Genomic DNA, 72,089 nt, shown 5'->3' with positions numbered 1-72,089 from the left:
ATCACATCGCACTGGAGGTGCCCAAAAAGATCCGAACCTTTTAGCAGCTCTAGAAATGACGTCAGAACTGCACGGTGAGCGTCAGCATATTCCGTAGTATTGTAACCACGCTACCGCAGACGCGCGGTTAATTGTTCACCGATGGAAGTTTTGCCGGCATGAGCAAGTTTTCCTGTTGATCACATCCCACTGCAGGTGTCCAAAAAGATCCGAACCTCCTAGCAGCTCTAGAAATGACGTCAGAACTGCACGGTGAGCGTCACCATATTCCGTAGTATTGTAACCACGCTACCACGGACGCGCGGTTAATTGTTCACCGATGGAAGTTTTGCCGGAATGAGCAGGTTTTCCTGTTGATCACATCCCACTGGAGGTGCCCAAAAGATCCGAAGCCTCCTAGCAGCTCTAGAAATGACGTCAGAACTGCACGGTGAGCGTCACCATATTCCGTAGTATTGTAACCACGCTACCGCGGACGCGCGGTTAATTGTTCACCGATGGAAGTTTTGCCGAAATGAGCAGGTTTTCCTGTTGATCACATCCCACTGGAGGTGCCCAAAAAGATCCGAAGCTCCTAGCAGCTCTAGAAATGACGTCAGAACTGCACGTTGAGCGTCACCATATTCCGTAGTATTGTAACCACGCGTCCGCTACCGCGGACGCGTGGTTAATTGTTCACCGATGGAAGTTTTGCCGAAATGAGCAGGTTTTCCTGTTGATCACATCCCACTGGAGGTGCCCAAAAAGATCCGAAGCCTCCTAGCAGCTCTAGAAATGACGTCAGAACTGCACGGTGAGCGTCACCATATTCCGTAGTATTGTAACCACGCGTACCGCGGTACGCGCGGTTAATTGTTCACCGATGGAAGTTTTGCCGAATGAGCAGGTTTTCCTGTTGATCACATCCCACTGGAGGTGCCCAAAAAGATCCGAAGCTCCTAGCAGCTCTAGAAATGACGTCAGAACTGCACAGTGAGCGTCACCATATTCCGTAGTATTGTAACCACGCGTACCGCGGTACGCGCGGTTAATTGTTCACCGATGGAAGTTTTGCCGGAATGAGCAGGTTTTCCTGTTGATCACATCCCACTGGAGGTGCCCAAAAAGATCCGAAGCTCCTAGCAGCTCTAGAAATGACGTCAGAACTGCACGTTGAGCGTCACCATATTCCGTAGTATTGTAACCACGCTACCGCGGTACGCGCGGTTAATTGTTCACCGATGGAAGTTTTGCCGAAATGAGCAGGTTTTCCTGTTGATCACATCCCACTGGAGGTGCCCAAAAAGATCCGAAGCTCCTAGCAGCTCTAGAAATGACGTCAGAACTGCACGGTGAGCGTCACCATATTCCGTAGTATTGTAACCACGCTACCGCGGACGCGTGGTTAATTGTTCACCGATGGAAGTTTTGCCGAAATCATTACGTTTTCCTGTTGATCACATCCCACTGGAGGTGCCCAAAAAGATCCGAAGCTCCTAGCAGCTCTAGAAATGACGTCAGAACTGCACGTTGAGCGTCACCATATTCCGTAGTATTGTAACCACGCGTCCGCGGTAGCGCGGTTAATTGTTCACCGATGGAAGTTTTGCCGAAATCATAACGTTTTCCTGTTGATCACATCCCACTGGAGGTGCCCAAAAGATCCGAAGCTCCTAGCAGCTCTAGAAATGACGTCAGAACTGCACGTTGAGCGTCACCATATTCCGTAGTATTGTAACCACGCGTCCGCGGTTAGCGCGGTTAATTGTTCACCGATGGAAGTTTTGCCGAAATCATAACGTTTTCCTGTTGATCACATCCCACTGGAGGTGCCCAAAAAGATCCGAAGCTCCTAGCAGCTCTAGAAATGACGTCAGAACTGCACGTTGAGCGTCACCATATTCCGTAGTATTGTAACCACGCGTCCGCGGACGCGCGGTTAATTGTTCACCGATGGAAGTTTTGCCGGAATGAGCAGGTTTTCCTGTTGATCACATCCCACTGGAAGTGCCCAAAAAGATCCGAACCTCCTAGCAGCTCTAGAAATGACGTCAGAACTGCACGGTGAGCGTCACCATATTCCGTAGTATTGTAACCACGCTACCGCGGACGCGCGGTTAATTGTTCACCGATGGAAGTTTTGCCGGAATGAGCAGGTTTCCTGTTGATCACATCCCACTGGAGGTGCCCAAAAGATCCGAACCTCCTAGCAGCTCTAGAAATGACGTCAGAACTGCACGGTGAGCGTCACCATATTCCGTAGTATTGTAACCACGCTACCAGCGGACGCGCGGTTAATTGTTCACCGATGGAAGTTTTGCCGAAATGAGCAGGTTTTCCTGTTGATCACATCCCACTGGAGGTGCCCAAAAAGATCCGAACCTCACTAGCAGCTCTAGAAATGACGTCAGAACTGCACGGTGAGCGTCACCATATTCCGTAGTATTGTAACCACGCGTCCGCGGTAGCGCTGGTTAATTGTTCACCGATGGAAGTTTTGCCGAAATCATAACGTTTTCCTGTTGATCACATCCCACTGGAGGTGCCCAAAAAGATCCGAAGCTCCTAGCAGCTCTAGAAATGACGTCAGAACTGCACGTTGAGCGTCACCATATTCCGTAGTATTGTAACCACGCGTCCGCGGTAGCGCGGTTAATTGTTCACCGATGGAAGTTTTGCCGAAATCATTACGTTTTCCTGTTGATCACATCCCACTGGAGGTGCCCAAAAAGATCCGAAGCTCCTAGCAGCTCTAGAAATGACGTCAGAACTGCACGTTGAGCGTCACCATATTCCGTAGTATTGTAACCACGCGTCCGCGGTAGCGCTGGTTAATTGTTCACCGATGGAAGTTTTGCCGAAATCATAACGTTTTCCTGTTGATCACATCCCACTGGAGGTGCCCAAAAAGATCCGAAGCTCCTAGCAGCTCTAGAAATGACGTCAGAACTGCACGTTGAGCGTCACCATATTCCGTAGTATTGTAACCACGCTACCGCGGACGCGCGGTTAATTGTTCACCGATAGAAGTTTTGCCGGAATGAGCAGGTTTTCCTGTTGATCACATCCCACTGGAGGTGCCCAAAAGATCCGAACCTCCTAGCAGCTCTAGAAATGACGTCAGAACTGCACGGTGAGCGTCATCATATTCCGTAGTATTGTAACCACGCTACCGCGGACGCGCGGTTAATTGTTCACCGATGGAAGTTTTGCCGGAAATGAGCAGGTTTTCCTGTTGATCACATCCCAATGGAGGTGCCCAAAAAGATCCGAACCTCCTAGCAGCTCTAGAAATGACGTCAGAACTGCACGGTGAGCGTCACCATATTCCGTAGTATTGTAACCACGCTACCACGGACGCGCGGATAATTGTTCACCGATGGAAGTTTTGCCGGAATGAGCAGGTTTTCCTGTTGATCACATCCCACTGGAGGTGCCCAAAAAGATCCGAACCTCCTAGCAGCTCTAGAAATGACGTCAGAACTGCACGGTGAGCGTCACCATATTCCGTAGTATTGTAACCACGCTACCGCGGACGCGCGGTTAATTGTTCACCGATGGAAGTTTTGCCGGAATGAGCAGGTTTTCCTGTTGATCACATCCCACTGGAGGTGCCAAAAAGATCCGAACCTCCTAGCAGCTCTAGAAATGACGTCAGAACTGCACGGTGAGCGTCACCATATTCCGTAGTATTGTAACCACGCTACCGCGGACGCGCGGTTAATTGTTCACCGATGGAAGTTTTGCCGAAATGAGCAGGTTTTCCTGTTGATCACATCCCACTGGAGGTGCCCAAAAAGATCCGAACCTCCTAGCAGCTCTAGAAATGACGTCAGAACTGCACGGTGAGCGTCACCATATTCCGTAGTATTGTAACCACGCTACCGCGGACGCGCGGTTAATTGTTCACCGATGGAAGTTTTGCCGGAATGAGCATGTTCTCCTGTTTATCACATCCCACTGGAGGTGCCCAAAAAGATCCGAACCTATTAGCAGCTCTAGAAATGACGTCAGAACTGCACGGTGCGCGTCATCATATTCCGTAGTATTGTAACAACGCTACCGCAGACGCGCGCTTAATTGTTCACCGATGGAAGTTTTGCCGGCATAAGCAAGTTTTCCTGTTGATCACATCCCATTGGAGGTGCCAAAAATGATCCGAACCTCCTAGCAGCTCTAGAAATGACGTCAGAACTGCACGGTGAGCGTCACCATATCCCGTAGTATTGTAACCACGCTACCACGGACGCGCGGATAATTGTTCACCGATGGAAGTTTTGCCGGAATGAGCAGGTTTTCCTGTTGATCACATCCCACTGTAGGTTCCCAAAAAGATCCGAACTTCCTAGCAGCTCTAGAAATGACGTCAGAACTGCACGGTGAGCGTCACCATATTCCGCGTAGTATTGTAACCACGCTACCGCAGACGCGTGGTTAATTGCTCACCGATGAAAGTTTTGCCGGAATGAGCAGGTTTTCCTGTTGATCATATCCCACTGGAGGTCTCAAAAATATCCGAAACTCCTAGCAGCTCTAGAAATGACGTCAGAACTGCACGGTGAGCGTCACTATATTCCGTAGTATTGTAACCACGCTACCACGGACGCGCGGATAATTGTTCACCGATGGAAGTTTTGCCAAAATGAGCAGGTTTTCCTGTTGATCAGATCCCACTGGAGGTGCCCAAAAAGATCCGAACCTCCTAGCAGTTTCTAGAAATGACGTCAGAACTGCACGGTGAGCGTCACCATATTCCGTAGTATTGTGACCACGCTACCACGGACGCGCGGTTAATTGTTCACCGATGGAAGTTTTGCCGGAATGAACATGTACTCCTGTTTATCACATCCCACTGGAGGTGCCCAAAAAGATCCGAACCTCCTAGCAGCTCTAGAAATGACGTCAGAACTGCACGGTGAGCGTCACCATATTCCGTAGTATTATAACCACGCTACCACGGACGCGCGGATAATTGTTCACCGATGGAAGTTTTGCCTGGATGAGCAGGTTTTCCTGTTGATCACATCCCACTGGAGGTGCCCAAAAAGATCCGAACCTCATAGCAGCTCTAGAAATGACGTCAGAACTGCACGGTGAGCGTCATAATATTCCGTAGTATTGTAACCACGCTACTTCGGACGCGCGGTTAATTGTTCACCGATGGAAGTTTTGCCAAAATCAGCAGGTTTTCCTGTTGATCACATCCCACTGGAGGTGCCCAAAAAGATCCGAACCTCATAGCAGCTCCAGAAATGGCGTCAGAACTGCACGGTGAGCGTCACCATATGCCTTAGTATTGTAACCACGATACCGCGGACGCGCGGTTAATTGTTCAGCGATATAAGTTTTGCCGGAATGAGCAGGTTTTCCTGTTGATCACATCCCACTGGAGGTGCCCAAAAAGATCCGAACCTCTTAGCAGCTCTAGAAATGACGTCAGAACTGCACGGTGAGTGTCACCATATGCCGTAGTATTTTAACCACGCTACCGCGGACGCGCGGTTAAATGTTCACCGAATGGAAGTTTTGCCGGAATGAGCAAGTTTTCCTGTTGATCACATCCCACTGGAGGTGCCCAAAAAGATCCGAACCTCCCTAGCAGCTTCTAGAAATGACGTCAGAACTACACGGTGAGCGTCACCATATTCCGTAGTATTGTAACCACGCTACCACGAACGCGCGGTTAATTGTTCACCGATTGAGGTTTTGTCGGAATGAGCAGGTTTTCCTGTTGATCACATCCCACTAGAGGTGACCAAAAAGATCCGAACCTCATAGCAGCTCCAGAAATGACGTCAGAACTGCACTGTGAGCGTCACCATCTGCCTTAGTATTGTAACCACGATACCGCAGACGCGCGGTTAATTGTTCACCGATATAAGTTTTGCCGGAATGAGCAGGTTTTCCTGTTGATCACATCCCACTGGAGGTGCCCAAAAAGATCCGAACCTCCTAGCAGTTTCTAGAAATGACGTCAGAACTGCACGGTGAGCGTCACCATATTCCGTAGTATTGTGACCACGCTACCACGGACGCGCGGTTAATTGTTCACCGATGGAAGTTTTGCCGGAATGAGCAGGTTTTCCTGTTGATCACATCCCACTGGAGGTGCCCAAAAAGATCCGAACCTCCTCGCAGCTCTAGAAATGACGTCAGAACTGCACGGTGAGTGTCACCATATGCCTTAGTATTTTAACCACGCTACCGCGGACGCGCGGTTAATTGTTCACCGAGATAAGTTTTGCCGGAATGAACATGTACTCCTGTTTATCACATCCCACTAGAAGTGCCCAAAAAGATCCGAACTTCCTAGCATCTCTAGAAATGACGTCAGAACTGCACGGTGAGCGCCACCATATTCCGCGTAGTATTGTAACCACGCTACCGCAGACGCGTGGTTAATTGCCCACCGATGAAAGTTTTGCCGGAATGAGCAGGTTTTCCTGTTGATCACATCCCACTGGAGGTCTCAAAAATATCCGAAACTCCTAGCAGCTCTAGAAATGACGTCAGAACTGCACGGTGAGCGTCACTATATTCCGTAGTATTGTAACCACGCTACCACGGACGCGCGGATAATTGTTCACCGATGGAAGTTTTGCCAAAATGAGCAGGTTTTCCTGTTGATCAGATCCCACTGGAGGTGCCCAAAAAGATCCGAACCTCCTAGCAGTTTCTAGAAATGACGTCAGAACTGCACGGTGAGCGTCACAATATTCCGTAGTATTGTGACCACGCTACCACGGACGCGCGGTTAATTGTTCACCGATGGAAGTTTTGCCGGAATGAACATGTACTCCTGTTTATCACATCCCACTGGAGGTGCCCAAAAAGATCCGAACCTCCTAGCAGCTCTAGAAATGACGTCAGAACTGCACGGTGAGCGTCACCATATTCCGTAGTATTATAACCACGCTACCACGGACGCGCGGATAATTGTTCACCGATGGAAGTTTTGCCTGGATGAGCAGGTTTTCCTGTTGATCACATCCCACTGGAGGTGCCCAAAAAGATCCGAACCTCATAGCAGCTCTAGAAATGACGTCAGAACTGCACGGTGAGCGTCATAATATTCCGTAGTATTGTAACCACGCTACTGCGGACGCGCGGTTAATTTTTCACCGATGGAAGTTTTGCCAAAATCAGCAGGTTTTCCTGTTGATCACATCCCACTGGAGGTGCCCAAAAAGATCCGAACCTCATAGCAGCTCTAGAAATGACGTCAGAACTGCACGGTGCGTGTCACCATATTTCGTAGTATAGTAACCACGATACCACGGACGCGCGGTTAATTGTTCACCGATGGAAGTTTTGCCGGAATGAGCAGGTTTTCCTGTTGATCACATCCCACTGGAGGTGCCCAAACAGATCCGAACCTCCTAGCCGCTCTAGAAATGACTTCAGAACTGCACTGTGAGCGTCACCATATTCCGTAGTATTGTAACCACGCTACCGCGGACGCGCGGTTAATTGTTCACCGATGGAAGTTTTGCCAAAATGAGCAGGTTTTCCTGTTGATCACATCCCACTGGAGGTGCCCAAAAAAAACAGAACATTATAGCAGCTCTAGAAATGACGTCAGAACTGCACGGTGAGTGTCACCATATGCCTTAGTATTGTAACCACGCTACCGCGGACGCGCGGTTAAATGTTCACCGATATAAGTTTTGCCGGAATGAGCAGGTTCTCCTGTTTATCACATCCCACTGGAGGTGCCCAAAAAGATCCGAACCTATTAGCAGCTCTAGAAATGACGTCAGAACTGCACGGTGCGCGTCATCATATTCCGTAGTATTGTAACAACGCTACCGCAGACGCGCGCTTAATTGTTCACCGATGGAAGTTTTGCCGGCATAAGCAAGTTTTCCTGTTGATCACATCCCATTGGAGGTGCCCAAAAAGATCCGAACCTCCTAGCAGCTCTAGAAATGACGTCAGAACTGCACGGTGAGCGTCACCATATTCCGTAGTATTGTAACCACGCTACCACGGACGCGCGGATAATTGTTCACCGATGGAAGTTTTGCCGGAATGAGCAGGTTTTCCTGTTGATCACATCCCACTGTAGGTTCCCAAAAAGATCCGAACTTCCTAGCAGCTCTAGAAATGACGTCAGAACTGCACGGTGAGCGTCACCATATTCCGCGTAGTATTGTAACCACGCTACCGCAGACGCGTGGTTAATTGCTCACCGATGGAAGTTTTGCCGGAATGAGCAGGTTTTCCTGTTGATCACATCCCACTGGAGGTCTCAAAAATATCCGAAACTCCTAGCAGCTCTAGAAATGACGTCAGAATTGCACGGTGAGCGTCACCATATTCCGTAGTATTGTAACCACGCTACGGCAGACGCACGGTTAATTGTTCACCGATGAAGTTTTGCCGGAATGAGCAGGTTTTCCTGTTGATCGCATCCCACTGGAGGTCCCAAAAAGATCCGAAACTCCTAGCAGCTCTAGAAATGACATCAGAACTGCACGGTGAGCGTCACCATATTCCGTAGTATTGTAATCACGCTACCTCGGACGCGCGGTTAATTGTTCACCGATGGAAGTTTTGCCGGAATGTGCAGGTTTTCCTGTTCATCACATCCCACTGGAGGTCCCAAAAAGATCCGAACCTCCTAGCAGGTCTACAAATGACGTCAGAACTGCACGGTGAGCGTCACCATATTCCGTAGTATTGTAACCACGCTACCGCGGACGCGCGGTTAATTATTCATTGATGGAAGTTTTGCCGGAATGAGCAGGTTTTCCTGTTGATCACATCCCACTTGAGGTGCCCAAAAAGATCCGAACATGTACATGTACACTAGAGACTACTGACAACACATGTACACTACAGACTACTGACAACATGTGTAGAGTATAGACTACTGACAACACGTGTACAGTATAGAGTACTGACAACACATGTACACAACAGACTACTGACAACACATGTACACTAGAGATTACTGACAACACATGTACATTGTAGACTACTGACAACATTAATGTACAGTATAGACTACTGACAACACATGTACACTACAGACTACTGACAACACATGTACACTAGAGACTACTGACAACACATGTACACTAGCGACTACTGACAACACATGTACAGTATAGAGTACTGACAACACGTGTAAAGTATAGACTACTGACAACACATGTACAGTGTAGACTACCGACAACACATGTACGCTAGAAACTACTGACAACACGTGTACAGTATAGACTACTGACAGCACATGTACAGTATATACTACTGACAACACGTGTACAGTATAGACTACTGACAGCACGTACAGTATAGACTACTGACATCACATGTATAGTATAGACTACTGACAACACATATACAGTAATGACTACTGACAACACATGTACGGTGTAGACTACTGACAACACATGTACAATATAGACTACTGACAACATGTACAGTATAGACTACTGACAACAAATGTACAGTATAGACTACTGACAACACGTGTACACTAGGGACTACTGACAACACATGTACAGTATAGACTACTGACAACACATGTACAGTATAGACTACTGACAACACTTGTACAGTATAGACTACTGAAAACACGTCTACAATAAAGACTACTGAAAACACATGTACAGTATATATTACTGACAACACATGTACACTAGAGGCTACTGGCAACACATATACAGTATATACTAATGACACCGCATGTACAGTATAGACTATTGACAACACATGTACATTAGAGACTACTGACAACACATGTACACTAGAGACTACTGACAACACATGTACAGTATAGACTACTGATAACATGTGTACACTAGAGACTACTGACAACACGTGTACAGTATAGACTACTGACAACACATGTACAGTATAGAGTACTGACAACACATGTACACTAGAGACTACTGACAACCCATGTACACTAGAGACTTCTGACAACACTTGTACAGTATAGACTACTGACAAGACTTGTACAGTATAGACTGCTGACAACACTTGTACAGTATAGACTACTGAAAACACATGTACAGTATATACTAATGACAACACATGTACAGTATAGACTACTGACAACAAATGTACAGTATAGACTACTGACAACACGTGTACAGTATAGACAACTGACAACACATGTACACTAGAGACTACTGACAACCCATGTACAGTATAGACTACTGACAACACATGTACACTAGAGACTACTGACAACACGTGTACAGTTTAGACTACTGACAACACATGTACACTATAGACTGCTGAAAACACCTGTACACTAGAGACTACTGACAACACGTGTACAGTATAGACTACTGACAACACGTACAGTATAGACTACTGACAACACATGTACACTACAGACTACTGACAACACATGTACACTAGAGACTACTGACAACACATGTACACTATAGACTACTGAAAACACCTGTACACTATAGACTACTGAAAACTCATGTACATTATAGACTACTGAAAACACATGTACAGTATAGACTACTGACAACACGTGTACACTAGAGACTACTGACAACACATGTGCACTATAGACTACTAAAAACACATGTACAGTATAGACTACTGACAACACATGTACAGTAAAGACTACTGACAACACATATATAGTATATACTAATGACAACAATTGTACAGTATAGACTACTGACAACACATGTACACTAGAGACTACTGACAACGCATATACAGTATAGACTACTGACAACACTTGTAGAGTATAGACTACTGAAAACAAATTTACAGTATATATTACTGACAACACGTGTACAGTATTGACTACTGACAACACGTGTACAGTATAGACTACTGACAACACACGTACAGTATAGACTACTGACAACACGTGTACAGTATAGACTACTGACAACACATGTACACTAGAGACTACTGACAACCCATGTACAGTATAGACTACTGACAACACGTGTACAGTATAGAGTACTGACAACACGTGTACAGTATAGACTACTGGCAAAACGTGTACAGTATTGACTACTGACAACACATGTACACTAGAGACCACTGACAACAGGTGTAAAGTATAGACTACTGACAACACTTGTAAAGTATATACTACTGACAACACATGTACACTAGAGACTACTGACAACACCTGTACACTAGAGACTACTGACAACACATGTACTGTATAGACTACTGACAACACATGTACACTAGAGACTACTGACAACACCTGTACAGTAGAGACTACTTACATTACATGTACAGTATAGACTACTGACAACACATGTACACTAGAGACTACTGACAACCCATGTACACTAGAGACTACTGACAACACCTGTACACTAGAGACTACTGACAACACGTGTACACTAGAGACTACTGACAACACCTGTACACTAGAGACTAATGACAACACGTGTACACTAGAGACTACTGACAACACGTGAACACTAGAGACTACTGACAAGACTTGTACAGTATAGACTACTGACAACACATGTACAGTATATACTAATGACAACACATGTACAGTATAGACTACTGACAACACGTGTACAGTATAGACTACTGACAACACGTGTACATTATAGACTGCTGACAACACATGTACAGTATAGACTACTGACAACACATGTACAGTGTAGACTACTGACAACACGTATACAATATAGACTACTGACAACACATGTACAGTATAGACTACTGACAACACATGTACACTAGAGACTACTGACAACACGTGTACACTAGAGACTACTGATAAGACTTGTACAGTATAGACTACTGACAACACATGTACAGTATAGACTACTGACAACACGTGTACAGTATAGACTACTGACAACACATGTACACTATAGACTACTGAAAAAACCTGTACAGTATAGACTACTGAAAACACATGTACATTATAGACTACTGAAAACACATGTACAGTATAGACTACTGACAACACGTGTACACTAGAGACTACTGACAACACATGTGCACTATAGACTACTAAAAACACATGTACAGTATAGACTACTGACAACACATGTACAGTAAAGACTACTGACAACACATATATAGTATATACTAATGACAACAATTGTACAGTATAGACTACTAACAACACATGTACACTAGAGACTACTGACAACGCATATACAGTATAGACTACTGACAACACTTGTACAGTATAAACTACTGAAAACACATTTACAGTATATATTACTGACAACACGTGTACAGTATTGACTACTGACAACACATGTACAGTATAGACTACTGACAACACATGTACAGTATAGACTACTGACAACACATGTACACTAGAGACTACTGACAACACATGTACAGTATAGACTACTGACAACACGTGTACAGTATAGACTACTGACAACACGTGTACAGTATAGACTACTGACAACACGTGTACAGTATATACTACTGACAATACGTGTACAGTATAGACTACTGACAACACGTGTACAGTATAGAGTACTGACAACACGTGTACAACACATGTACACTAGAGACCACTGACAACACGTGTAAAGTATAGACTACTGACAACACTTGTAAAGTATATACTACTGACAAACACATGTACACTAGAGACTACTGACAACACCTTTACACTAGAGACTACTGACAACACATGTACTGTATAGACTACTGACAACACATGTACACTAGAGACTACTGACAACACCTGTACAGTAGAGACTACTTACATTACATGTACAGTATAGACTACTGACAACACATGTACACTAGAGACTACTGACAACCCATGTACACTAGAGACTACTGACAACACCTGTACACTAGAGACTACTGACAACACGTGTACACTAGTGACTACTGACAACAACTGTACACTAGAGACTAATGACAACAATTGTACAGTATAGACTACTGACAACACATGTACACTAGAGACTACTGACAACGCATATACAGTATAGACTACTGACAACACTTGTAGAGTATAGACTACTGAAAACAAATTTACAGTATATATTACTGACAACACGTGGACAAAACATGTACAGTATAGACTACTGACAACACATGTACAGTATAGACTACTGAAAACACGTGTACAGTATAGACTACTGACAACACACGTACAGTATAGACTACTGACAACACGTGTACAGTATAGACTACTGACAACACATGTACACTAGAGACTACTGACAACCCATGTACAGTATAGACTACTGACAACACGTGTACAGTATAGAGTACTGACAACACGTGTACAGTATAGACTACTGGCAAAACGTGTACAGTATTGACTACTGACAACACATGTACACTAGAGACCACTGACAACACGTGTAAAGTATAGACTACTGACAACACTTTTAAAGTATATACTACTGACAACACATGTACACTAGAGACTACTGACAACACCTGTACACTAGAGACTACTGACAACACATGTACTGTATAGACTACTGACAACACATGTACACTAGAGACTACTGACAGCACCTGTACAGTAGAGACTACTTACATTACATGTACAGTATAGACTACTGACAACACATGTACACTAGAGACTACTGACAACCCATGTACACTAGAGACTACTGACAACACCTGTACACTAGAGACTACTGACAACACGTGTACACTAGAGACTACTGACAACACCTGTACACTAGAGACTAATGACAACACGTGTACACTAGAGACTACTGACAACACGTGAACACTAGAGACTACTGACAAGACTTGTACAGTATAGACTACTGACAACACATGTACAGTATATACTAATGACAACACATGTACAGTATAGACTACTGACAACACGTGTACAGTATAGACTACTGACAACACGTGTACATTATAGACTACTGACAACACATGTACAGTATAGACTACTGACAACACATGTACAGTGTAGACTACTGACAACACGTATACAATATAGACTACTGACAACACATGTACTGTATAGACTACTGACAACACATGTACACTAGAGACTACTGACAACACGTGTACACTAGAGACTACTGATAAGACTTGTACAGTATAGACTACTGACAACACATGTACAGTATAGACTACTGACAACACGTGTACAGTATAGACTACTGACAACACATGTACACTATAGACTACTGAAAACACCTGTACAGTATAGACTACTGAAAACACATGTACATTATAGACTACTGAAAACACATGTACAGTATAGACTACTGACAACACGTGTACACTAGAGACTACTGACAACACATGTGCACTATAGACTACTAAAAACACATGTACAGTATAGACTACTGACAACACATGTACAGTAAAGACTACTGACAACACATATATAGTATATACTAATGACAACAATTGTACAGTATAGACTACTGACAACACATGTACACTAGAGACTACTGACAACGCATATACAGTATAGACTACTGACAACACTTGTACAGTATAAACTACTGAAAACACATTTACAGTATATATTACTGACAACACGTGTACAGTATTGACTACTGACAACACATGTACAGTATAGACTACTGACAACACATGTACAGTATAGACTACTGACAACACATGTACACTAGAGACTACTGACAACCCATGTACAGTATAGACTACTGACAACACGTGTACAGTATAGACTACTGACAACACGTGTACAGTATAGACTACTGACAACACGTGTACAGTATATACTACTGACAATACGTGTACAGTATAGACTACTGACAACACGTGTACAGTATAGAGTACTGACAACACGTGTACAACACATGTACACTAGAGATCACTGACAACACGTGTAAAGTATAGACTACTGACAACACTTGTAAAGTATATACTACTGACAAACACATGTACACTAGAGACTACTGACAACACCTGTACACTAGAGACTACTGACAACACATGTACTGTATAGACTACTGACAACACATGTACACTAGAGACTACTGACAACACCTGTACAGTAGAGACTACTTACATTACATGTACAGTATAGACTACTGACAACACATGTACACTAGAGACTACTGACAACCCATGTACACTAGAGACTACTGACAACACCTGTACACTAGAGACTACTGACAACACGTGTACACTAGTGACTACTGACAACAACTGTACACTAGAGACTAATGACAACACGTGTACACTAGAGACTACTGACAACACGTGAACACTAGAGACTACTGACAAGACTTGTACAGTATAGACTACTGACAACACATGTACAGTATATACTAATGACAACACATGTACAGTATAGACTACTAACAACACGTGTACAGTTTAGACTACTGACAACACATGTACAGTATAGACTACTGACAACACATGTACAGTGTAGACTACTGACAACACGTGTACAATATAGACTACTGACAACACATGTACAGTATAGACTACTGACAACACATGTACACTAGAGACTACTGACAACACACGTACACTACAGACTACTGTCAACACTTGTACAGTGTAGAGTACTGACAACACATGTACAGTATAGACTACTGACAACACGTGTACAGTATAGACTACTGACAACACATGTACACTAGAGACTACTGACAACACATGTACACTATAGACTACTAAAAACACATGTACACTATAGACTACTGACAACACATGTACAGTAAAGTCTACTGACAACCGATATATAGTATATACTAATGACAACAATTGTACAGTATAGACTACTGACAACACATGTAAACTAGAAACGACTGACAACCCATGTACAGTATAGACTACTGACAACACTTGTACAGTATAGACTACTGAAAACACATGTACAGTATATGTTACTGACAACACGTGTACAGTATTGACTACTGAGAACACATGTACAGTATAGACTACTGACAACACATGTACAGTATAGACTACTGACAACACGTGTACAGTATAGACTACTGACAACACACGTACAGTATAGACTACTGACAACACATGTACACTAAAGACTACTGACAACACATGTACACTAGAGACTACTGACAACACACGTACACTACAGACTACTGACAACACTTGTACAGTAAAGAGTACTGACAACACATGTACAGTATAGACTACTGACAACACGTGTACAGTATAGACTACTGACAACGCATGCACAGTATAGACAACTGACAACGCATGCACAGTATAGACAACTGACAACGCATGTACAGTATAGACTACTGACAACGCATGCACAGTATAGACAACTGACAACACATGTACAGTATAGGCTACTGACAACACATGTACACTAGAGACTACTGACAACACTTGTACAGTATATACTACTGACAACACCTGTACAGTATAGACTACTGACAACATATGTACACTAGAGACTTCTGACAACACGTGTACAGTATAGACTACTGAAAAACACATGTAAAGTATAGACTACTGACAAGACATGTACACTATAGAATACTGACAACACATGTACAGTATAGACTACTGACAACACATGTACAGTAAAGACTACTGAAAACACCTGTACACTAGAGACTACTGACAAGACATGTACAGTATAGACTACTGACAACCCATGTACAGTATAGACTACTGACAACACGTGTACAGTATAGACTACTGACAACACGTGTACAGTATAGACTACTGACAACACGTGTACAGTATATACTACTGACAATACGTGTACAGTATAGACTACTGACAACACGTGTACAGTATATAGTACTGATAACACGTGTACAGTATAGACTACTGGCAACACGTGTACAGTATAAACTACTGACAACACATGTACACTAGAGACCACTGACAACATGTGTAAAGTATAGACTACTGACAACACTTGTATAGTATATACTACTGACAACACATGTACACTAGAGACTACTGACAACACATGTACACTAGAGACTACTGACAACACCTGTACACTTGAGACTACTGACAACACATGTACTGTATAGACTACTGACAACACATGTACACTAGAGACTACTGACAACACCTGTACACTAGAGACTACTGACATTACATGTACAGTATAGACTACTGACAACACATGTACACTAGAGACTACTGACAACACATGTACACTAGAGACTACTGACAACACCTGTACACTAGAGACTACTGACAACACGTGTACACTAGAGACTACTGACAACACCTGTACACTAGAGACTAATGACAACACGTGTACACTACAGACTACTGACAACACGTGTACACTAGAGACTACTGACAAGGCTTGTACAGTATAGACTACTGACAACACATGTACAGTATATACTAATGACAACACATGTACAGTATATACTAATAACAACACGTGTACAGTATAGACTACTGAAAACACATGTACAGTATATGTTACTGACAACACGTGTACAGTATTGACTACTGAGAACACATGTACAGTATAGACTACTGACAACACATGTACAGTATAGACTACTGACAACACGTGTACAGTATAGACTACTGACAACACGTGTACAGTATAGACTACTGACAACACATGTACACTAGAGACTACTGACAACACATGTACACTAGAGACTACTGACAACACACGTACACTACAGACTACTGACAACACTTGTACAGTAAAGAGTACTGACAACACATGTACTGTATAGACTACTGACAACACGTGTACAGTATAGACTACTGACAACGCATGCACAGTATAGACAACTGACAACGCATGCACAGTATAGACAACTGACAACGCATGTACAGTATAGACTACTGACAACGCATGCACAGTATAGAAAACTGACAACACATGTACAGTATAGGCTACTGACAACACATGTACAGTATAGACTACTGACAACACATGTACAGTATAGGCTACTGACAACACATGTACACTAGAGACTACTGACAACACTTGTACAGTATATACTACTGACAACACTTGTACAGTATAGACTACTGACAACATATGTACACTAGAGACTTCTGACAACACGTGTACAGTATAGACTAATGAAAACACATGTACAGTATAGACTACTGACAACACATGTACAGTATAGACTACTGAAAACACCTGTACACTAGAGACTACTGACAAGACATGTACAGTATAGACTACTGACAACCCATGTACAGTATAGACTACTGACAACACGTGTACAGTATAGACTACTGACAACACGTGTACAGTATATACTACTGACAATACGTGTACAGTATAGACTACTGACAACACGTGTACAGTATAGAGTACTGATAACACGTGTACAGTATAGACTACTGGCAACACGTGTACAGTATAGACTACTGACAACACATGTACACTAGATACCACTGACAACATGTGTAAAGTATAGACTACTGACAACACTTGTAAAGTATATACTACTGACAACACATGTACACTAGAGACTACTGACAACACATGTACACTAGAGACTACTGACAACACCTGTACACTAGAGACTACTGACAACACATGTACTGTATAGACTACTGACAACACATGTACACTAGAGACTACTGACAACACCTGTACACTAGAGACTACTGAGATTACATGTACAGTATAGACTACTGACAACACATGTACACTAGAGACTACTGACAACCCATGTACACTAGAGACTACTGACAACACCTGTACACTAGAGACTACTGACAACACGTGTACACTAGAGACTACTGACAACACCTGTACACTAGAGACTAATGACAACACGTGTACACTAGAGACTACTGACAACACGTGTACACTAGAGACTACTGACAAGACTTGTACAGTATAGACTACTGACAACACATGTACAGTATATACTAATGACAACACATGTACAGTATAGACTACTAACAACACGTGTACAGTATAGACTACTGACAACACGTGTACAGTATAGACTACTGACAACACATGTACAGTGTAGACTACTGACAACACGTGTACAATATAGACTACTGACAACACATGTACAGTATAGAGTACTGACAACACATGTACACTAGAGACTACTGACAACACGTGTACACTAGAGACTACTGATAAGACTTGTACAGTATAGACTACTGACAACACGTGTACAGTATAGACTACTGACAACACATGTACAGTATAGACTACTGACAACACATGTACAGTGTAGACTACTGACAACACGTGTACAATATAGACTACTGACAACACTTGTATAGTATAGACTACTGACAACACATGTACTGTATAGACTACTGACAACACTTGTACAGTATAGACTACTGACAACACTTGTACAGTATAGACTGCTGACAACACTTGTACAGTATAGACTACTGAAAACACATGTGCAGTATATACTACTGACAACACGTGTACAGTGTAGACTACTGACAACACATGTACAGTATATGCTACTGACAACACGTGTACAGTATAGACTACTGACAACACATGTACAATAGAGACTACAGACAACACATGTACACTATAGACTACTGAAAACACCTGTACAGTATAGACTACTGAAAACACATGTACATTATAGACTACTGAAAACACATGTACAGTATAGACTACTGACAACACATGTACACTAGAGACTACTGACAACACATGTACACTATAGACTACTAAAAACACATGTACAGTATAGACTACTGACAACACATGTACAGTACAGACTGCTGACAACACATGTACAGTATAGACTACTGACAACACATGTACAGTAAAGTCTACTGACAACCGATATATAGTATATACTAATGACAACAATTGTACAGTATAGACTACTGACAACACTTGTACAGTATAGACTACTGAAAACACATGTACAGTATATGTTACTGACAACACGTGTACAGTATAGACTACTGAGAACACATGTACAGTATAGACTACTGACAACACATGTACAGTATAGACTACTGACAACACGTGTACAGTATAGACTACTGACAACACACGTACAGTATAGACTACTGACAACACATGAACACTAGAGACTACTGACAACACATGTACACTAGAGACTACTGACAACACACGTACACTGCAGACTACTGACAACACTTGTACAGTGTAGAGTACTGACAACACATGTACAGTATAGACTACTGACAACACGTGTACAGTATAGACTACGGACAACGCATGCACAGTATAGACAACTGACAACGCATGCACAGTATAGACAACTGACAACGCATGTACAGTATAGACTACTGACAACGCATGCACAGTATAGACAACTGACAACACATGTACAGTATAGGCTACTGACAACACATGTACAGTATAGACTACTGACAACACATGTACAGTATAGGCTACTGACAACACATGTACACTAGAGACTACTGACAACACTTGTACAGTATATACTACTGACAACACTTGTACAGTATAGACTACTGACAACATATGTACACTAGAGACTTCTGACAAGACGTGTACAGTATAGACTACTGAAAACACATGTACAGTATAGACTACTGACAAGACATGTACACTAGAGACTACTGACAACACTTGTACAGTATAGACTACTGACAAGACATGTACACTATAGAATACTGACAACACATGTACAGTATAGACTACTGACAACACATGTACAGTATAGACTACTGAAAACACCTGTACACTAGAGACTACTGACAAGACATGTACAGTATAGACTACTGACAACACATGTACAGTATAGACTACTGACAACACTTGTACAGTATAGACTACTGACAACACATGTACAGTATAGACTACTGACAACACATGTACAGTATAGACTACTGACAACACATGTACAATAGAGACTACTGACAACACATGTATACTATAGACTACTGAAAACACCTGTACAGTATAGACTACTGAAAACACATGTACATTATAGACTACTGAAAACACATGTACAGTATACACTACTGACAAGACATGTACACTAGAGACTACTGATAACACATCTACACTATAGACTACTAAAAACACATGTACAGTATAGACTACTGACAACACGTGTACATTATAGACTACTGACAACACACGTACAGTATAGACTACTGACAACACATGTACACTACAGACTACTGACAACACATGTACAGTATAGACTACTGACAACACGTGTACAGTATAGACTACTGACAACGCATGCACAGTATAGACAACTGACAACGCATGTACAGTATAGACAACTGACAACGCATGTAGAGTATAGACTACTGACAACGCATGCACAGTATAGACAACTGACAACACATGTACAGTATAGGCTACTGACAACACATGTACACTATAGAATACTGACAACACATGTACAGTATAGACTACTGACAACACATGTACAGTATAGACTACTGAAAACACCTGTACACTAGAGACTACTGACAACACATGTACAGTATAGACTACTGACAACACATGTACAGTATAGACTACTGACAACACGTGTACACAAGAGACTACTGACAACACGTGTACAGTATATACTACTGACAACATATGTACACTAGAGACTACTGACAACACATGTACAGTATAGACTACTGACAACACATGTACAGTATGGGCTACTGACAACACATGTACAGTATAGACTACTGACAACACTTGTACAGTATAGACAACTGACAACGCATGTACAGTATAGACTACTGACAACACATGTACACTAGAGACTACTGACAACACAGGTACAGTATAGAGTACTAACAACAAACGTACATGTTCAGTATTGACTACTGACAACACTTGTACAGTATATACTACTGACAACACTTGTACAGTATAGACTACTGACAACACATGAAAAGAAGACATATACTGACATATTTTTGAAACTGTACATAAATTTGCATAAATTAAGGTAATACATGAGTCCAATACGGAGATCCATTCAATGGTCTGATTTGTTGTTAAGCGTCATCTTTTCTTCCTCCAAAAGTATGTTGATATAATTTCTTTTGAATAAATTATTATACATTGTTTTAAGATGTTGTATTTGTTCTATTTTGAATTGATCATTAAATCATTTGAACTGTTCTGCCTCAATCAGTCAGTGGCAGAAGTAAGAACCGTTCACAATGTAAACAGTATGCCAAGTGTACTTTACAACCGACCACAATGTATTAAATTCCTTCCATGCTACTTTATTTGAAGGGAAATAATAATTCATTGCCATTTCTTCAATGACATGGGGCCGAATGGAATTAAAAATAAACTGTAATAAGCATGCCGGAAGTCGAAGGCAGAGGGTGTATTTCTACTGTGCTTCGTTTTTATTTGTGATTTGTGGATTTGATGTCGAATTTTATGTGATTGGTTCCTCTTAACGAACTTAAAATATTTCTTTAATTACATGTACATCACTGATGGAAACCTGTAAGCAAGATACCCAATTCCACTCCAACTATAATGGAATGGTATTAGATTAACAACTCCATATACAAGTATCAATGCTGATTCCAGGTTGATTTTTATACATCACTCCTGCTCGAATCTCGGAGGTTTTAATGCACCTATTTAACTTGTATAATGGAAGCACGGTTATTTGCGTACTGAGTTTTAGGCTGTAGAGATGGTAGATGTAGACAAAAGTAAAAGTCAGCTTGTATGGTCAGAGTATAAGAGCAACCTTAGTGTGTCGATCTGCAGCAAGATTGACATCAGTTCGCAACAACACTAGCTCCTGGTGTTTGACACGTGTACACATACTTCGTAGATGTAGTAAGGAAGACCTACAACACACGACAGACGCACATATGATACACGAGTAGTAAGGAACGCTTGGTCATAATGTGACGCCCTCAATTATCCTTACGTCTTCCTCACTCTCTGGTGGACGTAATGGTCACACTGTCGCCTTACGTGTGACGTACCAGTTTAAGACAATTAAGTGATATCTGATGAAGGTTTTGTTATTTGATTTGAAATCAGGAAAAATTGATTTTGAGAATCCAGTATGTCAATATCCTATTTTTATTTAATGCTTTGTGTTTGCCGAGAGAATGAATGTCATTTTCTTCCCCGTGTCGGTGCTTGCTGTACTTGCTGTACTTGCTGTATCGGTCTACAGCATGGTTCCCCTCTTCATCACCAACTTCTGGCATATCTGCTTTCTTGGACCGCCTTCTGTCAGTCGCTTATGCTTGTTCATGCCTCGTATGCTCTTCTTTCCTTTTCTTTATTACAGCCGGTTCTTTCTGATTACCTGAGTCTTTGCTAGGGGTATCAAAAAGCGTGCTGTGAAGCACAGGCTTCTCACGATCATACATACATGAAGCAAACAAAGAAGTCAAAGAATAAGGCACCTCAAATTGTCTATGCGGTTGATTTGGTTTTCGTTTTTGCGGTCCAAACGGTCGGCCCAATTGGACCGGTGTTCGTTTATAAAATAAGTACGGACCTAGCGATTTTGTATTGTTATCAGACGAGCCTTGACAAAGACCTGTATTAATATTTGCAGGTCCGTCAAGATATATGTTTGAAATATTACATTTAAAAACTGACGAACCAGTTTGTCCGCATAAAAGAACAGGCCCATGAGTTCATCTTACGGCCGACCTGCGTCTTGAACGAACAGATTTCCCCCCCACCGGCCATTTAAGCAACACCCGTTTGACGTGCGTGTAAGACAGTGTCGGGAGCATGGAAAACTTGAAATCTTTACGTTATTTGTGAATTCATAGAGTTTGTTGGGGATGCTCAACATCCATCGGGTGTTGTGCATGCAAAAAGGCCATATGGAATTCGTGAGTTCTTTGGCGTTTTGTGTTGTACAATTTGTACATGACCCCGTGGAGTGGAAGTACTGCCGGTTGTGACCAAGACAAAAGTGGGCACAGTCATATATTATTGTGTACATTGGGAATAAAACCTACATGGGTTGTTGTTTTACTTTTGACTCCATTTTAGTGATATCACTAAAATGATTAGATGATATCGCCAATTTATTGTAGTGATATAACATATTCATTACACTGATATCACCTGTTCAGTTCTGTTGGCGATATTTATAAACGTAATCTTTTTAGTAATATCACTAAAATGGAATAAAAAGTTTAACGGTGTCCCATTAATCCTTCAAATATCAATAAAAATAGATTTATTTGACGCATTATAAAATCGTACTCGTCTCATTCAAGTATGATGATCGATTAAGGATTTACTATTATGCATGAACAAATTACTATGTTTTAAAAACAGAAACCTGACAGCCCATACTTGTCTCCAGAATGCACCAGAACTTTGTAATCAATGATAATGAGGCTAATCGTGTGTATGTTGATGCTATTTTAAAGATTAGAAGTTATCTCCCTTACAACATGTAATGTAAATTGATATACGCAGTAATTCCGTTTCACAAACCACCCCAAGCGTCCGCATTAAATGTCACAATGCACTTTAAAAACCAATATGTTTAAAGTTCCACCTTCAAACCTGTTGTAAAAACGACACAAATATATTATCACCGTTACATATGAACGTTCAATGCAGTATAGATAAAATGAATTATACGCATGAGAACTCGCTTTTTTCGTCCTTCTAGGACTCGTCATTAATGTTAAGGACATCATACAGCTGTCTCGTCCCTCTAGGACTCGTTAATGATGCTAAGGACATCATACAGCTGTTTCGTCCTTCTAGGACACTTAAATAATGTTTGGGACATACAAGAGCTGTCTCGTCCTTCTAGGACTCGTCAATGATGAAAGGGACATCATACAGCTATTTCGTCCTTCTAGGACTCGTCAATGATTAAGGGACATTATGCAGCTATTTCATCCTTCTAGGACTTGTCAATAATGTTAGGGACATCACACAGCTGTTTCGTCCTTCTATGACTTGCCAATAATGTTAGGGACATGATACAGTTGTTTCGTCCTTCTATGACTCGTTAGTGATATTAGGGACATCATGCAGCTGTTTCATCCTTCTAGATCTCGTTAGTGATGTTATATGGACATCATACAGCTGTTTCGTCTTTCTAGAGCTCGTCAATGATGTTAGACCAACAAGTACATGTAAATCATACAGCTGTTTCGTCCTCCTTGGTTCCTTCGGTGATATTAGGGATATCATACAGCTATTCCCTACCCCTTTAGGATTCTTCAGTGATGTTAGAGACATCATGATTTGTTTCGTCATTCTAGGACTCGTCAAATATGTCAAAGCTGTTTACAAGATCCTGTAAGATTAAGTGTTGATACGTTATAAACAGTGATCAATCTACACTTTTAATGAGTCCTTTTCAACTGTATTGCGGAAAACAGTAAGTCACGCAATGTTAAATTTAACCGTTTCCAGAAATTCTGTGAGTCCTATATCTTTCTCTGTGAACAGTACTCCGGACTGGAATGTAGATTTATCACTGTATGTATGCATGTACATATAAGTCGACTAAGAACACTTAAAATATCAATAGGTCGAAAGAAATGTCGCGCTCGTGACGGGGAGGTGCAGTCCCTCCCGGTAAACCCACAATTCAATCAATGTCGTAAGTAACAATATTGGATTTCAAAAGAATGACAAATAAGTGTGTAATAGTCTGCATCGTGGCACTACTGAAAGTGTATTTGAAAATCATTCCTATGAAAAAAAAAAAATATTGGAACTGTCGATGTACAATATTAATTGTGTTATATTTACAATAATGCTGTTACTCAAATAACATTTATTTGACTTTTGTACATGTATGACTCTTATTTGACGATGATGCCTGTAACTTCTCCTCTGTAGGTTTTACTGTGTATAACGGTCAATTTTCCCGTCACCTTTGTGTTTTATACAGGAAGGTTGTGAAACGTATATATAATCGTCCTATCCACAGGCTTGGGTTTCATTTATTGTGGTGTTTTGTTGAACTATTGGTGCTTGTGAGATACTTTGTTGCGTTTTTCTAATTTCCAGATCCCAAGTGTCCTATACTTTCTTCATACATGTACCAATGACAACAGGACAACAGAAATACAATATACATCACCCTGTTTTATTTGTACAAGTCATGAAAGACACAATATCAGTTATGTGATCAGGCGCTTTTATTTTCATTGTTTAACAAACGTATACAAGTAAATAATCTTGGAAAGTAGGTCGAACATTCGGAAGGTTCATCATTTTCACTCACTCTCTCTCACTCTGACGCTTTGAATTAAACAAGCGTCTTCGTCACAATACTAGTTCGATTTTAATTTGTGTACAACTACAAGGGGCGCCACAATTGGGCGACAATAATTAAATAAACGTTCTCGTCCTGCAGTTTATGATCAGAACGATTGTCTTTGTTTTCCTGTTAATCATGTAAGCCCTTGTTCAAGGCAATACAAGTCGGTAGAGGATATTTTTAATTTTTTCAAGGCCAGACATTTAATTTTGGTCATTTTTTATGGATTATGATCATTTTTTATCCTTTAGACTTGACATAAATATCAAACAATACATTGTTGCGATTGTGACTGTAACCCTTATCTATCGCACACAATGCATTTCCGTAGAGTTTTTTTCATATTCCGGACTGTAGATTGCCAAATAATCCGGACAATGACTCCGTTAGTTTGAACAATGACGTAATCATTGCCGTTCCTGACATGCTGCATCCCGTATGATAAATAAAACCAGTTTTCAGAATTCTGCAATCAAATGCGCGTGGCATAGGTAATGGGTCAAAATACAAAACGTTTAACAAGATCTAACCAATGTAAGTAACATCATATAAACATAGGATTATAGTTATACCATGGTAATACAGTAATAACATTGGCTAACCATAGTTAGGAACACACGACTGTTTCTCAAATATACACACAAACGTTTGTAACCCTTGGGGATATGCCACCAGGGTAAATTAAAAACACCCGGCGACTCAACCAACACACAAAACAAACATGGATATAAATAATGATAATCCGGAGTAAAACGGAAATCAACCCCAAGTCATGGTAATCTGCACTAGTGTTCACATAATCGATAGTTAACCACAGTTAGTAATATTAACTATGGTTACACGCACTAACACTCACATAACCGATAGTTAACCACAGTTAGTAATATTAACTATGACACTCACATAACAGATAGTTAACCACAGTTAGTAATATTAACTATGGTTACACGCACCAACACTCACATAACAGATAGTTAACCACAGTTAGTAATATTAACTATGGTTACACGCACTAACACTCACACAACAGATAGTTAACCACAGTTAGTAATATTAACTATGGTTACACACACTAACACTTACATAACAGATAGTTTACCACAGTTTGTAACATCAAAATTAGATACACACACTTTTGTCAACATAACCAATGATTAACCACAGGTAGAAACAAACTATGGCAATTAACTCACACTAACGTTCACATAACCGATAGTTAACCACAGTTAGTAAAATCATTTGCGGTAATCCACACTAACATTCACATAACACATATTAAAACACAGTTAGAAACAGTATATAGGGTAACCAACACTAACGTCAACATAACCAACAGTTAACCACAGTTAGTAACATCACCTATGGTAACCCCCATTAACGTCAACATAACCAATTATTATCCACAGTTAGTAAAAATGTATGGTAACACACACTAATTTTTAATAATTCAAATCTAAACACAGTTATGATAATTGATACTAATGTTAACATCAGTTATGTATGTGTACATTATGTCAGCTATACACGTGCATTACATTAATTATGCGCATGCATTACATCAGTTGCACATGCGCATTACATCAGTTGCACATGCGCATTACATCAGTTATACTTTTCATATCAGATATGCACTTGTAATGTATCATATTTACACGTGCATTGTTTCAATTACACACGTGCATTACATCAGCTATACACGTGCATTGTACGAGTTATACATTTCACATCAGGTATACAGGTGTATTACATCAGCTATACACGTACATTACATCAATGATACATGTACGTTATATCAGTGATACACGTGTATTACATCAGTGTTACACGTGTATTGTATCAGTGTTATACGTGTATTGTATCAGTGATACATGTGTATTACATCAGTGTTACACGTGTACATTACATCGGTGTTACATGTGTACATTACATCAGTGTTACACGTGTATTGTATCAGTGATACATGTACATGTACGTTATATCAGTGATACACGTGTATTACATCAGTGTTATACGTGTATTGTATCAGTGATACATGTATATTACATCAGTGTTACACGTGTACATTACATCAGTGTTACACGTGTACATTACATCAGTGTTACACGTGTACATTACATCAGTGATACATGTATATTACATCAGTGTTACACGTGTACATTACATCAGTGTTACACGTGTACATTACATCAGTGTTACACGTGTACATTACATCAGTGTTACACGTGTACATTACATCAGTGTTACACGTGTACATTACATCAGTGATACTCTGTATAACATCAATGATACATGTACGTTATATCAGTGATACACGTGTATTACATCAGTGTTATACGTGTATTGTATCAGTGATACATGTGTATTACATCAGTGTTACACGTGTACATTACATCAGTGTTACACGTGTACATTACATCAGTGTCACACGTGTGCATTACAGCAGTGTTACACGTGTACATTACATCAGTGTTACACGTGTACATTACATCAGTGTTACACGTGTACATTACATCAGTGTCACACGTGTACATTACAGCAGTGTTACACGTGTATACTACATCAGTGATACTCTGTATAACATCAGTGATACATGTACATTACATCAGTGATACACGTGCATAACATCAGGTATACAGGATGGCTTGTAGATCTTTATTTTAATAGTTCGTGTTATAATTCAATATATATTACATGTATATAATAAACCATATTGGAATATTGATTCATGGTCTGCTTGGATCGCTAATATTGTTTTGACATCATACTGTTTTCCTCTGACAGACACTTGTATACACGTAGAGGCATACAACACACGTAAGCAATACTATATCATCAAACAAATTTATTGTTATAGACCGAAATACTGGCTCTGTGGTTGTCACTCCGACGTTTTCGTGTTATTATATTCTACGCCACGCACGACGATGTTTTGTTTTCAAAACTAAATTGGCTTATGCGAGAAATGAGGTAGGCGACTCTGGGAGAGGTATCTTGTATATACACGGTATAATTTCCACTTATCAAATCATGTTCTTATGAGGTTTTGTACATGTATACGTGGCTAGGTTTAAACACGTGTTCATTTTAACAGACAAGGTGAAACTAATAAACCACGTGTATTTATTGAAATTGTATCGTTATATTTGATAAATCAAAGTCACGTGATGCAAAACTTACCCTAAATCACTATAATACAACAGTTCCTGACTGTGTTGACTGTCAGGTGGCCATTTATTTACTTTTGTGAATATTCCAGTGACTCTAAGGTAGAAGGTACGGGAAATATAATTAATTGACTAATAAGTTTATGGAACATTACTTCTCAACTACAACGATCTCATATACAGTAAATCAGATTTAATGCCACTGAAAATATCATTGAACACAACCATCTACAAAATCGTAGAAAGCACAAGCTTCATGTATTGTTTTGTACAAAAGCCAGGTACAAAATCTGTGTGCAGATTAGTACACAAATAATTGTACAAATTCGTTCACACACTAATGAAAACAGTCGTGCACAAACCTTGAAACGTATTGCAAAAATCATAAGGATGTTCTAATTAATCTTCTCACGATCGCCCAGAGTGAAACAATCGCACTTATGTCTTAAATCTTACAACCACACGAAAACGCACCATATATAATATTCCATTCCCAAGGGATACAAAAATATCAAAACCTAGTAACGTGTAATCCGGCCCTGGCACCTATTCGACGGAATTGTACCTACAGGAAAACCCGTCTGATTATTATACAACAAATACCTATAAGAAAATAACGCATGTTTATGTCCCTCATGTATCACTCAGACCATGGCCGTCAGCCACCGGAAACCAGGACAACGATGGGGACACACGCTGTTATAAGGGGGTCTCCATATTTTGGACAGTGTGCGAGTTGGACCCTGGTGAGGGGGAAGGGAGGCGGAGTTGGTGAAAACCCGTGTCCAGACTAACTTGTTTCCGAGGAGACCGGGAACTTTGTAGTTTATCACATACAGGACAGGCACTTAGACTCGTCACGGCGTTCTCGCGCACGAGTATGCCCCTGCGAGGAGGTTTAGGGGACTGCCATTGTTCGGCCGGTATACGATAGATCTGGGGGTCCTCTGATGAACTACTGCTTACCGAGTCCTGATCAACACTTTCTTTTCGCGACACAGAGTTCATTCTTCGTTGTGATTTGTCGTAATTCTGAATCTTTATAATAGGTGTAATGTGTTGAGGAGGAGCATGTTTTTGAGATGATGACGCCAGTTTATGGCACGACGAGGCCTGTTGGGGTCGCTGTTGGAGAGGAGGTGGTCGTAGAAGGTGAGGTGACGGCGGGCTAGGTTTTTGTAATGGTACTGATAACGTGTGCTGCTGTACCGGAAGTGTCAATGTATGTTGTTTTACTAATGTTTGCTGTCGCTGCTGCGGTTGGGGCGAGTACGGTATGGGTGTCCTTGGTTGAGGGGTGCGACATACGGGCGTTCGCGGCCCACTATCTAGACTGGGTTGTGACATGAGTGATCGCACCGGTTCGGATGACAAACTTGAAAATTTAGTACATTTAATCAATAACGGCGTTTTTGGTTCCGATGAAACACTTGGAAATTTTGTTGCTTTGAGCTGTACCTTTCTACGGTTGCCATGGAGACATGGCTCCATCCCCCTCAACGTCGCATCACTCACTTCTAGAAATGGCATGCTTTTATTTAGATCCAAGGAATAACGTGAACGCGCACCACAGCTGTACTGACGTCTCCTGGCGTTTACACAGTGGCGGTTAGAACAACATTTGACATTTGGGTGTACGGGTTGGGCGGACGGGTAACTATCGTTGTTAGGAGGACAGATTGTGTCCGATTTCACTTTCAAAATAATTCCACCCGGACTAAGAAATTGGTGTTGTAACTGATGCTGTTTTTGTACCCAGTCCGCTGTGGCTATTTCCATGTCCATGACAACAACAGGAGGTTGTTTCGATTCATCTTCAGATTGCTGTCGGTCAAAAGATAAAGTAGGCCGAACTCTTCTCAATATCTCCTCCCTATTGCACGCGCCGATGGTGTTTGCATGCTCGGATAATGTACCACTGTCAAAACTGAGAAACTGAACAGGAATGGTCGAACCTTTGGACTTAACTTCGCTTTGAGCGGCATAATCGCTGTCAAGGTTATTGTCATGTCCTTCCGAAGCTGGGGGTCCGTTTCCAAACGAATATGTCATTTGTTCGGCAGATTCCGGAGCACCGTAGTCGGCTTGGTGTTTTAGTTTGTATTGTCCCTTGATATACCTGGCTAGACTTATAAGATGTTTTCTAACTTTTGTCCGGTAGAATACATATACTACAAGTAGTACCAACATGCCACCAAGGACTGCCGCTGTGTTATACCCGACACTCGGATCATACGACTTGTAGAACTGTTTCTGCTGTTGCCGATACCACTCTTCCGAACCAAAAAGCACATGCGCAGAGGTGTTACTTGAATCTCCGGTAGGGGGCACTAAGGTGTCGCTGTTGTTGTTGTTGTATTTCGTTGAGTTTACATTCACGTAGTACATTCCCAACTTAGAGGCATTTTGATAGCTTCCGGTTGATCCAGTATGTAAGCCATCTCTTATCATTGCGTCATGAGGCTGGAAGTAAAGAATGGTGAATTAAAATACTGGGTAATTCTAAGATACATGTATCTGTCACTTCAATGTTCACGACATGATACATAACGTACATACGTCCAATTATTTCACACGATAGTTGTTATCCTGACAATTATTTCGACATGACATGAGGACGAAATACAATATGATTGAAAATAAAGAAGTTATTGAAGATATACTGACGTTAGGACTTGACTGCAGTAAGTTTAGCTAATACAGGTTTTTTTCCCCAGTTTGCACCCTTTCTAAAATCAGTTAATGATATTAATCTTGCACTGTAGTATGAATTGTTTAAAATCGGAAAGAGGTGAACACATCAAACAAAAGTAAGACTTTGAAATATACTGACCTATACCTAACTCGATACCAAAATGAACTACTGCCAGTTGGTGTTTCCAATACATACACGACGGTACGAAGACAATGTACATGTATCTGGACGCAGAGTGTGTGTGGGACTATAGCTGGCTTAGATTAGATATAATAATCGGTAAGGAGGTGAATGTCCATCAGAAACTATGGAACTGTTGTAGCGGCCATCGATACGGCAGTGTGTTATTCATTTTTGACTAGTATATATCATTTACATTCTGTAGGTTTTGGCAGAACTTTGAACATATGCCACATTCAATGCTACAAGTAGAAATAGTTCTTAATTTACAGTCTTTCGTCTATCTGACATTAGTATATATTTTTGTCCATCTTTTAGTGCATAGTGTTTATTTGTTTATTCTACTTCTCACAAATTTCACATAAATGTTTACCTTGTTTTTGTTAGAGGTATGTTTCGTTTTGTTTATCGGGTTGATATCATTAGAAATGGTAAAGTCAATATCCAGATGTATACTTATGACAGTAATCTCACTTTAATCTCTCTTTTAGCTGGATGTTATGGATATTAAACTGTTCATCGAGTGCGACCTTGAACGCTAATGGCCACGGCTTGTGCCAAACCGAGTGATGTGAGAATATATATGTCGATGGATGTGCTTCAGTCTTACTTATACGCTACTTGTATTTAAAGCTGGAGTTGTCGTTCTTCACACAATGTTTAAACAAATCTGCGCTTTAGGGAGACGATCACCTTTTTATGTGGTTGAAACAGGTACACTAATTCTGGATTTAGAAAGGAACGTGTCATTTGTTTCCTGGTGAGGCTTAATTAAATACGGTGGTCCCCTAGCTAGTACAGGGATGTACAGCGACGTAGACTTACATTATATCCTTTCAAACTCCTTGATGACCCATGGACGGATAGACCAATCCAAAAGGAAGTGGTGGAGGAGGGGAAGAGGGTGGGGGTCCAAAGAGCAGAAACGGAAACGGGACGGCACGGTTTGGGGAGAGGGATTGGATATTTAATAATATAGAGACAGAAACAGTAGAGGCGGACCAAGTTTGAGATGACAGATAGAATAATAATACAGTAGGAATGGACGGAAGTAGGGCTGAACGGATACTCATATATCGCTGTCCTTATTATAAACGCAATCTCATTTTTCGCTTCTTTTCCAGATGTGCGTCCTAAACAATATAGAACTCATATAGCTATTTCATATTTGAATCAATATACCTACAACTTATCAAAATCTAATCAAATTATACGTCATTGGAAACAATAAAGTATACGACATTTAATATGTTTATTATATCCTTTCAAACTATATAATATAATTATGTGAAGTCAATGATCGACGTAGCTCCTGGAATGAATAAGATTGCTTGTGATAAATGACTGTACTTCTGACAAGTTAGAGTGATACGTCAGTGTACTGATATAAATTGATCCAAAACTGTCGACACAACATCCAAATTAGCTATCCACGCTGGCAAAATGATTATGTATATCAAATTATTAGTTGTTACGATTGGGTGCCGTATAACGCGAGCTCGATACCGGCGCAGTGAACAGTCGGACATGGTCTTCTACTTGGTATTTTAAAATTTCTATATTACGGTTACGGTTGCTATTTAAACCAACCTGATATATCTTCATACAGATATTACGAATTTGTTTTCGTCCGTGTGCGTATGACAGAAAATATATATACAATAAAGTATTTAACCAACAGCTGTTTCCAATGGTTCTTTTCCATCTAAATGTGGTTCGATGGATCACGAGATTGCATACTCAATAGAAAAAAAAAATATGTAAATTAATTCCAATCGCGAGGATTATAGTATAACCGTGAATTACATTTGCCGGACATGATCCATATCGTTATCGTGTTGTTTCTAAGTTTATAAATCAATATTATAAACAGCTGTTTACTCTAATATTACATACTGTGGCCACGAAAACACGTGTTTCTAATTACACAATGTCTAGATGACAGAGTCAATAACACGGCCTTTCTACAGTAGATGTCCCAAGAGTATAACGAATCCCCATGCAATATTTACGCATACGCTGATTGGTTGATATGTATCATTTTAGCAAGACAACAACATCAGCTCCCTGTGCCCTCGTTATGTATGGACATGGTATTCTAAATATTTGATTACCCACGTGACAATATAACACGCATTTGTATCATCATATTATGTACAATTTATTTACTCTCGTCGGCCTGCCTATTTGAATATTTAAATATCTAATGAAAATAATATGAAGCAATACTTTTCGAACATTATTAAATTATTATTTGGTAAGTGGCAACTGTATTTTAGTGATGTTATTTACAGAATTCTACAGCTGCATAAACTTTAAAACTATAACAAAGTCAATATCAAGCAAATCTAATTAATGACATATAGGTCTAATTACCGTTCCCATAACCTTGTACTCTAATGTAGGAGATATAGACAGTTCCTCGAATCTGAGCCTGTATTACATTATCGTTGGGATTATATATGGTAGATTATAGTATTATCGTAAGAGGGGGACACATATGCTAGGGCTTTATCACCCAACCCAGAGTTATTTCAATTATGAACAATTAGACAGTACATAAACTATCTAATTCTTGACCCAATACTACCTTAAACAAACGTACTAAAACTTAGTGCTAAATACCCTTACCTTTGTGATATGTCCAAATGATGAATCATGTTAATACTAATTCCGTGTAACTTGTACATTTAACAACCATTCACCACGTACATTGAGCACGCCTCCAGAGAGCGTGCGAGCCTGGCGCACTGCTCCAGCGCCTGTCCGCCTTATGGCCTAACGATCTCGAGAGAGTGTGCTAATGCCAACATAAAGCCATCATGAGCCTAATCGAATTATTTGCAAGACATAAATATTTACTGTTTACTGTATGTGAGCAATTATTAAATCGATTTTCATGTAATTAAAGAACAGCTCTACAGCAAGCAGGACATCGCGAACAGCTCAAACTCAGGGCCAGGTGCTTCGTTATACCACCACAGGGTGGCGCTCTCCACATATTTCCGGCTGATATTTTTTGTCTGCTAAAACATCCAGATATTTAATATTTTTCAATATAATTTCTTTGAAAGAATGATGTGATAATTTGCCAATACTGTACCTAATCAATCAGATGCGTCATAACAATTTTTTTTCGCAGGGTTTCAGTTAAATAGGCCCTACCAACCCTCCAACTGATCCTTGGTTATTACCTGGCGTATATGCGTTGTAATGACAATCCCATACAGTGAAGCTTTGTGACTCTCATACAAGGTTGTGGTAGTTATATATTTTGTTGACTGACAGTTAAGTCATTATTCTTATTTACTTGGTACTTTTCTGGCAGAATTAAAACAACATTTGCTACTGGGAAAGGCATACATGTACACTATTGACGGTTAGACGAGATCGGTAGCGATTCTACAGTCATTACGGGCTGTTATTTATCAAATGCTTTTTCTAATATCATCAAACTTAGCATGTGTACACCGATCAGGAATTGGCCTTTCTTTACAAGAGCATCAATTAACATTGTTCGTGATTAATCCGTGTGTAGAGGTTTGTATCACTACGAAGTGGTCACGTTTCCGGCGGTCATTGCCCTGCAGGTTCCTAACATGCGGTAGTAAGGGTGATTGACCCATCAAACAAAGATAACGTTAATCCACTTCCGTCCATCACTGCCTCGCTCACATTTCCATAGTTACCAGCTATTTCGTGTTTACAGAACTGTGCGTTTACGTCATGTATTTACCCCTCTCTGAAAAGGATTAAACACCACGGTTTCGGGCCGGTGCAGCTGGAAACAGCCTATTAGTCTCGGGACATAAATTACACTGTCGTTATCAGGTTCGTTGTGTGAGCCACGTGTCCTGTGTTACTTTCAATCTATATAGGGTTTAATAGTCGAAGACACCTGACAGACGTCATACCTGACACGAACTGTGGAACTAGACCGGAAATCTTCAGTGTCATGGTTACCATGCCACTAAATGCGTCAAAGATGTCTCTTTGTTTGCCTTTTCCTGAATGAAAAACACACGCGCTGCTTTCAAAAAGACATTACCTGGCTTTATTACCGTGTTACGGGTACTTCAGGGGCATTTTATCATTTATAATTAGAATTAGATTAGCACATTAACGCTTTAGACCATTGATCAGGTCCGTGTTAAGTTCATACTTTGTGAGGATGTATGCTCAGGTGTCTATATGTCGAAACCGCTAATAACACGGAAACAACGACATACAGTTAGAGAAAATTGAGCCGTAATGTCGTTACCGTACTGATACCGACTGTTTAACGCGTCAATGTGCCGTGGCTTTGTCGCTATGGGATGGTCAGTGGAGTACTCAGAATGATATTAACCCTTGGTAGCCAGACAATCAGAGGTAAAGAATGGTGAACAGTTTACCTATTCCGATAGGTTTAATAGTCGAAGACACGTGACAGACGTCATACCTGACACGAACTGTGGAACTAGACCAGGAATCTTCAGTGTCATGGTTACCATGCCACTAAATGCGTCAAAGATGTCTTTTGTTTGCATTTTCCTGAACGAAACACACGCGCTGCTTTGTGACAAGTTTACCTATTTAGATAGGTAAACTTTACTTGTTCGTCATTCTCCTCTGTTGGTCAGGCTACCAAGGGTTCATAACATTCTGAACACACCACTGACCACCTCATAGCGATAGACCACAACAGAATCTTAGTAACAAAGCCACGGCACATTGCCGCGTTACACACAGTCGGCCTTCCGAACACCCTGGTAGTCGCCACTAAGTATATATATATTAATAATATTTATGATTTGTCCAGCTTCAATTAGAGGTTATACCATAACAACATATCTGCCTTACGTTCCACTTAAAAATCCCAAGAGCACCTTGTCAGATACCACCGGGATATGGGTGGTCGGGTGCCACTTGCCTTTTACCTAGCCGACCAGGGTTAAATTCCCCGATCGGAAACGAAAAGATACGGGGTCACCTTCCCGACCACGTGGGTTTTCCCCGGAAACTCCGGTTTCCTCCCACAGGAAGATCTCTCGCGTGCTTCCATCTGGGCCAACAAGAGTGATTAATATAAGATGATATAACTTTTTTCACAATTTTATAAAATTAAAAAAATTAAAAAAATCCATGTTTGGCATATATCACCATAGAAATATCAATAGATTGCAAATTCAACATTGGTATCTAACAGGAAGTTGGTATCTAACAGGAAGTAGGTTAATCGAGATCAATGAAATCCCTAATTATATAGACAAATGATGACCTCATGCACATGATACTGCAACGACTCGCCGATGTATAAGAGTAATTGTTCCAACTCTTCTAATTCTAACTATAATAGAGACTTGTTTTATACTAATACCGATAAGTGCAATAGGATAATCTACATTCAAATGTAATCTTCTATTGCTATTCTTTATATAAACTTTTCATGGACTGTACTGCTCTAAGCTGAACGAGGTAGAGGGCATCACCGAACAGGATCGGACTCTTCGTATCCATTGTTAATAATTCTTGCGAAACTTGGCGAACTGGGCATTGAAACAACAACAGATTCTGTTTCTTATACTTAGTGTTGATACCAAAACAAAGCTCAGGGACATATTTTTATTAGTTAGGACCAAATATATACCAACCTGTTAGCATCAAAAATGCATTCAACATTGATAACCTGAATCCAAACACAGAACCAGTTCTAGGTGTTGTGTTAGAGTTTATAACGTATGTTATGACATTTATAACAGAGAAGGTATGTGATAAATGATCTGAAACGAGTTGTTATTTCATAGGAGAATTTATGAAACGAATATTTGGCGTTTTTATTTTTACAGGCCTTGGCGAGTTTCATAAAAATGCTATATGGAATGAAAACTTCAGATGCTGTTTATCTATATAGCTCAGAAAACTTACATTCTGTCGGGCATAATGAGGAGGGCTGGATCAAATGGAGACAATCATTTTGATGCGCCATTCAAAATTGATGACGTCACAATGGATATATAACAGGCACAGCAAATGAAACAATATCCGGGGAATTATTACATAGTGACATATGTAAAAATGTAACTCGGGTGAATTCACGAAATAGAGTATGTGATATATAACAGAATTCATCTCAAGAGGATATACCGCGGAGAAACTATATACCAGTGTGTCTTAGAAAAAGGACAGGGACACAATAGCGGTCCTATATAGACATTACAACATATAGATGTCATTGTTTATGAAGATTACAAAATAATTGAAATAAGAATTAATGTGTATATTTCTTTCCCCTAATGATGTTGTACATGCAGTTAGAACGCAATTTCAAGCTCCGATAATTTGTCGTGAAGTCTCAATATATCGAATGGCTACACGCTTATTTGGAATATGATACTAAGGGATTCAGTTGAGCACGACCTCAATCACTGCAAAACAGGGGAGTATCCTGACCATCTGACCATACATAGTACAATGCTAGAACGAGTTTAAAACCCAATTTACCCCCTCCCCTTCCCCTCTTGCAGAGACAGAATATGTCTGCTGCATCTTACTGCAGTCGTGTGATTTGGCGATATCCCACAGGTAAGGGGTGGTTGGTCCAATATCTTCTGTTTAGGGCTGCTGTTAACCTCATGTTGATAGCACGAGGCGACTTAATGCGGGTTTCCTACAGAATCTTGGTTTCCGTGTTTCTATTCAGGTTGAATCAAAGACAACATACTCGATCTACTTTCTCTTTACAAAACTTTCGATCTAAACCGCTTCCTTCCTTTTTCGTCTGTTATTTCCTGTATTCTACTCGCTTGTTGTCTTTATCCGTCCTCATATGACCTATATGAACGAGGCCATTGTGAGGACGTAAACGCCCCCCTCCACACACATACACAAATGAGTGTACTAAATCCATCTGTGACAAACGAGAAAGAAGCGTCAGAAAACGACGACGACGACGACAACAACGTGACTTCTAAGGGAGCGAAATAACACTATACCTGGAACAATAAACGTGTTTGAGGTTCGTGGTATGGGGGACACCAGCAGTGTCTGTGATTGTCGCACGCGGCACACACACGTGGAACAAGGTATTAAGCCGACACGGGAATTGAGAAAGGGTCACAAAGATAACGTTAATGACAAAGTCGGTTGTGTTAACTGAACACAATCATTCGGAATTAAGCAGAAGGAATCGCGTTACGATACGAAATTACCTCGTTTTTATTGGATTCTTACACTTTACAAGACTCCTCAGAGACAACGTTTTATGTTCGGCTCTGCTGGCTGTGGAACCAAGGTATATACCCAATATCAACTCCTATTCTTAAACCGGTTCACACGTTACTCCCGTATTGTTGTACACATCTAATACCATGCCCAGTTTCTAACAAATACCACTCAAAACGGTAGCGTGCACAGTATATTTGACCGGAAGGTGAATTGGTCAATTGGGTGTCAACATTTTAATGTAATGGTGGAACAGGTATCAAGTGAATTGAAGCTTACATCCGATCCAACAAATGTACATTTCTCTATAAATAGACGATAGATAAAGACCTTGTCGAGTATACCATCCTTAACCTGAAATAGATAACCTTATTGACTTTTTTATCGGCCGCTTAATCCTGTCACCTCGCCACACAATGAGCAAGATCAACTACTTCTTATTTATGGATAGTATCATCGTTGCTTTACTTACATATAGCCGACATTGTTTGGCTGTAATATAACCTCCACCGCTACCACCACCACACACAAAATGGGAAGGGATGCAGGATGATGAACACAGTAGAAACGGTTTATGTGCGCCATTATTATCTCTGTGAATAAAATCGACATTTTTATTATGATCAAAAGTGTTTTCCGGTACTTTCGTTTTCATTACTCCTGGTTGATGACGTGTCATTAATTGAAAAATTACATTTATGTTATATGTGCCGTCCATGAAGTAAAAGGCGCTTACCCTGTTGAAAAAAATCTATTATCATTATCTATGTACTTCTTCTACACATGTCTGCGTGGAATTTTTTCGTTTTGTTAATCCTTTGATTATTTCATACCGATTTTGAGGTAGATTGATGTTTGTTTATGATAATAGTTTAATCCTTAGTCATTGTACTCCAGATACCTTACTATTGCAGGCGAGTCGATATATCGTTCACAAGCAGTGATAACAATGTTAAAACATGCTGTTTCTATGAAGCAGTAATACGTTAATTGAATTAATATATCAGAGAAAATAAAAGCAAAGCAAATTGGATAAGAAAAACATATCAAAGGCCTTTTCAGTCTTCATTTAAATGTAAAGTGGGAAATAGGATGAAAACGTTTAAAATTCTACAGGAAAGAATGTATAAACCTAAACCGATTAAGTTCAGAGTTAGATGTTGACATAATATACGAAAACTGAGTTATAACAAAACAATAAGCAAAGCCCAAGGCACCAGTAACGCTTGAAATAAGATAAATGTCTGTGAGAGTATTTATCATAATGGTACTTGTACTATGAAAGCTTGGTTAAAATGTTGCTGGCGAAGCTCTTTCCCCCCGAATCTCTTGAAGAATTGTACAAACGACATGTTAATTAAATGCCGAGACGAAGGACATTTTATGTTCTTTTACTGGAAAATATTTTGCATCAATTCATAAAAATATTTGTATATATTTAAGCTAAAAAGGTAAAAGTTGGGGACTTATTCTGTTTCTTCTTCACGACTTGACCTCTGATTAGTGTATTATATTCAGGCGGTATTCCAAGATGAATTGGTTAAAATTAATGACAATTATTTTACGCCATGGTCTTGCCTCTTATTATAGTAGAAATATATATCTAATAGATAAAGGAAAATCACAATATCGATACCAAATGGTGCTATATGCCTTGGTGATCTTTCGAATTTTAGCTAGTTAATGCGATATTCGTAGTAAATAATTCTATTTTGAAATTGTATGTTACAGTGAAGAGCACATACGAACAGCAATTAACACAATTTTACAATAATTTAAATCTTGACATCCAATTTTGAAATTAAACCTTTAATTTCTGATTCAAGAACAATATACAAAATTATTAGTCTAGCGACTCTAGTAAATCTGACATCATGATGAATCTGTGTTGTTTGACCCGATACATACATATATCAGCTAAAGAATAGCCATTATTTTTGACAGATATAATCACATCAGCTCGACATTCCGGAGATTTATTTTCATTAATCAATAATCATCATATTTATTTTGAGCTTGACATTCCGTACAGATATATATATAACATATGGCTCACCGTTAATTTGAAATGACAGAAACCAGATAATATGAACACTAAATTGTATATCGTTCTGCTAATTATGATGAGTATGTACAATTAGAATGTAATCAGAACTGGGCATGCTCCAGACACATCTGAAACCTGTAGATTCACCATTACATCACAGCTTCCTCTGGGAGTTTGTCAGTAACATCACATTCTAATAATGTAACGGTAGTTAACCGAGTATGTCAGTATATGTTCTATGATAGAACGCTCAAAATCCAATCGCTATGTTTATATAGTACTAGGCCAAAACGCCCAACACCATGTCTTATATAGTACTGGGACCAAACGCCCAACACCATGTCTTATATAGTGTTGGGACCAAACGCCCAACACCATGTCTTATATAGTACTGGGCCCAAAAGCCCAACACCATGTCTTATATAGTACTGGGCCCAAAAGCCCAACATCATGTCTTATATAGTACTAGGCCCAAACGCCCAACATCATGTCTTATATAGTACTAGGCCCAAAAGCCCAACACCATGTCTTATATAGTACTAGGCCCAAACGCCAACACCATGTCTTATATAGTACTGGGCCCAAAAGCCCAACATAATATCTCATATGGTACTTGGCCCAAACGCCCAACATCATGTCTTATATAGTGCTGGGACCAAAAGCCCAACACCATGTCTAATATAGTCCTGGGACCAAAAGCCCAACATCATGTCTTACATGTATATAGTTCTGGGACCAAAAGTCCAACATCATGTCTTACATGTATATAGTTCTGGGACCAAAAGTCCAACATAATATCTCATATGGTACTTGGCCCAAACGCCCAACATCATGTCTTATATAGTGCTGGGACCAAAAGCCCAACACCATGTCTAATATAGTTCTGGGACCAAAAGCCCAACATCATGTCTTACATGTATATAGTTCTGGGACCAAAAGCCCAACATCATGTCTTACATGTATATAGTACTGGGACCAAAAGCCCAACATTATGTCTTACATGTATATAGTTCTGGGACCAAAAGCCCAACATCATGTCTTACATGTATATAGTACTGGGACCAAAAGCCAAACATCATGTCTTTATTGTACTTGGCCCACAAACCAATCACAAAGTTTAATGATAGAGTCCAAATGGACAAGTCCAAATAATCATGTTTTGCAGAAAAGGGCCCAAACACCATAGCATCCATACTAATCATTTATGTCAGAGAGCCCAAACATCATAGCCTCCGGAAAAATTGCAATAATTATCATTTATCGTAGAGCGCCGAAGCACCATAGTCGCCACAATAATCATTGTGTATCGTAGAGCGCCCAAACTCCATAGGCTCTGCAATAATTATTGTGTATGATAGAACGCCTAAACTCCATAGGCTCTACAATAATTATTGTGTATGGTAGAGCGCCCAAACTCCATAGCCTCTACAATAATTATTGTGTATGGTAGAGCGCCCAAACTCCATAGCCTCTACAATAATTATTGTGTATGGTAGAGCGCCCAAACTTCATAGGCTCTACAATAATTATTGTGTATGGTAGAGCGTCCAAACTCCATATGCTCTACAGTAACTATTGTGTATGGTAGAGCGCCCAAACTCCATAGGCTCTACAATAACTATTGTGTATGGTAAAGCGTCCAAACTCCATAGCCTCCACAATAATTATTGTGTAGGGTAGAGCCCCCAAACTGCATAGCCTCTACAATAATTATTGTGTATGGCAGAGCGCCCAAGCTCCATAGCCTCCACAATAATTATTGTGTATGGTAGAGCGCCCAAACTCCATAGCCTCTACAATAACTATTGTGTATGGTAGAGCACCCAAACTCCATAGGCTCTACAATAATTATTGTGTATGGTAGAGCCCCCAAACTCCATAGCCTCTACAATAATTATTGTGTATGGTAGAGCCCCCAAACTCCATAGCCTCTACAATAATTATTGTGTATGGTAGAGCGCCCAAACTCCATAGCCTCTACAATAACAATTGTGTATGGTAGAGCGCCCAAACTCCATAGCCTCTACAATAATTATTGTGTATGGTAGAGCGCCCAAACTCCATAGGCCCTACAATAACTATTGTGTATGGTAGAGCACCCAAACTGCATAGGCTCTACAATAATTATTGTGTATGGTAGAGCCCCCAAACTCCATAGGCTCTACAATAATTATTGTGTATGGTAGAGCGGCCAAACCCCATAGCCTCTACAATAATTAGTGTGTATGGTAGAGCGCCCAAACTCCATAGGCTCTACAATAATTATTGTGTATGGTAGAGCGCACAAACTCCATAGGCTCTACAATAACTATTGTGTATGGTAGAGCACCCAAACTCCATAGGCTCTACAATAATTATTGTGTATGGTAGAGCCCCCAAACTCCATAGGCTCTACAATAATTATTGTGTATGGTAGAGCGGCCAAACCCCATAGCCTCTACAATAATTAGTGTGTATGGTAGAGCGCCCAAACTCCATAGGCTCTACAATAACTATTGTGTATGGTAGAGCGCCCAAATTCCATAGCCTCTACAATAACTATTGTGTATGGTAGAGCGCCCAAACTCCCTAGGCTCTATAATAACTATTGTGTATGGTAGAGCGCCCAAACTCCATAGGCTCTACAATAATTATTGTGTATGGTAGAGCGTCCAAAATCCATATGCTCTACAGTAACTATTGTGTATGGTAGAGCCCCCAAACTCCATAGGCTCTACAATAACTATTGTGTATGGTAGAGCGCCCAAACTCCATAGGCTCTACAAAAACTATTGTGTATGGTAGAGCGCCCAAACTCCATAGGCTCTACAATAACTATTGTGTATGGTAAAGCGTCCAAACTCCATAGGCTCTACAATAATTATTGTGTAGGGTAGAGCCCCCAAACAGCATAGCCTCTACAATAATTATTGTGCATGGTAGAGCGTCCAAACTCCATAGGCTCTACAGTAACTATTGTGTATGGTAGAGCGCCCAAACTCCATAGCCTCCACAATAATCACTATGTATGGTAGAGCGCCCAACCATGTCTCTATGTTGAAATGCCTATCACGATTGCCATGTTTTAATTGTATTATTTTATTGTAAAATGTTAACACATCCATGACTATGTTTCTACGGTATATTGTATGGTACTGGACCAAATCAACCATCACCAGCTTCCAAAGTAGAACACTCAACACCCGCTGCCATGTTTGTTATGGCAGAGAACCCTACACATCATTTTTTACCGTACCGCTGACTTAACTCGAGTGTTTCAAGCTCTACTTTCATCGTTAGGTGTTATGACACTATCTACCTTTGTACGCCAGGTCTGGTAGTTTACAGTGATTTACAGTGTAATATGTAACAGAAACCTCTCTCCATGATAGCTATACCCGCAGTCTGTACTAGTAACAACAGCTACTGTAGGTGGTAATATTAGCAGGGGATTTAACTTCGATATATTCTCGGTAATGGAAGAAAGAGCGGAAAATAAAAACCCAACGAATATCAATATGTACAAACAAATGTATGGAAGTGTTTACCGCAGAATATTTACAAGGCGTGGTTGCCCGAAATCTACTACAATGACGACCGCGAAGTATTAGCCCCATGGAATTTAACAACTATACAGTATCCTTCGGGAAATACATGTTTTTAGAAATTACCTGGGGTAAAAAGACATATGTTAAAACACAAAAAGGTAAACGTAACGTAATAGACAAAATAGATAAATGGTTGGAAATGTAGACCTATGAATTGAAAAAAAAGAGTTGCAGTTTTCGATAAATGTGTTTTTTATTTTGAAAGTAGGTAAAAGATACACCGGAGTACCGGATTAATAGTTCAAACAAGGAACTGATACATATTAGAGAGTAATTATGAAAACATGCACAATTTCATAACCTGCTATTTACAGGAAATTCAATTCAGTTTTAATTCCTCGAGTATAGGTAGGTCGTAGTATATAGTTTTTGTTGTTTACTGAGCGCTATATCCATGTATCCGAACATTTTTCTATTTATCGCTTACCATGTGTCCCTATTAATGCTTTTATCATAGCGTCTCGGAAATTGTTTTTATCTATGAGTTTTACATATAATTTTATCTACGAGTCTGTAATATTGTTTTATCAATGCATCAAGGATGTTCTTTTCGTCCAAATATATTTTGAGATATCACCACTACAAATTCGTACTCAGCAATTCTGTATTAAGGAAAACAATTTATTTATCTACGAATTCAATAACAAGATATCAGGATCTTTTCAATTAGTTAACGTTTTGGTTTAAAAAAGCATATTTTCAGTCAATCTGGACAGTTTGGTAACATCATACTTTTACGTCAATGAGCAATTTTAGGTGCCATTATAAAAAAGTAAGTTCTTTCATGTTGCCTCTTTCTCCGATGAATGTCCTACTGACCTTTCTACTCACGTTTTCCCTAACTGAGCATTTCACCGTAAACATGTATGTTAGTGTTCACAGTAGGATTGTTACTAAGTCTCTGGGCAAACAATTATATGTGTATTGCTAACGATGTAGTTTTGGCCTATCCAACGACTTCTTCATGTATTAGTACATCGACCGCTCTTTACCGTAATACGCTATTGTTTTAATTAAGTATCATAGTGGCTCATATACTATCATAGTTCTCTCAAGAGTTGGTATGCGGTTACCTGTATCGACATAGGTATATAACTCCTTACAGTAATATCATACTAACAAAGGTCTCAAAAGAAACGATACACACATACAACGGACAGACAAAACAGTTATTGGAGTAACATCATATTATCACCGAGAAGGATACCCTACGCCATGGAATTAACTCTGTTAGAAGCACTAATGAGTTGCTATCTGCAAGGTAGATATTGTATTATTTGGAATAATATTGTGTTAACACCAACGAGGATAATTGATACCAAGTGTACCTAATAGGTGTTAAGATCAAGACACTGTTATTGGCTGGAATCCTAATCTGTAGCTAGTGTCGATCTACAAAGCATCTCCCCTTGATATCGTCATCTTTATGCCTGATATTCACCTGTGTTGTAATACTACCATTACATACTTTTGTGTAAGTGGATCACGGCTGTAGAAATTGATACAATCGATCTATACAATACTACCATAGAATGCAAGCTAAATGTGGGAAAAGCATTTCAGTTGCAAAACATTTGTTATCCGTCGTAATGTTTCCGGCAAAATCCTGATATTTCCGTCATGAATGATTTAAGACCAAACCAACTATAGGGAATTCCGATAGGACTCCTGCTACTGTAACAAGATGATTGTTACATTAAGTAAACGTGATTTCGAACGAAACTATGTGCTATGAACATGATATTGATAAGAAGAAATAGATGTAATATTTATTTTCCAATGCATCAGATAACTAGGAAAAAAGAGGAGGATATATTCTTCATGATCAATTTTACTTGTTATTGACATTTGTAGTTTTATTTGATGACTTTTTCCCCAACAGACTCTTGATACTCACTTAGGGACTAATTTCTCCTGTCTTTCGATGTGGAAGTGGGCGAATGAAGATGTATTTTGATACATACCAATATCTGAGCGCAGACAAATTGAAATAAATATAAAATAAACGTCAGTATTTATTGTCAGAATAAGATAACATTGTACCAAAGGTGATTTCCTCTTTAAATAGACGATTTGTAAACAACCTGTATCTCGTTCATCATCCAGAATTGGAAATTAAATCAACACTGATATCTAGTATGGAAACTTAATTAAATCTGTCTTACATTAACAAAATAAGGAGACGTTTCACTCAACTTAACAATAATACGCACATGAAAACAAATTATAAACGGTACATCACATACAGTATGATATGGTCACTCATGCATGACCATTGCACCGCATATGATACTGTAAAACATGAAAATAGAAGAACAAAAACTATTTGTTTAACATGACTATTTGTTACCGGCGCCGACTAACACCAGCCAAAAATACTGTTCCCGAAGGCGACTCACCACTGACGAAGACAAGAAGACAACATGGTGTCTGAGTGTGTTCCAAATAATTACATACAGGGGTTTATAGGGAATTTAGATCTAATTCTCACAGATTGCAAGTGTATGCAGACCAGCCGTCGAGACTTGGTCTGTACTCGAGGCAAACTCGAGCACTGCCCCTATCCTTTATTGTACACGTCACTTTGAGACATCCAATCTGATATAATGTGACGTAACATTTGTGAAATACAAAGCTCTAGGCTTCTTTAAATGTCTCCAATCAAAATGTGTTGTCACTTTTAAATGTCATACTATCTAGTCTTGTATCAATATGTTTAGTATCCGCTTTTAGAAGCCAATATATATTTGTTCATTTTTATAAATGTCACTATGGGTATTCAGGAACATTATAATAGTGTGTCATTGACTGAATCCATGGCTTAGAAACATAACATAACGACGTTGTCTGCAGAAAAGAACGCTGTGGAGGTTTTATGAAGACAGCAATGTGAGGGTTTGATGAGGACAAATATCTTGGTATGGTGAGGGCAGCAATATAAGTTGTTTGTGGGTTTTGGTGTAGACAACAGTATTGGGGTTAAGTTAGAGCAAAGTGAAAGAGTTGGGCGAGGACAACGTTGAGAAGGTTTAGTGAGGACAACAGTGAGAACGTTTTGTGAGTGCAAAATAGTGAGGGTTTGGTGAGGACAAAAGTGTGAGGGTTTGGTGAGGACAATAGTGAGAACGTTTTGTGAGTGCAAAATAGTGAGGGTTTGGTGAGGACAAAAGTGTGAGGGTTTGGTGAGGACAATAGTGAGAGAGTTTGATGAGTACAACAGTGAGAGGGTTTAGTGAGGACAATAGAGTGAGGGTTTGGTGAGGACAACAGTGTGAGGGTTTGGTGAGGACAACAGTGTGAGGGTTTGATGAGGACAACAGTGTGAGGGCTTGGTGAGGACAACAGTGTGAGGGTTTGGTGAGGGCAACAAAGTGAGGGTTTGGTGAGGACAACAGTGTGAGGGTTTAGTGAGGACAACAGAGTGAGGGTTTGGTGAGGACAACAGTCTGAGGGTTTAGTGAGGACAACAATGTGAGGGTTTGGAGAGGACAACAGTGTGAGGGTTTGGAGAGGACAACAGTGTGAGGGTTTGGTGAGGACAACAAAGTGAGGGTTTGGTGAGGGCAACAAAGTGAGGGTTTGGTGAGGACAACAGTGTGAGGGTTTGGTGAGGACAACAGTGTGAGGGTTTGATGAGGACAACAGTGTGAGGGCTTGGTGAGGACAACAGTGTGAGGGTTTGGTGAGGGCAACAAAGTGAGGGTTTGGTGAGGACAACAGTGTGAGGGTTTAGTGAGGACAACAGAGTGAGGGTTTGGTGAGGACAACAGTCTGAGGGTTTAGTGAGGACAACACTGTGAGGGTTTGGAGAGGACAACAGTGTGAGGGTTTGGAGAGGACAACAGTGTGAGGGTTTGGTGAGGACAACAAAGTGAGGGTTTGGTGAGGACAACAAAGTGAGGGTTTGGTGAGGACAACAGTGTGAGGGTTTAGTGAGGACAACAGAGTGAGGGTTTGGTGAGGACAACAGTCTGAGGGTTTAGTGAGGACAACAATGTGAGGGTTTGGAGAGGACAACAGTGTGAGGGTTTGGAGAGGACAACAGTGTGAGGGTTTGGTGAGGACAACAAAGTGAGGGTTTGGTGAGGGCAACAAAGTGAGGGTTTGGTGAGGACAACAGTGTGAGGGTTTAGTGAGGACAACAGAGTGAGGGTTTTGTGAGGACAACAGTGTGAGGGCTTGGTGAGGACAACAGTGTGAGGGTTTAGTGAGGACAACAGTGTGAGGGTTTAGTGAGGACAACGATGTGAGGGTTTGGTGAGGACAACAATTTGAGAGTTTGCGGAGGACTACAGTGTGAGGATTTAGTGAGGACAACAGTGTGAGGCTTTGGTTAGGACAATAGTGAGAACGTTTTGTGAGTGCAACATAGTGATGGTTTGGTGAGAACAACAGTGAGAGGGTTTAGTGAGTACAACAGTGAGAGGATTTAGTGAGGACAACAGCGTGAGGGTTTGGTGAGGACAACAGTGTGAGGGTTTGGTGAGGACAATAGTGTGAGGGTTTAGTTAGGACAACAGTGTTAGGGTTTGGTGAGGACAGCAGTGTGAGGGTTTAGTGAGGACAACAATGTGAGGGTTTGGTGAGGACAACAGTGAGAGGGTTTAGTGAGGACAACAGAGTGAGGGTTTAGTGAGGACAATAGTGTGAGGGTTTAGTGAGGAAAACAGTGTGAGGGTTTGGTGAGGACAATAGTGTGAGGAATTAGTGAGGACAACAGTGTGAGGGTTTGGTGAGGACAACAGTGTGAGGGTTTGGTGAGGACAATAATGTGAGGGTTTGGTGAGGACAATAGTGTGAGGGTTTGTTGAGGACAATAGTGTGAGGGTTTGGTGAGGACAACAGTGAGAGGGTTTGGTGATGACAATAGTGTGCGGGTTTAGTGAGGACAACAGTGTGAGGGTTTAGTGAGGACAACAGTGTGCGGGTTTAGTGAGGACAATAGTGTGAGGGTTTACTGAGGACAATAGTGTGAGGATTTGGTGAGGACAACCGTGTGAGGGTTTACTGAGGACAATAGTGTGAGGGTTTGGTGAGGACAACAGTGTGAGGGTTTGGTGAGGACAACAGTGTGCGGGTTTAGTGAGGACAACAGTGTGAGGGTTTAGTGAGGACAATAGTGTGAGGGTTTGGTGAGGACAACAGTGTGAGGGTTTACTGAGGACAACAGTGAAAGGGTTTAGTGAGGACAACAGTGTGAGGGTTTGGTGAGGACAACAATGTGAGGGTTTGGTAAGGACAACAATTTGAGAGTTTGGTGAGGACAACAGTGTGAGGGTTTGGTAAGGACAACAATTTGAGGGTTTGGTGAGGACAACAGTGTGAGGGTTTAGTGAGGACAACAGTGTGAGGGTTTAGTGAGGACAACAGTGTGAGGGTTTGGTGAGGACAACAATGTGAGGGTTTGGTGAGGACAACAATTTGAGAGTTTGGTGAGGACTACAGTGTGAGGGTTTAGTGAGGACAATAGAGTGAGGGTTTAGTGAGGACAACAGTGTGAGGGTTTGGTGAGGACAACAATTTGAGAGTTTGGTGAGGACTACAGTGTGAGGGTTTAGTTAGGACAATAGAGTGAGGGTTTAGTGAGGACAACAGTGTGAGGGTTTGGTGAGGACAACAGTGTGAGGGTTTGGTGAGGACAATAGTGTGAGGGTTTGGTGAGGACAACAGTGTGAGGGTTTGGTGAGGACAACAGTGTGAGGGTTTAGTGAGGACAACAGTGTGAGGGTTTGGTGAGGACAACAGTGTGCGGGTTTAGTGAGGACAACAGATTGAGGGTTTGATGAGGACAACAGTGTGCGTTTTTAGTGAGGACAACAGAGTGGGGGTTTGGTGAGAACAACAGTGTGAGGTTTTAGTGAGGACAACAGAGTGAGGGTTTAGTGAGGACAATAGAGTGAGGGTTTAGTGAGGACAACAGTGTGAGGGTTTAGTGAGGACAACAATGTGAGGGCTTGGTGAGGACAACAGTGTGTGGTTTAGTGAGGACAACAATGTGAGAGTTTGGTGAGGACAACAATGTGAGGGTTTGGTGAGGACAACAGAGTGAGGGTTTAGTGAGGACAAAAGAGTGAGGGTTTGGTGAGGACAACAGTGTGAGGGTTTAGTGAGGGCAACAAAATGAGGGTTTGGTGAGAACAACAGTGTGAGGGTTTAGTGAGGACAAAAGAGTGAGGGTTTGGTGAGGACAACAGTGTGAGGGTTTAGTGAGGGCAACAAAATGAGGGTTTAGTGAGGACAACAGTGTGCGGGTTTAGTGAGGACAACAGAGTGAGGGTTTAGTGAGGGCAACAAAATGAGGGTTTAGTGAGGACAACAGTGTGCGGGTTTAGTGAGGACAACAGTGTGAGGTTTTGGTGAGGACAACAGTGTGAGGGTTTGGTGAGGACAATAGTGTGAGGGTTTGGTGAGGACAACAGTGAGAGGGTTTGGTGATGACAATAGTGTAAGGGTTTAGTGAGGAAAACAGTGTGAGGGTTTGGTGAGGACAACAGTGTGAGGGTTTGGTGAGGACAATAGTGTGAGGGTTTGATGAGGAAAATGGTGTGAGGGTTTGATGAGGACAGCAGTATGGTGGCTTAGTGAGGACAGCAGTGTGATGGCTTAGTGAGGACAACAGTATTCGGGTTCGATGAGGACAGCAATTTTGTGGTTTAGGGAGGATAACGCTGAAGTTTGGTGGTAGCGATGACTACAGTTTGAGGACATAGAGGATAAACAGTGTCTGAATATTTGATGAGAATTAACGAGAGAAGTCTCGAGTAGAAGTATATGAGTACTGACCTAGATACACGTTATTGTATTCTTTTTTAATTCCCGGCGGCATTCACCATAAACTTACCAACCTTGACTTCAGCAAACGAAATTTTGTCACTAAAACATAAACCCGCCGGAGACGTAATACGTCAACCTTATTGGTGGCAAAGGTGAATTTTATGTTGAAAACCAAAGGCAAAATCGATAAAAAGAGTGCCTCTTCATTCCCTGTATCGTAATCTCCGTCACTCGAGATCCGTGATGTCCAATTCCAAGGCTCCAAGCTGTGACCTATGGTGTCTTGGTTTCTATGGTTCAAAGAAAGTTACTTTAAACAATTCCTGTACGAAGATCGTAAAAGTAGTAAAACTGGTGGAACGGTCCGCTAGGGATGAAATGGTAGCTGTCTGACAAAGACAATGAATTCCGCTGGAAGGATTGGAATCCGCTATACATGTATCGGCTAATTACTAGTATCATTTAAAACTAGTCCACACGTATTTTTGGGGTGATTTCAATCCATTTAACTATAACATTTACAAAATCACATCCAAATTATGTTTGTATAATAAATATTAACATAAGGGAATTTCATAAGTTAATTAAGACCTATTGTTTTCATTGTCCCATTGTTTAGATCTAGTAAACCAAATAATACGTCAAAAAGGGTTAGGCGTGAGATGAATATATTTTGAACACTAACTCGTGTTTATAAGCCGACGGATTAGGGCTACTGCAAAAAAATTGTTATCATGTACGTACAACTTATTATCTTGTACGTACAACTAAGTATCTTGTACGTACAACTCAGTATCTTAACTAAACACTAGACACTAGACACTTACTAAATACGATATTTATATGAAGCCTCACTTGAAGAGTATGGATTCTATAACATCCTTATAATTGTTTGTAAATTCAGGAACATCACTGTTACCTTGTGATCATTTTTTAAGGACGTGCATCTAATAAGATGTTATTTCAACACAGGAACCCATCACCCTGTCCACATGCTCTGATTAATTCTATTAAAGATTTCTATATCATTCAAAAATATATTGCTAATAGCCAAGGTGACCAGGTACAGCAGAACTTTGACAAAGAATGGAGAAAGTGGGGAAAATTATTAGAATTGGCGGACAGTTTTTTCTGAATTGATATATGGTGTCCAGTGGATTATATCCTATTTTTTTTTTTTTTTTTTTTTTTATGTTTCTCTACTTACTTTCCCTGGAGACCCTAGATTCAATTGATATAGCTATGTAAGATAAATATCTATGACAATTATTTTTTACGGTTTTATTTGACATATTTGTTTGGTAAGTCTCATTTCTAGCCCGGTCTATCTTCTCTCTCTCTTGCTCTCTCTCTCTCTCTCTCTTTCTCTCTCTCTCTCTCTCTCTCTCTCTCTCTCTCTCTCTCTCTCTCTCTCTCTCTCTCTCTCTCTCGTTGTTTTTTTTTTGTTGTGGAATGGATGTGATGATTTTTGTGAGGGTATGGAGAATGTGTGTATGTTGATGATATACTGTCATAATGTAAACGTGTGGATGATGATGATTTTGTTATTTTACTAATTATATATATATGTAATGATGACGATATCATAATGAATATATATGAGGAAAATGATAATAAGGATATAGGATGATGTTGATGATGTTGATGATATCATAACAAATATATATGATTATGTTGCATGATGATGATGATGATGTATGTGTGATGATGATAGTGTTTTTGGTCACTATTTCTGAGATAGTTAGTGTATGTAACTGAATATTGTACAGCATGAAATGAAAATGGTGATATATCGAGTGATGATGATGATGATGATTATCACTATGTGAGATAATTATTGCATGTAATTTATTGTATAGTATATATATGTTGATTGTGATATATTGAGTGGATGATGATGATGATGATGATGATGATCAATGATGATGATGATGATGATGATCACTATGTGAGATAATTATTGTAACTTGTATTGTAACTTATTGTATAGTATATATATATGTCGATTGTGATATATTGAGTGGATGATGATGATGATGATGATGATGATGATGATGATGATGATGATGATGATGATGATGATGATCGATGATGATCACTATGCGAGATAATTATTGTAACTTGTAACTTATTGTATAGTATATATATATGTTGATTGTGATATATTGAGTGGATGCTGATGATGATGATGATGATCGATGATGATGATGATGATGATTATCATGATGATGATCGTGATGATGTACACTGTAGGTATAGGTGTGGTCACTACATTGTATGTTAAATATTTAAGAATTAGTGTGTGTAAAGGAATTGAATGTGTAGCATGAAAAGGATGATATAATGAACTATGATGATGATATCGATGATAATGATGATATCATATATGTGATGTGATTGTGATCTTATGTGCGAGTGTAAGTGTATGTGTTATATTTATGTTTTTACTATGCTGAAAAAAACTTGAAAAATAAAATAAACACAAAAAAAAAGTATCTTGTACGTACAACTCAGTATTTTGTACATCTTTTTTGTACGTTCAACTCAGTATCTTGTACGTACAACTCAGTATCTTGTACGTGCAACTTAGTATCTTGTACTTACAAACTTTGTATCTTGTACGTGCAACTTACTGTCTTTTATTTCATTGGCGATATGCGCCATGTACATGTTTGTCAAATTATAGTAATGTCGCGTGAGAATGGTAACCGAGGTAGGGGCAACATCACCATCATGCATTAAGACATAAAAGACGACAATGATAAATGAGATTACTGGCATATTTCGTTTTAACTTTTCACTTCAAAAATTTATTCATTTGTATGTCAAAACACTGACATCGACTGTGTGCCGCCTCGGGCTTGTTCTTTTGAGTATGTTTGATTGGATTTTACTGCTCACATGTGACCTCTTGGTTTCTTATCAATGGCATTACACATCATATCAATATACTTATATTTATAGTCTAAAACAAAACGTTTAATGATCATGCAGAGCATGAGCCGGCTAAGGAATTAACATAACATGTGCCTTTTATTTTAGAACGTACAGTGTACATTCTCTTAGTTGCTCTTTAAACTTACTAAACACTAGACACTAGACACTTACTAAATACGATATTTATATGAAGCCTCACTTGAAGAGTATGGATTCTATAACATCCTTATAATTGTTTGTAAATTCAGGAACATCACTGTTACCTTGTGATCATTTTTAAGGACGTGCATCTAATAAGATGTTATTTCAACACAGGAACCCACCACCCAATGACCGATGTTCCTATGTAACCCAGTGTTAGGACAGCACAATGGACCTACCAACCAATGACCGATGTTCCTATGTAACCTCAGTGTTAGGACAGCACAATGGACCTACCAACCAATGACCGATGTTCCTATGTAAGCCATTGTTAGGACAGCACAATGGACCTACCAACCAATGACCGATGTTCCTATGTAACCTAGTGTTAGTACAACACAGGAACCTACCAACCAATGACCGATATTCCTATGTAACCCAGTGTTAGGACATCACAATGGACCTACCAACCAATGACTGATGTTCTATATAACCCAGTGTTAGGACAACACAGGAACCTACCAACGAATGACCGATGTTCCTATGTAACCTCAGTGTTAGGAGAGCACAATGGACCTACTAAACAATGACCGATGTTCCTATGTAACCCATTGTTAGGACAACACAGGGACCTACCAACCAATGACCGATGTTCCTATGTAACCCAGTGTTAGGACAAGACATGGACCTACCAACCAATGACCGATGTTCCTATGTAACCCATTGTTAGGACTACACAGGAACCTACCAATGAATGACCGATGTTCCTATGTAACCTCAGTGTTAGGAGAGCACAATGGACCTACTAAACAATGACCGATGTTCCTATGTAGTTTATAGTTAGGACAGCACAATGGACCTACCAACCAATGACCGCTGTTCCTATGTAACCTCAGTGTTAGGACAGCACAATGGACCTACAAACCAATGACCGACGTTCCTATGTAACCTCAGTGTTAGGACAGCACAATGGACCTACCAACCAATGACCGATGTTCCTATGTAACCTCAGTGTTAGGACAGCACAATGGACCTACCAACCAATGACCGATGTTCCTATGTAGCCCAGTGTTAGGAAAATACAATGGACCTACCAACCAATGACCGATGTTCCTATGTAACCCAGTGTTAGGACAATACAATGGACCTACCAACCAATGACCGATGTTCCTATGTAACCCAGTGTTAGGACAACACAGGAACCTACCAACCAATGACCGATGTTCCTATGTAAGCCATTGTTAGGACAGCACAATGGACCTACCAACCAATGACCGATATTCCTATGTAACCCAGTGTTAGGACAGCACAATGGACCTACCAACCAATGACCGATGTTCCTATGTAACCCAGTGTTAGGACAACACAGGAACCTACCAACCAATGACCGATGTTCCTATGTAACCTAGTGTTAGGACAACTCAGGAACCTACCAACCAGTGACCGATGTTCTATATAACCCCAATGTTAAGACAAGCCTTTGGTTACTTGTTCTTTTAACTCGAGAACTTATTTAACAAGGTCGTTCCTATGTACTTCCATACATCAAGCACAGGCGAGATAACTAGGTTACGGCTAAATGAAATATGCATTATTGATGTTGACGTGAAATGAGATCGGATTTAAATTAGAACTACAAGGTTATCGAAGCAGAGGTCACTCGGGTCGATCGAATCTTCTAACGAACCTCCACAAGTCCCCATAAGAGATGTGCAGTATGGCAGTGAATTTAATACATTGTCGTGATCTTTTACGATATAATAATCGGGGAGAACTGGTCGCGGACGAAGCACAGCGAACCTTTACCGTCTGGGTCGGACACAATATCCACGAGATGTTCCCATCGGCTAGTTTAAGTACTCTAATTGAATCAACTGGCTGAATATTAGGCACTGGAGAATGAATGGCTGAAATATGGCCTTTCAACACCCTGGTCATGCAATGGTACAACTGGAAGCATCACGAACGAATTGTACTTTATAGCTGTACTTGATCGCACACAAGGTTGCACCAATTTGATCTGTATTTAACCACGTTTCTGTATGCAGAGAGGCATTTAAAATATTCAATTATTTTTGCAATTAGTGAAAATATATAGATTCTATATATGAACTTATTAAAGACAAGCAAGGAGTTACAGACATAAAGATATTATGAGGACGGTATCATTCGTTCGGAATAATGAACCTCCATTTTAGTAGAATTAACTTACGATACCACTGCACGAATTTAACTTTTCGTTTAGGCATTTCAATTCGCAAACTTGTTATTATGCTCTTGGTCCAGCCAAAGTATTTTATTTATTTTTTGCATAAATGTAAAAACGACTCGGACTCCATTATTATTAATTAGAAAGTTAAAAAGATTTCTTGGTTGATATTTCGGCAGGAATGATAAATGATGCGTATTGAAAATGTCCGAATTCAATTGCAAATGTAACTGATTAAGACTGTTAGTATACATATCAGAACTACAATTCTGATCCGGATAACACAGCCTCTTACTAAAAATATCCGGAAGATTGATGTCGGGTTCAATGCTTCCTTGTCTATTATAATATCTCCAGTTTACATGTATTACGGTAATGAACAACACACGCCTCTTCCTACAAGAACTTTGTACATCAGTTCAATCGATAAAGTTAGGACCTGTTAATTCTACAGGATTTTTCACTATTAAGGTTTATGATGAAGTTAAATAGTATCACCACATCTGTAACTACTCTCAATGTACGCGTGGCCTAATCGCATTGTAGTGTTTGATGTAACGTTAATACGGACGACAGGTTGGTTATATAACAGGTGTATATAAACAGATGGGTGCATTTACCTATGAGTAACTTTTGCAATTTCCTGAATTTTGATTGGCTCTCTTTTTCAGAAACAATTCAATACACAAACATCACCTCTGTAATCATAGTCCAAACATACACAAACATCACCTCTGTAATCAGTGTCCTAACATACACAAACACCTCCCCTGTAATCATAGACCTACATGTAACATACTCAAACATCACCTCTGTAATCAGTGTCCTAACATACACAAACATCACCTCTGTAATCAGTGTCCTAACATACACAAACATCACCTCTGTAATCCTAACATACACAAACATCACCTCTGTAATCAGTGTCCTAACATACACAAATATCTCCTCTGTAATCAGTGTCCTAACATACACAAATATCACCTCTGTAATCAGTGTCCTAACATACACAAACATCACCTCTGTAATCAGTGTCCTAACATACACAAACATCACCTCTGTAATCAGTGTCCTAACATACACAAATATCACCTCTGTAATCAGTGTCCTAACATACACAAACATCTCCTCTGTAATCAGTGTCCTAACATACACAAATATCACCTCTGTAATCAGTGTCCTAACATACACAAACATCACCTCTGTAATCAGAATCCTAACATACACAAATATCACCTCTGTAATCAGTGTCCTAACCTACACAAACATCACCTCTGTAATCACAGTCCTAACCTACACAGACATCACCTCTGTAACCACAGTCCTAACATACACAAACACCTCCCCTGTAATCATAGACCTACATGTAACATACTCAAACATCACCCCTGTAATCAGTGTCCTAACATACACAAACACCTCCCCTGTAATCATAGACCTACATGTAACATACACAAACATCACCTCTGTAATCAGTGTCCTAACATACACAAATATCACCTCTGTAATCCTAACATATTCAAACATCACCTCTATAATCAGTGTCCTTACATACACAAACACCTCCCCTGTAATCATAGACCTAACATACACAAACATCACCTCTGTAATCAGTGTCCTAACCTACACAAACATCACCTCTGTAATCACAGTCCTAACCTACACAGACATCACCTCTGTAATCACAGTCCTAACATATTCAAACATCACCTCTATAATCAGTGTCCTAACATACACAAACACCTCCCCTGTAATCATAGACCTAACATACACAAACATCTCCCCTGTAATCAGAATCCTAACATACACAAACATCACCTCTGTAATCAGTGTCCTAACATACACAAACATCACCTCTGTAATCAGTGTCCTAACATACACAAACACCTCCCCTGTAATCATAGACCTACATGTAACATACTCAAACATCACCCCTGTAATCAGTGTCCTAACATACACAAACACCTCCCCTGTAATCATAGACCTACATGTAACATACACAAACATCACCTCTGTAATCAGTGTCCTAACATACACAAATATCACCTCTGTAATCCTAACATATTCAAACATCACCTCTATAATCAGTGTCCTTACATACACAAACACCTCCCCTGTAATCATAGACCTAACATACACAAACATCACCTCTGTAATCAGTGTCCTAACCTACACAAACATCACCTCTGTAATCACAGTCCTAACCTACACAGACATCACCTCTGTAATCACAGTCCTAACATATTCAAACATCACCTCTATAATCAGTGTCCTAACATACACAAACACCTCCCCTGTAATCATAGACCTAACATACACAAACATCTCCCCTGTAATCAGAATCCTAACATACACAAACATCACCTCTGTAATCAGTGTCCTAACATACACAAACATCTCCCCTGTAATCAGAATCCTAACATACACAAACATCACCTCTGTAATCAGAGTCCTAACCTACACAGACATCGCCTCTGTAATCAGTGTCCTAACATACACAAACATTTCCCCTGTAATCAGTGTCCTAACATACACAAACATCACCTCTGTAATCAGTGTCCTAACATACACAAACATCACCTCTGTAATCAGTGTCCTAACATACACAAACATCACCTCTGTAATCAGAGTCCTAACCTACACAGACATCGCCTCTGTAATCAGTGTCCTAACATACACAAACATCTCCTCTGTAATCAGTGTCCTAACATACACAAACATCTCCTCTGTAATCAGTGTCCTAACATACACAAACATCACCTCTGTAATCAGAGTCCTAACCTACACAGACATCGCCTCTGTAATCAGTGTCCTAACATACACAAACATCTCCTCTGTAATCAGTGTCCTAACATACACAAACATCACCTCTGTAATCAGTGTCCTACCATACACAAACATCACCTCTGTAATCAGAGTCCTAACCTACACAGACATCGCCTCTGTAATCAGTGTCCTAACATACACAAACATCTTCTCTGTAATCAGTGTCCTAACATACACAAACATCACCTCTGTAATCAGTGGCCTACCATACACAAACATCACCTCTGTAATCAGTGTCCTAACCTACACAAACATCACCTCTGTAATCAGTGTCCTAACATACACAAACATCACCTCTATAATCAGTGTCATTACATACACAAACATCACCTCTATAATCAGTGTCCTAACCTACACAAACATCACCCCTGTAATCAGAGTCCTAACCTACACAGACATCGCCTCTGTAATCAGTGTCCTAACCTACACAAACATCACCTCTGTAATCCTAACATATTCAAACATCACCTCTGTAATCCTAACATACACAAACATCACCTCTGTAATCCTAACATACACAAACACCTCCCCTGTAAACAGTGTCCTAACATACTCCAACAGTCTCCAGGTGATTAATGTCTGAACAGACCTCAATAATCCCCCGGTTATCTGTGTCCTAAAAGACTGCCACAGTCACCCGGTAACGGTGTCCTAAGACACCTCAGTATTTCCCCGGTAATATGTGTCCTAATTGTCTCAAACAGTCACCCGGAAATCAATGTCTCTAACACACGTTAAAAAGTAGTGTCCTAAGATGGAGAATTCCTTCGGAAAAGTGAGTATACATATGTATAATGATTAGTGACGAGATATTATGTTATTGATCCTCGCTGGACAGCTGTCAGTGAATGACCAATTACCCGTCTAAGTCATATTGATTTCTAGGAAGACATGCGATTAAATATTGATAGTGCTCTCCACAAAGTCATAAAAGTTATGATATTGCATTTATTCAAGACGTTAGGAGAATGTGAGGAAACAGCTGTGATTTATGAAGCCTCTCCACAGCCCAAGGACAGGACCAACTTTTACTTTCCAGAAGTGGTGTTACTGGTAACATTAAACAGTGTAAGCTCTACTGGTGACTATGAAGTGGCATACCAGAGATTTTTCACAACGAGGAAGGACATCCTCCGTAAAATGTCAGTAAACACTATATATGGGGAAGCAATTTAGTTCTGTTCGCAGTCGTTGAGTTCCAATAGTTTAGTTAGTCAAAAGATATTTATACATATTCCCATTGCAATTGTATTAAAGTATACAAAAATACCTAGCTAAATTTCTAAACAAGAGATCCTGGAGGGATCTTAGCGCCCACCATCGAAGGATTGATATTTTTTCTACCCCTTTTCTCTCGCTCTTTCTCGAAATAATATGATAGTATGGGGGACCTACATATAATGTCTAAGAAAAAGAACTTTCTGAAATTGATCAATAACACATTTCAACTGTCAAAATCAAAGATGGCTGCTTGTTGGTAATTTTGTTTTCCATATAATGCTCAGCAATTGAAATGGACACAATTAGGGACCAAGGGAAACATACAAGTGAAGTATATAAAATGTCCCTCCGGTACTTTTCAAGAAATTACGATAACAAACTTGAACTGTCAAGATCCAAGATCACCTTATGTCGGCCATTCTATTTTCCGATCAGACTTAAACGTGAATGGGTTCAACGAAGGACCTAAATTAGAGGAAGTCACTATCAATAAAAATGAGAGCCTCTCTCCCACACATCACATTATCAGTTACCCACTTCATACGTACAATGTCAACCCTTCCTGCATCGACCTATCTCACAAACTGTATCGAACAACACAATAGGTGTTAACCGTAGTTAAATCAATGAAACAAGGCGATTAAATTGCAAGACGTTCAAACGATTGAAATTGCGGAAGTAATATGGGCTTTCCTCGTCAGGGAACTTGGTCTAATTACATTTGGTTTTTACTCTGGGCTAGTATTGAGTGTCTGCGACAGTATTGTATTTTCGGGCTCGACATGTGCCGTCTGGATGACAGTAGGTGACTGGTATGTAGTAATCTATATCACACCTTTGTAATTAGGTAACGCCACTCTAGTACTAGGGGTCTCGCTCCTGCTGGCAAAAAGCACCAATATGTAGGTCAAACCAGTGTTCCAGTCGGATGTTTACGTCGGTGTTGTAGTGTGATGGGCAGGGGACTGATTATGGGAAACACAAAACTTGACTTTGACATTTGAATGGTGCAGGGTCGGGTCGGTAGTAGTAAAGGTCAGAATATCGAAGAAGTATAGTGCAGACTATTCGAAGTATGGACCATGTGGCACAGATATATATACGTTCATATAAACCGACAGCATGCTTGTGCTGTTCTGTCAACTATCATAAAGTTCTGTTTTTAAACTTTGAAATTGGCTTCTGAAACCTTGCAAATACGAATTAAAGACACAACTGCAATTGTATCTCAAGTCGATGAAGCTAATGTAAAACATGAAAAATGAAATATTGTCACAGATGCTACTGAAAGAGTACACAGAAAATTAAAACTACGCTTCTGCACGAGACGCACCCAATCTTTGATACTTGATCAGTATATTTCACTTAAGGATTTGACGTGCTTTTTACAAATGAGAAATTAAATAGAAAACAGCTATGTATCCCACAGTGTTCACTTTCCTTGAAGGACATAAAGCACTTTACTGTGAGACGTCACATACGATCATGGCAATATTCAAAATGCACTTAATCGCAGGAGTTTTAAATGAATGTCGAAAACAAAAATTATAAGGAATGAAGACTTGTTGTTTCATTCTTCAATCTGTTTTCTTATTAAGTATGAGCTGTTTGCACACTAGAATGTTAATTGTAATTAATTCATACTTCACATTCAGTTCACCTTAAGGAGGAACACAGGGCTTATGTATTTGTGAATGTCTAAAGAATGAATAACATGTAGCTCAATAGTAAAAAAGGAAAATAATGAGACAAAATAAAAAAAAAAAAAGAGAAATCCCAGTATGGTGAACATACTAGATTAACCCGAGTCTATCGGACTTGGTTAACTGGTGTCGAATAGATGGTCAGGCTGGAACGATGAAGGACATACTTATTTGAGTAACCTTGGATTGTTCACTGTCACGATCGAGACCAGACATACCGTTTGTTTGGTTTACATTGTGACGTTTATGGTCTGCTCAGAATCAATGGTGTAATTATGGGTAAATGAGCAGGAATTTCTTTACCAACAGACGCCACGAGAAACCTTAAATAGTGATTTTGCTTACGTCACTTGTTCTAAAACAGTATAGGGATAGCCGTATTTAGTTTGTGATGGTCTGCTGGATTGTTGTTTGTTTGCGTGTAGTTTTGATACATTTAGGAGGTCTGCAATAAGTCCATTCATCTGTAAAATATCCTTGTTATCTTATGACTATAGCATTAGAATACTTTGTGCTCATATTTAGAACTTGGTATAAGCGTAAGCACACACTAAATATATCAGTTTTAAAGTCATAAGCTTCGAACGGAACACCACTTTATCACATATATGTTCAACTTTTACATGCGAATATTACAATTTGAGAACCAATGACTTCCTCATTCGATTACTTAAGTGTTTTATTGAAATAAAGATTAGTTTTGTTTGTTTCGTGTTTTTAATTTAAGGTGTTTACGAATGATAGGGCCACTGACGAACACTGAATGGTATCATACTCATTTATTTCACCCAAACACGGTAGAGTGACAATCAACACAATCACATTATAACGACAAAGGACGAGCCAGTCTTCATCGCCAATTTTGAAGCTGAACTTTAAGCAGAGATCAGTAGGTACCAGTTTTACAGTTACATGTTCTGCCTGGAACAAAAGCCAGAGGTAGAGGAGATATGAAAAAGAAAATTGTTGTTCAGAAAAATGAAGACCACAATAGCATCCCTTATTTTGTCGCCTCTTTGATGTACGTATAGTGCAATGGGGCAGCAAGTACTTTTCTAACTGCGGAGGAACAAACTCGTATTGCGTCATCTTCTGAGCCAGGAACACTTAATTCATTAAGATCATTTGTATTTTACATCGCGGCATTTAAGAACTGTTCGACCCGAGGTCTCCATCCTCAACTATCACCAAACAACAGAGAAGCTAAGTGACCCCATCTGTCACCATCCTGTCTTCATACCGTTTAACGATGGAGGACCAAAGTGACCCCGGTTCTCTGACAGGCGGGGTATTTACAGACAAACGGATAGTACATCACCGATATCAACACAGCCTGATGGAACCACTTCTGTTTAAGGGCTAAACAATTGGTATTTAAGTGCAGCTTTACTCTCTATAGAGTGATGTAACTTCTTTTATTGTTCTAGTAAGCGATTTTCTGTCTTTTTGATCGATATAATACCAGCAACAACATTCCTGAAAAACAGACTGAGCGTTAGTTACCCTGCTCATGCTCCCCTATCACCAGACAGCATGTGAAGTTACCGACTCCAGCTTCTCTTTATTTAAAGGCATGGTTCATGTCGCGAAGGTTATCGGCTAGATACACACTATAATGGTACATGATGTATTTTCTCCGATGGGTGTATCCATTGTGTCTAACCACCATTTGTATTGTTAAAATCATTCCCTCAGTAAGAAGTACTTGTCCCTTATCATAACATCATACCCATCATGGGGGAATATTCTCTTCTTTAAAACCAAAAATAATAAAATATTTTACAATCAGTCTTGTTTGAACATGTAATTAGGAAATTTGAATCATAGGGCCATTTTAGTAGGACCGATTTGCAATCAATATTAATCAATTACATACTAATTGTAAGTTTCAGTCCAAGTCTTATCTGACAGTTTATAGTGATCCTGGTACATTTGAAGATTATTCCTGGATCAGTGCTTCCTTATCCTAGATAGTAGTTGAATCGAAAGCCAAAAACCCTGTTTTACTGCAAATTATTTGTGAAACCGATAACACTTTACCTTGACATTTCGTCGGCGACAATAAAACATTGTGGGTTTTCATCTTATATTACCTCTATCAAATTGCTTACACGTAAAACTACACATTGAGTATACCAAAAATCCACTTAACATTTTCGAGTTACATAACAAGTTTTTGTGTGTGTTAAATGACAGGAATATACACGATGGCGAGAATTATTGAAACAATAATTGCATCATGCTATGTGAATATGTATATGATTATTCGAACTGTTCTACTAGGTATAACGTAGTTGATAGTACTTTCAGGGCCTGGCCCTTAACATAAAATTTACCATAGAACAGCATTCCTGGACCCAGGGAAAGTTCCTTAACTAATCATTCCCCTTAACTCCTAAGTGCTTACCTCTAAAGTTAAATTATTTCCTTAAGTTAAAGAATGTTGATAAAACCCGGGCCTGGTCTACTTAAACCACAAACAGACAACCTGGCCTTCGAGTACACAAATGACTGTATGTGATGCTCTAAACGCTATGGTCGATACAGTACTTGTAATGTGAAGGGTAAAGTGATTTTGGTGGATACGGTAAGTAAATAGATACACACTTGAACCATCAATCACCAAATTAAAGAAAAAGGCAGTACGGCAGAACTTACACGTTTACACATGTAGTCTGGAGACTTTAAGAGGAGCACTACACGTGAATAATTCATTGCAAAATATACATGAACGTGCATGAATAATTGGCCAATAATGACTTAGCAATTAAGTGTTTTTACAGCGCCAACTTGGTAGTAATTCAATATAACATACGTCTGGTGTAGTATGTAAAATTATGAAATAATGGATATTGCTGATACCTAAAGTGGTCCTTGACATTTCTTTTTAACCAGGAGTTGTGTTTCTGTATTAAAATTCACCGATGAGTTACATCGACTTTCATAGACATTGTTTTTATCCACGAAGAGAATGCTTAATAGTTCCATCAACATACCTTGTAATTAGGTAATGATTACGAGCTGATGTGAGATTAAAATATCACATGTATAAATAATCCTTTTGAATTGTTCGACTTGGCACATGTTAAACGTTTATTGTTAATGTTATATATTGATGACAGTGCAGATAGCGGCTATGAATAGATCACAATAGCAGACAATTTCCACATATATAAATGTGTTTATGCAGGTAAACGGTATAGTGGGTATTAAATTTCAGTACAGCATTCTCTCCTCTTTCTGCTCCACTTCCTGATATATAGAGAAATAACATATTGGAAAAGAAGCTATGTATAGCATTTTTTTTTTATTAAAGATGAACCAATCGCACATTTTACCCAACAAAATGTTCGTGAATTTTAAGGGAAAATGAGGATCATGGTATTCTGCCAGATATTTTCGCACCTTGAAAGGAATTCCAAAATTAACCTTTCGTTTAATTAACAAAATATCAAGATCGTAGTGCAACGTCTTTAAAATCATAGCAGCGAACAATTAGTAAAATAACTAGATCGATATCGGGTTTATTGTTTAACTAATATGCCTTTAATTAAAGATGAACTCCAATCATTACGAGAGTACGAGGAGGCGATGGTGATGGAATATTTTTATCCAGGACAAGATAACATTCACCAGCTGTATAATTTTTTCAATTGGATTTAATTTCTTCTTTGAAGTTTTCTTTTCTTATGTGAAATTAATCAATCTTACAAGTCCGGGTTAAAATAATATTATTTTTATGGCATATCCTTGAAATTCCTCAGAGTCGGTAATGAAACATCTGAGTGACAAATACATAAGTCATATGGCCCAGAAGCTTAAGACTACATAATCCGTACAAGTTCTCCTAGCCTGGTGCTTTTTAAAAGTACATCAGGGGTATATATCAAGTTTTTTGTCATTTAATGATTATTTTTGCATACAAGAGTTTAAATGTCATAATTATGCAGATAACAATGTTGGATGTTTTTTGTTAGTAGTTCTGGTAATTGATATTTTTATATAATTTTAACCATCTAATGATTTGTATGTGGAACTATCCAGTATTTAAGGCATTTCGTTTTTTCATTACTAACTTGAAGGAAAAATGCAAACGACTCTCTATTTTGAAAATAATCAGATTATTTCAACCAAACAATGAATGCATGTGTTTTACAATGTTTACTTCGATCGTAACTTCTTTCTTAATGAGATTCTGTTCCTGATATCTGCACATATTGCTAATATATAGACTATATGCTATAGTCACCTATGCCTAACACATGTACGTAATTCAATTAGTATTTACAATGTACGTTTATTAAGATGCTTATAACGTTTCATTTTACTTTTTAATTTCAACAACTTTTAAAAGTGACCTATTTCAAACACATGTTTCTATTTATGATACAGTGGAATATTTTCATCTTTTTGTTAACTTATTTCACTTACTTAGAATGTTTACCAGGATTCGACCGAATTTGCATGGCGGATGTCGTCGATGAAGCGAAAGACGCTTATCCAACCGGAACACATATAGTCCTGTTCTTCTTGTACGTTTTCAAGTTTCTTCACCCAAAGTTACATTTTTGCCCCTCCCTTGTTTTATCGAGTTAGAGTTACGGTTTCGTTTCATGTGGATATTCCCTGTTATTTCTGTCTTAAACTGTTAATATAAGAAGATCGAACAATGTTAACCAGTTCGAGTTGTTTTACATCAGTTAGGTACCTTATTAGGAAGGGGATATATCCAACCATCTGCTCTATGAATCTATGTACTAATCAATGTCCTCTAATGATCTCAGAGACATTTTTACCTATCATATGCGTTATGTATACTATCATAATTACGTTGTGTATATTGTACAATAAATTGAAGTCAATGAGTTTTTCCCATATCACTTTGATGGAACCAGCTTATCATGAGGGTATCGCCCCTGATGAAATCTACCACATATGTGTGATTAGGATCACGACGGGAAAATATCTAACGGACCGCAATACAAATTTAGGATCAAAGGCATCTTATCTCCGGGCGTCGATAAATCCGTCTTATAAATTATCCTGTAAATCGCTAATAGATTCACGAGAGTGATTCGTGCGCATGTTTCTGAATAATAGTACTTTGACTCACTGACCCCTACACTGCCGTAAACGTCATACGGATATATTCAAATGTTTGTCTAAATGTGTTTTATTTTGAGGAAATTTATTTCAATACAATGTAACAAGCATCAATGCCATTCTGTTAACATAAATGTAACCTAAACGAACATGTGAGATTTGCAGATCATTTCTCTTGTATTCGCCAGGAAATCTCTATCTACTAGAATTGAATCATATACACGATAAATGATATTTTGAAAAAACATCTAAAACATTCCAATTTCAACACTGTTACTGGATGCTATCAAAACAATCTCTAAGTATAGGTTGCATTTAGATAATTGACACGTGCGTTTACTTATCCTGATAACTTACCCACAGACGAGGTTGGTCCTTTATGTCTTCTGTTCGAGAAGAAAAGCATCAGTCTGTCCCGAGAAAATATCTGAAAAAAATAAGAATATAAAAATAAAAAATAAAGCTATCATCCCAACGTGGTGTATTCAGTAATCTCAGGTTTGTTAATGTCTGGTCCTGTACAAACAGCAGCAGACATGTTTTTATGTGAGTATAACAGATTTTTACAAAAAGGTCTAGACGTCAAAGTAAAATGCTGTACATTAAACTATGTAGAAAGATAACATACTTACTGATATTCTATATAAAATAATCATTTCTTTCTGCACACCTAAAATACAACTGAATTGATACAGTATGATAACGTACACATATGTCTGATGATGTCATACCGCTGCATAGTTAGCATACCATGTAACATATCCAGTTGTGTATCCCAAGGTCAAAACCCTATCATCAATATCGTCAATTAAATAGAAGATCCCTGCTTAAACAGTACACAGTTATCGATAATGATCGCACGACCTTGTATAGTAGAATCACAGAGCACTATGATCGATATGGTAAAGCTGAGGATTCCAGGCAGAAGAGAAACACAGCTATCATGGATATCACCGATAATCGTATAGCAGTTGTAGTATAATCATAAAACACCTTCATCGATATCGTGAAGAAAAACCGGTCGATTTCTAGCTGAACCACAACACAGCTATCATAAATATCGCCAATAGTCGCACGATAATTATGCTACAAACACAAAGCACTAGCGTTGATATGATAAACAGCAGAACATTCCAAGAAGAATCACATCACAGAGCTATTAGAAATATCGTCAATACTCTCTCAAGGATTAAAGAATTATCACAAAAAACTGCCATATCTTCCAATAACCTTTGGATAAATAAAGCATAATCAAAACACACTAATATTGCCAACATAACCGTAGGAGAATGGAAATAATCACAAATCACTGGGACAGCAATATTGTCAATACCGCTGGGATTTATAGGAGAACAAAGACACTGTCAACTGCCACTGAGGATGACCGGTGTTTAATACTTGTACCATAATGCTGATGCTTTAATAGCAGGCGTGATATTGAACGCAATGTGAAGGGTGTCTGTATGTGATAACTAAGTACTGATGTTGAACCTGACCACGTGGCGATGATCCAGTGCTTCATTAACGCTGCACAGCCAGGGCCGTGTTTCGAGTGCATGGTTATCAGCCATCAGGCTCCTCCGGGCTTTTTTGTATAACAAGTCAACAGCATGACGCAATTACTTGTTCGATAAAGGATCTCTTCGTCCTTCGCGTAAAATATGAACCGTGGAAACAGAGATTAAAACTGAATATTAAAAATAGAAGTCTCCGCGAATGTACATGTTATATATAACATCGTTAATGATTCTAGTGATGTGTTTGGTAATGATCATTTCTTAATTAACATAATGATACAAAGGACATGAAAATATTTTCACATACCATTGGCACTCATTGATATTATCTCAATGATCTGATATTCCGTTCCGATGTGACATTGTTACCGTAATATAAAAATGAAAATAAATGACGTGTGCAAGCCCTCATGTGAGAGGACATATATTTGTAATATATCAACATGTTTTGCCCGAATAAAGAGATATTAATACAAAAAAAAATGGAAAAAAAATGTAGAACATTACCACAACAAACTGTTTTTTTCTAAAGTATTTTATAGCAACTCGGTACTCTATAATGATAAGATGTTTGTTTCTAGTGTAAATTTCAATCTTGATTACGTTTACAACGATATGGTACATTGTACATTCTATAAAATGTCGCATTAAATACTGATATGACATTCAATGTCAATAAGACCTTATACCGATGATATTATCTATTTGGCGTTAAAGGTACATGTGTGTACTGCACTGTACACTCCAGGGAATCGTCTCGTAAATGGTATATAAATGTTATTGAAATTCACTTCGCTTTCTGGCTGTTGATCAAACTAGTGTCATATAATGCATTACTGTTTTGTACATTACTGGATTTGTCCATTTAAGGACTATAATATATAACAATAACCATTATTTATGTTTTCTAGATTTACTCTCAATGATCTAGCTGTAAGGTTATTACTGTATTTTCAAAGACTACATTTATTGTAAATATAGTAATAAGCTGAGGACAATATTTTATCAGAGAGTGAAATTGCATACACTGCAAGAGATTAAACCATAAAACACATTCCATGTGTATGATACTCGACCTTGTAGTGCAATTAAATTGTATCGTGATCCATCTCCAGACGATCTCTGCAGATTAAACAAAAATCATGACCAGTTTAACGATATCCACCTCCCCCATTCCGCCTACCTCTGGGAAATCTCCCCACTTTCGTCTGCTGATAATTTTGATGTTCCGTCTGTTTTGAAAATTCTGTGACTCATCTGTCTAAGTAACAAAAGTTTACGCTAGCTCGCACCGTTCTCGTGTTAATTTACTATTTATGTCCGGGTTCAGGGAGTAAAAGATCCCAGGTTAGTCATAAGTTAAAACCTGCAACAGTCTGTTCATGTTTGAATGATGTCATTAATGAATGAATGTTTTACACTTGATAATTTACTCGTATCAATGTTTTCAACAGCACGCATATTTGAAAGACGGCTGGGACGACACGTGTTTGATTGCAACAAGAAAAAAAAGTTGAAAAGGCAAATTAGGTTTTATCAAATGACTATTACACCAAAACAACATGACGAAATGTAATTACAACAATATTTGTTATCTAATAAAAAAAATGATAAAACAAAAAAAGAGGATGCAAAGACACTCGTGTGCAGTAAAACAACAAAAACACACTTGTAAAAAGAAATGTATAAAACATGATATAATACATGTAGTTTGATGATACAGTCACATATTCACATGATACATGTCTGATGAAGGACACACGATTTAATTGCGAAAACACGTGATTGTATCATGACAAAACCATTTAATTTGCAAACTAAAGAACGTGACACAACCATAATAACTGTAGGATTCACTGTCACCTTTACAACACGATCTATGATACGGCTACACCACTTCTCCTTGATAATCGTCATTCTACATAATATACAACATACATAATGTTACTTGTATAATTATCCTTGGCCTGTTATGACGGAGTAAACTAATTCTGTAAACTAATATGTATCTAGATCTAATATGGTAAGCATGCACTGGTATTGCGATGTAATCTTGTGAATATCTACCTCCCGTACATATACAATTGGTCGCCATAGTCGTGGCTGATGACTAGTTGCACATATGCATAAAATATATAACTCAGCATGGATATGTATTTCGTATCTGCCGGAAACGCACAGATGATGTCAGAAGGAAGAGGCAACACAAACTCGTCATGCAATTGCCTCCATTATCAGTATATATTTCTCTCAACTTTAGATAAGGAACCATACGATCAATATTATAAACAGGATGTATTAATATAATCCAGGTCAGTCCACAGCTGATCTTACTGCATCCAACGTAATTATCCATATTTATTTATAACATTACCGTTTTAGTCTTGTTAGTTACACTAAGTATTCTTATTTACAATAATAAACGTCAGATAGAGGATATTGACTGGTTTCCAATTGCGTATTACAAATATGTCAAGAGTTTGGCAGAATATCGGTATATTGTACCAGTGAGATATACTCGTGCGGCTAATATTTTGATATTTTTCACTCGTGCTGCGCACTTGTGAAAAATATCAAAATATTAGTCCCACTCGTGAAATATATTTGGTATTACTGAAGACACTGTTAGATATCCTCTATATATTAAGCGTCGTTATTACATTAAGATTTGATATTATAGTTACCTATGGTATTGGATTCGGCATTAATATCAGGTTAAGTGCTA

The 72,089-nt window shown here is 39.4% G+C and overlaps 1 protein-coding gene across 2 annotated transcripts; it reads right to left on the bottom strand.

Moving 5' to 3' along the window:
* Positions 1-25,862: 25,862 nt before the first annotated feature.
* LOC117329396 lies at positions 25,863-68,283 on the bottom strand. Of its 2 annotated transcripts, none has more exons than XM_033887333.1 (2): positions 68,205-68,283; positions 25,863-31,684 (listed from the first exon to the last, which is right to left on the bottom strand). In XM_033887333.1, exon 2 carries the CDS (start codon positions 31,670-31,672, stop codon positions 29,921-29,923), a length of 1,752 nt encoding a protein of 583 aa, XP_033743224.1. In that variant the 5' UTR covers positions 31,673-31,684; positions 68,205-68,283; the 3' UTR covers positions 25,863-29,920. The 2 variants fall into 2 exon arrangements, with proteins under 2 accessions (XP_033743224.1, XP_033743223.1); XM_033887332.1 differs by lacking the exon at positions 68,205-68,283 and adding an exon at positions 34,728-34,854.
* Positions 68,284-72,089: the final 3,806 nt, after the last annotated feature.

Source organism: Pecten maximus, chromosome 6 (genome assembly GCF_902652985.1).
Source record: "Pecten maximus chromosome 6, xPecMax1.1, whole genome shotgun sequence".
In the NCBI taxonomy this organism is placed as follows: Eukaryota; Metazoa; Mollusca; class Bivalvia; order Pectinida; family Pectinidae; genus Pecten; species Pecten maximus.
This window is presented reverse-complemented; position numbering and strand designations above follow the sequence as displayed.

Excerpts from the sequence above, each read along its gene's own strand:
- LOC117329396 (XM_033887333.1), bottom strand. The coding sequence starts at position 31,672 with ATGATAAGAGATGGCTTACATACTGGATCAACCGGAAGCTATCAAAAT.